The sequence below is a fragment of the Emydura macquarii genome, unplaced genomic scaffold (genome assembly GCF_026122565.2).
Source record: "Emydura macquarii macquarii isolate MOO-44397 ecotype Brisbane River unplaced genomic scaffold, CSIRO-AGI_Emac_v2 contig_2636, whole genome shotgun sequence".
Classification (NCBI taxonomy): domain Eukaryota; kingdom Metazoa; phylum Chordata; order Testudines; family Chelidae; genus Emydura; species Emydura macquarii.
The window spans coordinates 30,260,524-30,332,612 of NW_027132773.1; positions in this window are offsets into that span (position 1 = coordinate 30,260,524).

A 72,089-nucleotide genomic window follows, 5' to 3' on the forward strand; every position below is an offset into this window, starting at 1 on the left:
GTTTTGACATTTTCCTTTCCTGTTCCCAGTGTACCTTCATATAATGGTGTGTGGGTGATGTAGGGATGCCAATGTATTTTCTTTATCACCTTACCTTTTCCCATATGCTTTTTCCACATCCTTGCTGGGTCTTTATGATAATAGAACAGCATAGATAGAGACAGAGTGCAATGGAAAATCATTCCTCCAAGAGTTTATCAGAACATTTGTACTTTATACAAAAAAGTCCAGTTTGGTTGTGTGGGTTTTTTTGTTTTTGTTTTATTGTTTGTTTTTCTCTGTGTTGTATAATAAAAAGATTAGGTTTGGGTAAATCCAAGAGTTTAATTCTCCAGTGGGTGGAGAAGGGGTGAGAGTAAAACAAAATTAAGGCAATTAAAAGAAAAAAACCTACAAAAATCATGAACACAAGATATGTCAAATATCATCCTAATCTCTCATACCTGTCATTACAACCTAGTTCACTACCCTAGTGTACTGTCACTAGTCAGCTGAGCATGATCCATTTGATGGGTCCTATGTTCTTTCAAGTCAACTGAGCCTGGGAAGAGTCTAGTCATTGTTTCTAGTACTGAGACTATGGGTCATATCACAGGTTTCATCTTGTCTGATGCTTTTCTTTGGGACACCAACATCTTGTCTCCCTCAACCCCAAGATCAGTGTCTGAGATCTCCTGAGTCCCCTTCAGTTATTTACACGTGCTTCCCCAGAGCTCCACTTAGATTGTGGGTACTCCAGACTTCTAGCCTAACCCCTCTTGCTCCTTTTTTGAGTCCTTCAGTGTAGCAATGGTCAACCTCCTTGCACAGAGCAGAAACCTGTTCTTAAACAGGTTCTCTGTCTCTCTGCCATGTGCTCAATTTGGCATGCTTTAGCCCCTGCCTGTCCAGCCCTGCAGGCCCCAGTGTAGAAAAACCACTGTTCCATGGTGGTCGGGCAGCAGTTGAAAGATAATCAGAGTTGATGCATCTCGATGGCTTCTCAGAGATAGTTTGTCAATGAGAAGTCAAATGCCTTTCCTGGGCAGGGTTGTCTAGAAGGCATTACAATAGGCTGCCCTCAGGGAAGTTTAGACATGTGTCCAACACAATGCAAAATGAAGTTCATAATTTGATCTCTCTCACACCTTTGCCATATGTTTCATCCCTGTCCTCCTCTAAAGCCACTTGCTTGTCCTTTTATTGTGTAAGTTCTTTGGGAGGAGATTGTTTATTCCTAAATGTCTGTATAGCACACATACTGTGTACACTGAAAAAAATCATTCTGATTCTAAAGACATTTCCTGGCTCTGGCAATATTTTCAGTTTTAAATACATGGGATATAGTGCTACAAACAATAGTATACCAAGTTCTTTGTGTGCACCCAGTGTAGCACATACTACTACGCTAGTGTAAATAACTGGTTTCCTCATACAGATAATAGATGAAAGGAAGCTCAACACACAAGTGCAACATCATAAGTTAATGCTTTCTTTAGTACTAAGTAATAGATATTTTTTTTAAAGTGCATCTTGCAACACACAAGTGCAACTGTCATTTTTATTTCTCTGTGACATCATGTAAATCTAAGATTTTGGGCTAATGTACCACAAAACTACCAGAAAAATGCGTGTTTTCCTATTTGTTTGCTTTGTGTCTCTATATGAGGAAGGTTATTTGGTGAAACTGCCCTTACAACTCACATACTTCCTGCTGGAAGGCTTATCATATTTCTAATAAATACTGTCCAAGTAAAAATCAACATACTAAGCCACAAATATTAGCAGAAAACAAATTGGAAAAAAATCAAATGACACTTCCAAGAGAAGTCTTTCAAACTGCTGCTACTTCACTGTACTGGTTCCCTTGCCAGGTTTTTCTGACCTACAGTACATTAAGAATTACAGAGTGTAATGACTAAGAGGATCAAGAGCTGCTTGATTAAGGATCAAAGCGTAACTGCCTCTAGGGACCATTAGTAAACAGGTCTACATCTTCACTCTTTTCATCTTGCTTTACCACTGGTGCTAAGATCAGGAAATACTGCAGCTGATGCAAACCAATGGAGTAGGATTTCATCACTTCTCTAGAAAGTAGAAACCCAGAGGACAATGTAAGATATATGGTTCTGATCCTACACCTTGTTGCATGTGAAGACAGTGCTTTGTGTGGATGCAGATGTCCACCTGTGCTCAAATTGCATGGCTGGAATCTAATTTGATAGATATTAACACACAGCAATATTAATTCATTTCACAGGATAAACTCTTTTGGGTTGTATACCAAGATGAAATAGTTATTCATTTGTAGTGCAGTAGCCAGAAAAAATGCCAAGAAAATGGTATCCTTTGATTTTTTTAACCATCTCTACAAACCTATTGTTATTAGAGATATGCAAAAATTAGAAAATCCAATATCTGAACATTGGATTAATCTCAAATTGGGGCAAAAAATTGAAATATTAAACTTCCATGTGGAATGAAAATTTCTGAAAAAGTTTGATTCAGAAATAGTGGAATGTTTTGTTTGAGCATTATTGATCAAAGAAAATGTTTAGACATTTCTGAATTGAAATATTTCATTTTGCTTTGTTGAACTGATGATGCGTTGCTCATGGGAGTGGTAGTTCAGAGTGCCTGATGGTCCCCGCCTTCCCTGTGAGCTAGGCTTCCTGGCCAGACTACATCTCTCATGAAGAACCCACTCTCATGTAACTCTCATGATGTGTTCCATGGCTGGGTCTGAGGACAGTGTGACATACCCAGGGTATAATCCAGACTAATGAATAGCTGTGCTTGTCATCCCTGTTTGCTAATCTCAAGTGCCCTTTACATTGCTTTGCTGCTATAGTTTCCATTCTGGACTGCTCACAAACAGCCTTCAGTAAGCAAGTCACTCCCAGCTATGTCAGTGTGTGTGCTATAGCCAGCCAGCCACACCTGAACTCTTACTAGCCTTAGTGATACAACAGGATGACCCCACTCACCCCAGTCCTAGATTCCCCCACCCCCCAGAAATGCATGTTCTCTACTGCCCAGCCCTCTCCTGGACAGAACAAACGTATATAAAGTCCGTCATTTTATTAATAGAAATAATATGCACACATCTTGTTACCCGAAAAGGAGCTTCCCAAACACTGCAATTCAAACACACTGGATTAGATAAAACAATAAAACAAGTTTATTAACTACAGAGAGAGAAATATTAAGTGAGTACAAGCAATGAGGCATAAGAGTCAGAAATGACTGCAAGAAAAATAAAAGTAAAACCCAAGTGGTGCCTATCTTAACAAACTATGTTAAATTCCAAGCAATGTTTTTTCACCACATGCTTTCAGCAGTCGCACTGACCAAACATCTGAGGTCAGGACCACTTCTCCACTTCAATGACTGCTTTCTTTGTCCTTTGAGATGCATTGAATCAATGGCAGAGAGAGAGAGGGAGAGAGAGAAAGGGGGGGGGAAAGGGTGCCTTGGGGGGTTTGTCCCTCACTTTTATAGGGTAATTTCCTATCTTGGAAAACATTTCCAGCTGAGACTCAGGAGACACAGAGTCTATAAGAAAGGACTGCTGCTTGTCCTCACCTGTTGTAGCTTCTTTTTCTTTCTTTTCCTGCTTGCTGACTCTGTGTACTGTTGAAATGGAAATTAAGCAGTAGACACATTCCTTTGTTTGACACAGACTTGTTTGCCAACTGCATTTTGGAACATGTGGAATCTTAGAATAATAGAATCATAGAATATTAGGGTTGAAAGGGGCCTCAGGAGGTTATCTTGTCCAACCCTTTGCTCAAAGCAGGACCAACCCCAACTAAATCATCCAAGCCAAGGCTTTGTCAAGCAGAGCTTTCAAAACCTCTAAGAATGGAGATTCCACCACCTCCCTCGATAACCCATTCCAGTGCTTCATCACCCTCCTAGTGAAAAAGTTTTTCCTAATATCCAACCTAGACCTCCCCCACTGCAACCTGAGACCATAGCTCCTTGTTCTGTCATCTGTCACCACTGAGAACACTCTAGCTCCATCCTCCCTGGAACCCCCTTCAGGTAGTGGAAGGCCACTATCAAATACCCACCCCCCCATTCTTCGCTTCTGCAGACTAAACAAGCCTAGTTCACTCAGATTATCCTCAGGATTTTGTAACTTCACATATAATGTTGACAAACATATTTTTATCAGGACAATATTGACCAGCAAATTATGAGTTTTCAGATGATAATTTACAAGGAAGACATTGAACAAGGATTATTACAACAGTGTATAGGGTGTGCACACAGGGATACATTCTGTCACAAGGGGATAATGTTGCATCATGGGAGAAGTAGTCTTGTGAGGGAGTCTTGTGCATAGGAGAGAACAGGAACCTGAACTAAAGCTCCCATGAAGAAATTATGTCAGAATATGGAGACTCAGTTTAATGTTGAACTGACTCGAAGCATGAACTATTTCATTTTGAGTTTCCTAGTAGAAAATTTAATAATTCAGGCAAAATTGAAATTTTCCTATGGAAAACTTCAATTTTCCTCAAACTGCATTTTCAGTTGAAAAATCATTTTAATAGAAATTTCCCAACCAACTCTAGTTATTTTTTATTATGGTAGCATATAGCAGTGTTGCTCAGGGATTGGGGCATCATGATACACACACATAAAAGAAGACAGTTCCTGCTCCAAAATGCTTAAAATTTAAATATGAGATGAGAGACAACCGCTGGGTGCAAACAGATGGGAGGAGCACAAGGCTACAATTAGGTGATTATAATAGAGCCATGGAGCACAAGGAGGAGGCGTTATATTATCTTCATGTGTGTGTAGGATGCTAACATAGGAAAATGAAAAGGGTTGTTCATAAATGATCCAGAAAGGAAATGTTTTGTTGCAGAGGTGATGCGTGGGGAAAGGGAGGAAGCACATACTGTTTGGCTTGGCTAGTACTGAGCATGCTCACATGGACTGAGCTTGCTCAGTAACATCTGTTGAAGCTGCTGTCCTCACTCTGGCCTTACTTGTGCCCCCGCACTATGGGCAGGTATGGATTGTCCTGTTATGTAATCATTTTTTCTCTTACTCCACCTCCTGTTTATTCCTTCCCTTTGTGCGTTGCCTCTACATTCTTTACTGTTTTTTCCCTTCTTCTTGCTTTCTGCCCCTCTCTCATTTCCCGCTTTATGCAGCTCTCTATAACTGCCCTGGGTTTGGCTTGCAGTAAAATGATAGTGACCAAAATCTGGCAGTAAGAAAACACTGTGCTTCACACAACAGAGAGCAGCAGCGGAGTATGGTAAATAAAATGTGTGGAGATGAAAAGGAGAACAAGGGAGGAGAAAATGCCTCAATCCATTTTTTACTTAAAGCTCTGCTGCTGCTTATGTTGCCCTCGCTTTTTTGGTCATAGTCACCATGTCTTATCCAGCTGTATTTCAGAAGTAAAAGATGAATGTTTCTTATGGATGTATTTCAACCTGTCGGAAGTTCTTAGATGCATGCACCCTTTGAGTCAAATCATGCTCTGGGGATAATGGTTCCTCATCCCTTTGCTGATTTATGTAGGAGTCTTTTTGTGTTTCCTGAATGTGAGTGGGAGAGCCAGCTAGCAGTACTGGTAGCACTATAAAACCAAAAGGGAGATGCTAGGGCCTTACTCTCTCCATGCATCTACTTGCACAAGGAATTGGAACATGCTTCTCCTTTTGTACAACCATGGTAATGACAACGGCTGCCACATTTGTTCTCTTGCAGAAATTCTGCCTTACACAGGCACGACTTCTTCCACTGCCAGCCCAGCAGTACAGCTGCTAACCCATACCTTCATCACTGCACACTGGTGCTCAGTGCTGCGGTTTTTCCCTTTGTGTCAAAATAAAATGTCGATATGGGGATTCCACTTTTTTGTGGCCATAAATGCTGTTTATTCAATTGAGTAAGCAGCATTTGTATGCAGCCTTAATCATGAACGTTTTGGAGACTGGCATCAGGCACTAAATACAATCTTGTCAGATAGCTGGCAGTGGATTAACTCTGACACCTAATGACATGCCAAAGTCTGACAGAATAAGAACTCGCTGTATACCCAGTGTCAATCATTCACCAAGTGCCACTTCAAATGCTTATCCTGTTAGTGGTGACATCCATCTGCACTGGCATTCAAAACATTGCTGAACTTTGAAATGTATGATGCTCCAGACAGAAATGTTGTTTTTAAAAATGCAACTGAGAATGTGCTTCTTTCCTTAAGAAATACAGACCTTCAGTGACATGGGGATGCTGGATTAACCCGCTGATGGGCTGATTTATTTTGTACCAAGTAGTTAGACATCATTTTGCAAGATCAAGAAAAAGGACAAACATCTTTATCAGATGGCTAGCCATATGCTACATGGACAGCCTCATATGCATGCAATCCAAAACTATCCCTCCAAATCCTTCCCTCCAAAACTAAATGTAGGAACAATAGGTGTTTGGGGCTAATTCTGCCCTCACGTTACTGGAAGGGACTGAATCAGCAACTTGTACTCACATGATTAACACTTGTTCACCTGACTAAATACTAGTCATCATGAACAGGGGTTGCTGAATCTGGTCCCATATTATGAGAAACTCCAGCAAAGTCAGTGGAATTACACCAGTGTAAATGAGATTGTAAACTGGTGTCTGAATGTACAATTACCCACTTTATATCCTTTGTTCATTTGGGAAGAGTGCCTTACAGGGAATCCTCAGTGTATAAATTAAAGTTTAAATGTTGCAACAGTAAAATAATGGATTTATGTAATTACTCAGAGCCATGGTGTGCCCATTTGTTCTTTTTTTTTAAAGTGCTTCAGACATTTTCATCAGCTGTCATCACAATATAGCACCAGCAAAATGTTGATTATATCACACCCTTCAAGGATCTCAGATTTGTGTTTGTAGATTTGGCAGTGAGAGACCTATGGGTGGGCATTCTCCAGCAGAAACACCACTAAGCAGGGCACCCATCAAGAAATTGTCATTATGAGTTAGACATTCTTGTTAAAAAATCATGCTTTGACTCCTGAAGGACTTCTCAGCATAACTAATTCCTTGACTGCCAGCACTCTGGGCTGGAAGCTTGGCTACACCAACAACTGAAAATTAGTCACAGCTTCAAAAACTGATAATTAAGGAGGAGACTGGTTATCTGGTGTTCCGAATGATGCTGTTAATTCCACATGCCTACAGGTGGTTGCTCTGCTTTCAGACCTTCCTTGGGCTATTTTTTATTTTGAAAATAGGGAGGAAAGCATTTCTCTTTCCATCCATTCTTTTTTAGTTTCCTACTCATTTAGGACTATACTTCCTGAGAAATACAGTAAGCCATTGTCCTCCGGGAAAACTTGAACATGGATGTGGTCACGGGGAAGTTTGCAGTCATCTCGCTCAAGTGAGGGCTAGGAGATGGATGCTCGTGGGAATTTATAATACAGTGTAACACAAGTACTGCCAGCTTCTCATGAATGTGACAGTCTGCAATACAGACAGTTTTTTTGTTCAATTGCCTGGGTAGACAGTATATGTTAACCCCTCACATCTCCAAAGTGAAACAATTCTCCTCAGCATGCACGTTCCCTCAGCAGGCACAACCCTTTTAAGGACATTCCAACAATTCTCAATGAATAAGAAGAAATTGTTACATATATAATCTGTTGGCCCCACATATTACATATTCATGTATACATATGTAAAGTGGATGTAGACTGTGGAATGCTACCAAGTCAGAATGGTATTGTTTTATACCTCCTTTGCACTGAAGCAAATGGCTATATAAGATGCAAGCATGGAAGATCAGGCCCGTTCTCTTCATTTCTCAATGTCCTATATATAACTTGCTTCTTAATTGCCTGCATTTTTTAAAAAAGGTCCCAGCTCAACCAGACTCAATCTACAAACATATAGAGCCAAATTCTCAGAACTCCTTGTCCTCTTTATGTTCCTGGATTTAAATGTTCTCGTTTTTTGTTTTAAATGTTTTAAATTAAATAAATATCTATAAATATATGTTTTTTTAGATTTAAATTTGAAATTGGGGTATGTTTCCAAACATCAAAGGACTCACGTTCTGGAATAGCCTTTCAATAAGAGTAGTGAGGAACAAAGCCTAACTGGTTTTAAGAATGAGCCTGATAATTTATTAATGGGGTTATCTGATGGGGTTGCCTGAGATAACAGTGGACTGGCCTCAATGACCCAAATAGTCTCTTCCATTCATATACCCCATGTTCTTATGAAAATATGTACAAACCCAGAAGTATGTGGACAATGTCCATATTGACCCAAATATGACCTAAAGCTTTTATTACTCAGGCTTTGCACAGGAAGTTCCTCTGGGATCTGGGGAAATGACAGCAGAAACTCCTTGTAGTCTCTACTGCTCCTCATGTACTGCAATAGCCACTATGGCTGCTGTGCCCTCCGCCAGTTGATCCACATACTCATTGATCAACTGGACTCAACCACAGTGTCCCCTTCACAATGGTGTAGATGGAGCACTTGAAGAGCAGAGCTCCGTGGCATGCATGAAGAAGTGGCCTCTGCATGTGTAGGCCCTCCGCATCCTGTTCCTGTCCCTGCATTGGTTCTAAGGCCAAAACATCTAGTCTCTCCTCGGTATAACACAGGCCATAGAACTTGTATTTGCTAGAACAAAAAGACATTTTCATTAGCAACAATGGTTTATCTGTGAACAGACAATTAGATATGTGTTGGTTTGAGGTCAAATTCTGACAAACTTATTCATGTTGAGTAGTAGCATACTCCAAAGTGGTCCTATTGACTTAATTGGGGTTATTTGTACAGTAAAGTACTATTCAAAAAAGAGTGAGAGTTGCAGAATTGGCCCTTGATGGCTAATTCTTTTCCAGATCTGTGAGCCTAGTGATGCTGCACCTTACCACTGGATTCAATGAGGACAGGATTTAATCCATTATATTCCTGTTTCTTTGCCTTCATTTCTCTAACCCTTAGTCAAGATCAAATATTGACTTTGTTTACAATACAAAACACCTGCATAGCAATCCAGGGGAGTTTTTCATTAGAAAAAATCATTACTCAGACTGTGATTCTGCAAAATATTTTAACATGTACTTAACTTTAAGCATATAGGCTCCAATTCAGGAAAGCACTTAAGCACATCTTTAATTCTCATTAAAATTCAACATGTTCTTAGGTTCTGTTCTGAATAAATACACTTTCCTGAATCAGGCCCATGGATAGCCCTATTGAAATAAATAGGATTACTTATGTACTTAAAGATCAACATGTACTTAACTACTTTTCTAAGTATGAGCTGTAGATAAGATTCTCTTTATTTTTTCTATATGTATGGAAGAGGCTAGAGAAGCTGAATTGTCCTAGACTGTCTTCCTGTCTCCTTGATATTGGCTATGAACATCATTTTTAGTTTCTGATATTATAGCAGTGTCTTAGCCTCTATGATCCTTGCATTTTGTGATCAAGGTTTCTAATGTTTTACTTCATTAAAGAGTGGGAAGAAACAATAAAATATAAAAATGTCAACCTTAGAAAAAGCCACACTAACAACACTAGTAATACAGTAGTGAGTTTGTAAGGTATATTTCCATAATGACAGAAACTATACATATTTTGTGTTAAAAATAACTTGTGAAATAAATATAGCAATTAAATTGCAGTAATTTTTGTAATTTTGACTTGAGCTGGTACTACAACAGTCCCATGAAACAGCTTCCATCTTCAGCATTTCTCTCAATCTTTTCAATCTAATGAATAAAAGTTAGAATTTGTAATTACTAATGTATGAATGCAATTAGAGGAGATATATTAATAAAATATGAGAATCATTTTTTTATGAAAATAGTCCAGAGTGATAATTAGGTGGAGTATCAAATATGTTGTAATAATTTTTCTCATTGCAATTATTTAGCCATTCTAAAGCATACATGCTGTTTAAAACTGGTTCATCTTCTGACAAAACCTTTTAGTGTGCAAAAATAAGATTCAATTGAAAGGAATAATTTTATGTTTAGGGATTGGAAAGCCCATGGGGTTTTAAGTGGATATTAATTTAATACAATTAGCTGTGTTCCTTGAGATGCAGCAGTATTGTGAGAATGAACTTTCATCTATACATTGCTGGAGAATGGAGTCATCATTTATAGGGGCAGAATAGCCAGAAAGAGGTGTTTATCTGTCACTTGAGCCAGCTCTTTTCCTTCAAGGTCCTGATGAAGTTCCCACTGAAGTCAACAGAAAGACGCCCTTTCACTTCAATGGAAAATGGATCGAACCCAACTGTCCATGTTGCTTTGATGGGTGATGCTGTAAGATATGTCACTTTCCAGTTTGGTTGGTTATTTTGTTCAGGTAATTAATTACTTTGTTACACATACAGAGTTTTAAATGACATTATTTCATTTGTGTGAAGATTTCAACTTCCAGGGTTCGAAGGAGTAGCTACTAATATCTTCACTGAGATTTAGAGTGGGTTGTCATCCCGGCAGTGGTCGAGAAGTCCAGGATATATTCCCTTGCAAGAACTAAACTAACTTTGAGGGGCATGAAATCACCCGTCACAAAACTGCAAAAAGGTTCATCACTATGCAGCTCCAGCCCAACCGCGCTCTAGTATGAGCTGTGTTTTCTCTAAGGTTTAGCCAACACTGAAGATGGGATGCAACATTAAACTGGATTATTGAAATGGCTATATGTGGAGCCTGTGCAAAAATCACACTTGAGGTTATTTCTCTCTCGATGAGGTGCAAATTTTAAAAAAACCTTTAATTGACATAGTTATGCCCTTTCTGCCTTAAAACACATGGAGGCACTTGAATACTATGGTGATGTGAGGAATAAGCTAGATAGTAAAACAGGTACTCACACATAATAATGAAAATCCAGACCCCTTAATTAAATAGAGCACATTATTTATTCATAGATTTTGATTTAAGGTTATTTCTTTTCCTTTTAAACATTGTAGTCTAATGAACATTGGAGTAATGACTCCTACTTTGCACTATATTTAACATACCATATTTTTTGTTTCTGATTAAGGTTGGTTTTTGCTACAGTGTTTTATATGAAGCTCTGGAAACCCCATTAAAAATCTATGTGACTCCACAACTGCACAAAGACTAAGGGCTAGTTCCACAAAGGGGATTTAGTCTCAGTTTCACAATGCCTAATGTTTAGGCACCCTGTTGCACAGTAGAGTCCACAGTCCTGAGTTAGGCACCCAGTCTTCCTATACAATGCATGGGGTGAGTTAGGCACCTAAAAATAAGATTCACAAAAGTCAGCACACTGAGCAGGGAGCCGTTTTAGCTAGCCAATAGGAAATCCTGAGGAGAGAGTGGGTGCTCAATTCCACACCTCAGAAAAAGTTAGGTGTCTAATTCCAGGCCAGAGGGAGGTGCCTTCCTCTGCTTGGGATTCACATATGTGAACCCTCTCCTGGAGTTAGGTGCCTAAGCCCTTTCTCACAAAACTGAGACAGAGATAGGTGTGGCCCCTCGATACCATTAGAGTATTCAGCCAGGATATGGTAGACCTAGACTCTATTCACACTTCTACTTGATGTGGAGCAGGGACTTGAACTGGGTCTCTTGCCTCACCCTTTTGACTATGGGACATTCTGGGGTTGGTCTTTTACAGTCTTCCCTGTTGAAGCTGTTTCACTGTGTATAAATAATTAAATATTTAGAGGCAAAAGGGGAATGAACGCTGCATCACCCATCTCCAAGGTGAATGCCCTAACCACTGGGCTATAGAGCTATTCTCACAGTAGCTGGCCCAACAAATATATAATTATTTATGCATAATAGAGCAATTTTCAACAGGTGAAGGTTGACTTTTTATATTTTTACTGGGATTATGCTAAATGGACATGCATTTGTTCAGTAATTGGGCTTTTAATTTGTAATACATTCTGGATTTCTATAAAAAGTTAGTCTTAGTCAGGTATTCATTGTTTCCATTGGCAAAATCCAGTGCCATATCACTGTGTTTTAGTGGCTGACTGAAGAATATTTATTTTAAAAGATGCATAAGATCAATCAGATACAAGGAGAGAGGGAGAGAATGACTGAAACAAGAGATATAATACGAAGCAATAGCTTCTAAATAAGGTAAAATATATAAGAGAATGTAAAGAAATCAAATGAATTATGAAATCATTAATAGGGCTTTATTAATTAGCTAATTCACTTGATGAGTCTTAGCAAACAAAGCCTCTCTAGGCAATGCAATTGAAATCTGTGGCTACGTAATACTCTCCTTGTTTGGATATGATTATATTCCCTTGAATCCCATTGAATCACCTAACCATTGCATAGTTAGCAGTATGTCCAGAACTGATTTTTCAGCATCAATCTGGTTCATTGGTTAGGTATGAATTATTAAACCTGAATCACCTAAATAATATTGATGAGTTCTAGAGGGGTAGCCGTGTTAATCTGTTTTTTAGCAAAATAGCGAGAGTTCTGTGGCATCTTAAAGACTAACAAATTTATTTGGGCATAAGCTTTTGTGGGCAGAAACTCACTTCGTCGGATGCATGAAATGGAAACTTATATATATACCTACCAAATTGAAGTTTCCATTTCATGCATCCGACGAGGTGGGTTTCTGCCCACGAAAGCTTATGCCCAAATAAATTTGTTAGTCTTTAAGATGCCACAGAACTCTTGTTGTTTTGCTAAATAATATTGGTATTTGATCATACACAGAGGTGGTTTCTTTTTGTTTGTTTGACTGGTTTTGGTTCATTTTAAATTCTAAATGTTTTATCTGATGAGAAGGCATTCTTGACTTAGGTCCTGATCCAGCCAAACAATTAAATATGCATGTGCATAAATTTAAGCACGACTAGGCTCATTAACTTTAAAAGTTAAGTATGAACCTTAGTGCTTTTCTGGATAGGAGCCTTATTGAGTAAGATTTTGAACTGTTTTTACTCTACTGATCATCTAAATAAAATTAAGAGACTAATTAAAATAATACTGGCACAGAAAAATCTATTCTAACAAATCAGAAATTTTGGGGAAATATTTGTTCTGATCAGGTACAGGTGGTATCATGAAAGAAAACAGTTTGAAGCTACCTATTTGCAAATATACCTATGGCATCTGTAAAAGCATTTCTGAATTTGCTCTAATAAGTTTCAAAGTACTTATTTGCCAGATGGATGGGAATGCATATGTGACGGATGTGCAAAAGTTACTGAAGATGATTTTGAGAGTTGAGTAATGGCAGTGGGAAACTTCATTAATGTGTGTAAAGTGCTTTGGGACCCTCAAATGGAAGGCACTAAAGAAGTGCAAAGTATTATCATAATACTCAACAAAAATCATTGAATGGCTTATGAATATATGCAACATAATCCTTCTGAAGTGGGTTACTCTTTCTTTGGTCTATTGCACTAGGATGCAAATTCCAGAAATCTTCCGATATTCCATCATCTTTTTCCAAAACAAATGAGCCTGAGACATATTTGCAATAGGAGTAGAGGAGAGACATGATTAACCAAATCATTAGTTTACACTGGGGATTTTCTATTGTGCTTCCCATTGAAGTGCTGCAATCCCATATCAGTACAACTCAGTACATTTTATTTATCTCTTATTTGTCCTTGATAACCTAAAGATAGATTATTCCCTTCTATGGAGAAACTCTGGAAAATGGGGGTTAGGGACAGGAGAATCCACAAGGTAATCTGTACAGATTTACCAAGCCTTTGAATGGGAGGGATTTGAAGAAATGAGAATGACCAGCATTTGTGGAGTCCCAACCCTTTAGAGCTCAGTGCTGCTGCAGATTCAGAGGCAAACACATTATTCTCTGCACTCTGCTCTGTTACTCCCCATCCTGCATCTGTTACTCCTCAAAAGACCCATGCTTGTACTGGCTGAGTGTCTGAATGGCCACCATGCAGCTGTGGGAGTCCTGAGTAGAAATTAGTGCTGCGTCAAGCAGATACTTAAATCCCATGGGAGTTAGACAGCAACTATTCTGCAGAGAGTGAATGATTCCTTCCATCCCTGACTATACCAGCCAAGCAAAACTGAAAGTTCTGGCAGAGGCAATTCTGCAATGCCCAAGAGAGCGGGAATTATGCCACATTGCATGGTTACCTCATTGCAAGAGAGATCTGCTAAATCACAGTCTCTTCCATTTGCAAGAGATCAGAAGAAATTTTAGCTCTTAGATATATTGGTTTTCTGTCAAGGCCTTATGTTGCCAGTACTAAAACATCCTTGGAATTTCTAAAAATTATCACTGATAATTTCCTAACTCAAAAAGTGTTACAATCAACATGGGGGAATTACTGGCAGATCAAGACAAATGAATCACAGAACAAAAAATTAATGGCAGCTTAAGTACAAGTGACCATGACCGGATCATACTTACAATAGCTAGCTAGCTGGCTAGAGAGGGTCAGTTTCACAAAGATGAAAACAGTTGTGAGACAAATCAACTGTGAGGCAGAATTTTATGAGAAAAATGTGAATGATACTTGGGAATTGTTTAAGAACACTTTACTAGATGCCCAAAAAAGCCACAATTGAGGAGGAAGGCCATATTGGTTAAAAAAAACCTGGCCTGGTTTACAGGGGAAGTGAAGACAGCTTTAAAATAATAGTAACAAAATAATATAATATCAAATGGAAGAAAGGGGAAATGAATAGTAATGAATATAAATGAGAAGTTAGTTGTAGAAAATTGATAAGGGAAATGAAGGGACACAATGGGAAACCTATGGTCAGCAGAGTAAAGAACAATAAAAAGGAGGGGGTTTTTTTAAGTATGTTATGAACAAAAAGAATCCTAATAATGCTATTGGTCCATTCTGGCTTTGGAATCTGTGAATCTCTGAAGGCTGTATCCCATCATTACTGACCCTTTATGTCTGAGTTAAATTATTCTCCATAGTAATTTGGTAGTTTTATAATTATAATACCACTTTTTATCCTCTGTGGTGTTATTATTTTCTCCATGTTTAATCAACTGTATTAAGTTTGTGTATTCAGACGATATTATGAATTCCCCCTCCAGCCTTTCCCCATTTTTCATCCATTTTATAAAGATTTGTAATTGTTTTTGGAAAACATTGTAGGAAAACTATTAATTGTGTCCTTTGTTGTGAATACATGTGCTACAGTACAACATTTCTTCTATCATGCTGGTAAATCAAAACTATCTGATTTCTGCTATTTTATGATTTATACATCAGAAATGTACCACAGTTGTAAGCTGCAGTTCTTTTTTTCCTGAGATCACACTGCCTTTGTGACATCAGCTGAGGTACTTGCTTACATTTCTTGCACTTTACATTTTGCCAACTAAGATCAAGTAGTATATTTTTTAATCACTTCATTTATTTTAGCAACATTTAGTCTGCTGTCTTTGGTGACATGCACATAATTCACTACAATATGTACAGTGAACTATACACTTTGTATATCACATTGGGAGGGAAGCAAATAAGCTAATATGAAGTATTTTTGGACCTACTGTCATTCTTTTAAGGCTATTTATACAGTAAGACACACCAACACAGTCTTATTTTATGTTCTATGAGTCTTATCAATGTTCAGCACAGTGTAGTTTCCATATGTGGATGAATATCAGCATAACACTTCAAATGTTCTTTTTTAATATAAAAAGAATTTTAATTGTATCAAGAAAAATACATGCATCAGTTGCAATCTGTATTGAAAAATATGGTTACTGTACAGAATAAGTATTAAACATGGCAAAAAATAAAGTACTTGTAAGCTATACTAGTAAATATTTTAAAGCACTGCAACTTTGCATTATAAATAAATAAATAAATAAATAAAAAGCCTACTCCAAATAGTTTGCAGTACCTTCCTCTCTTCAATAGGCATATCAAGTGATTGTTACGTCCTCCACTTTTTCAGGAGAAAAAAATAGCATTGTGGTATTTTTCTGTCCATAGAGCCACAAGCCTACAGCCTCCTGGAGCCCAGGAGACAAGCGATTATGATAATGTCTTAGCCAGCTCCACAATTAGAGATGTATTCTGCTTCCCAGAAGTCAGCTGAACCATGGCACCTAGGCATGGCCTAGCACCTCATGATTGTACTCTGAGTGGATTACTTCAGTGTGAAGAAAGACTTTCAAGTGTTCTCAGACTAGAGTTTGTTAACAGTCAGACTCAATCAGAGCCTGATTTCCAGTCTAATTAACTTGTCCAGGGATTATGAGCTCGGTTTTCTGGACCCAGTTCTCTACAGTCTAGAAGTACAAACAATAGCTTTACATGAACGGATGCAATCTCCCACATAAAAATCAAATATTAGGGCCCTTGATCTTGCCCATGTCGCCTGAATCATCTCTCTTAACTGAAGCTGTAGGTCAGCACTCCACTGTTTGTAAACCCCATGATCATGGTTTTATAGGAGCCCAACCACAAGAGCCCTAGAACCTGCCCATTCTTCAAGAGAATGTCTACATTGCATCTTGGAGTGAACCTCCAAGCTCAGGTCCACCGATTTGTGCTAGCAGAGCAAATAGCTGTATACATGTTCCAACTCACCCATCCCCCAGCCTTCAGAGCCAGAGCTCCAGCCCAAGCCACAATGTCTATACAGCTATTTTAGAGTCCTAGCATGAGCCCTGTTAATACAAGTGTTTGGACCTAGGCTGAGAGGCTTACTCCCAGCTGCTGTGTAGACATACCTCTGGATATTGCAAGTAAGCTACCTTGATCTAGACCCTTTGTCTGTCCAAGGAGCCCATCCCTCCAGTTTGGTTTGAAGCTATGGTGGTATTTCCAGCAGCTCAGCTAATAGCCTTAGCTGACAGAATCTTTGCTTTCCCACAGCTCAGCTGATGGGAAAATACATATATACTTTATGATTATATTTATTATATATATATATATATATAATATTCTTTCTGATTGTTGAGTGGGTTGCAGGAAGCAATGAAAGTTAAGTGGGACTTGCATGCCAAAGAATGATATAACTTTGTATCAGACTGTTTGTGAAATAACCTTGAATATTAATAGGACTATTGCAGAGTTGTAACATACCTCCTAGTGTTGCTTTGACTAAACCACAGAATATTTCCTTGAGGTATCCTCATTCCCACCTCAATAACTGCTGTGTGAATTATTTTTATGGGATACACTGTTTTACAGCCTTTACAAGTCTTTATTTTTATATCTTTTCTTCAACCTGATTTACAATAGCTTGCATGCTTTATGCCTTTGCCTATTTAAGTTCACCAGGTTCACCTTGCTAAGCTCTTTAAGTCTTAATTTAAAAATGTGAATACTGGAGAGAACGCAGAGGTCAGTTAGTCAATAAGCTATCTGGGGCATTATAGTTATCTGCATTGCTGTTATATTCTGACAGGCTTTTCTTCCCTAAGCCTACAATTTGGGATAAAGAGAAAATGAGTTTTCTATACACTTACCTAATGACATGTGGTTAGGTGATACTAATTTATTCTGCTGAGTAAGCCTTTAAATTAAATTGTGGTTTACAAGGCTAACACTTTGTGAAAGGGTAGACTACTCACTAAAGTGACTGACTAGGAAATAAAGCAACTCCAATTAAAGTGAAAAAGTAAAGAATGTTAAGGATTTTTGCAGCAAAACACTAGCTGAATATAGAGAATATAACTGTGACATTTTCAGCAATCAGAATTCTGCTATGTACATGCCTATTAACTTGCCAAAGCCAAACATTTGGGGACAAATTATAAAATCAAAAATCAATATGAGAGAAGTAAAAATTATTAGTGCAGGAAGCTCCAAATCCAATGGGAACAATTTATTTATGATAACTAATTTTATATAAATCTGATTCATGAATCTGTTTCAGATGAAAAATGTAATAAAAGTAAGATGAAAACAAACTGAAGTGAGATGGTGATACACATCTATTCAGTGTATGGGACAACTGAGAGGCATGGTTATATACAAGTCTATTACATTCCATTCAAAGCATTGACATTAAGAAAATATTTAGGTTGCACAGTTAAATGCTAAGAAGTCAGGAAATGTCTGAATAGAGAAATATGGTCTGGATGAAATTACTATAAGGTGGTGCACAAATGGTTGAAAAACTACTAAAAAGTAGCTATCAATGGTTTGCTATGAAACTGGGAGGACATATCAAGTCCTACAGTGGTCTGTCTATGTCAGTACTATTCAATATTTTCATTAATGTCTTGGATATGGAAAGAAAAGTATACTTATAAAATTTGTGGATTATACAGCTAAGGGGGGTTTGCAAGCCCCTGGAAGACAGGATTAGAATTCAAAATGATTTGAATAAATTAGAGAATTGGTTTGAAATCAGTAAGATGAAATTCAGTAAAGGCATAGTCAGTACTACAGTTAGGAAGGAAAAATCAAACACAAATACAAAATGGGGAAAACTGGCTAGGCAGCAGTGGTGCAGAAAAGGATGTGGGGGTTATAGTGTATCTCAAATTGAATATGAGCCAAGAATGATATACTTTTGCAGAAAAAGACAAATATCATTTGGGGATGTAGTAACAGGAGTGTCATATGTAAGACACAGGAGATAATTGTTCCACTCTACTCGGCACAGGTGAGGCCTCAGCTGGAGTACTGCATCCAGTTCTAGTCATCATTCTAAAATAGATTTGAACAAATGGAGAGAGTCTAGAGGAGAGCAACAAAAATAAGAGGTTTAGAAAACAAGATATATGAGGAAAGATTGAAAGGGTTGGGTAATTTAGTCTAGAGAGGGGAAGACTGAGGGGAGACACGACATCAGTCTTCAAATGTGTGAAAGGTTGTCATAAAGTGGACGGTTATCACTTGTTCTCCATGTCCATTAAGGGTAGGACAAAAATAATCAGTTTAATTTGCAGGAAAAGAGATTTAGGTTAGATATTAAGAATTTTTTGTTTCTAATTATGAGAATAGTAAAGCCATGGAAAGGTTACCTAGGAAGGTTATGGAATCCCATCATTTTGTTAGTTTTTTTACTACCGCTGCACATTGAGATCTATCCACGATGTCAGAGATCTATCCACGATGACTCCAAGTTTTTTTCCTAGAGTGGTAACAGATCATTTAGACCCCATCATTTTTGTATGTATATTTGGGATTATTTTTTTCCAATATGCATTATTTTGTATTTATCAACATTGAATTTAATCTGCCATTTTGTTGCCCAGCCACCCAGTTTTGTGACATCCCTTCGTAACTCTTTGCAGTCTGCTTTGGATTTGACTATCTTGAGTAATTTAATATCATATGTAAGCTTTAAGTCTTCATTGTTTATCCCCTTTTCCAGATCATTTATGAATATGTTGAACAGCACTGATCCCAGTGCATCACTCAGCCAGCAAGGGGTGCTACAGAGCAGGCATGCTCTCTTACAGGAGATTTGTTTGTATAAAAAAAAGCCATAAATAATTATTCCAGTCATTTAAAAAATTAGACTGTCTCCTTTGAAATCAAATATTCTGACCAGAGCAACAATGACATTGATAAATATATTCATAACACTTTAGGCCAGATGTGGGCAGCATCATAAGCCTTTTCATGTTGTGATATTTCTTTTTATGCTGAGGTCCCCTCAAATGTGTGAGATACTCAGGTCAAATAGCCCCAATGTAGTCATGGGTAACAGAATTTGGCCCTGTGTGAACATAATTAAGATATACACATAGACAGTGTTTGGAGGGAAAGGAAGACAAATGTTACACTGATGGGATTGTGGATATGCCTCCATTTTGGTGGGGTTTTAAATATACCTTTATAATTTTGTGTAAATAGGATTAGGCTTGGAAAGTCACTTAGGCCAACATTCCAAATTTGGATAGCTAAGGTTAGATACCTAAACAAATATGTCTAGCTTTAGGCATGCAAGTTTCCAAACGTTGTCTAAATGTACAACACATACCTCACAGGAATGTTGTGAGAATTTCTTAGACTTGAGTAAGTAGAGTAGGATGTTTTTCCCAAGTATTATTTGAATTAAAAAGTGAATTTCTGTTTGCCCACATTTGCAACCAGCTAATTTTCTCTTTCTGCGAATTTCTGCTTTACTAGGTGGAATCATCATAAAATGTTTTATTTATTAATTTTTAAGCTTGAACATATTGGAATATTTATTGAAAGTGAAATCTGAATTTTATGCTAATTTGCCAATTATTCTTAAGTGATGCAGGCACAGGAAAAAAGTTGTACCTTGCAACATATGTAATTAACCAGTACCCTTTGAATTTCAAAGTTATTTAAAAAGTAAATATTTACAACAAACTGTTGCCAAGCTGTTCATAGAGGGGAGATAAGTTTTCTAAATAATTTGCAAATCATTTTCAATAATGAATAAATTTTATAATCTACTCTTGAACAAATTGTGAACGGAAAACAGCAGCAATTCAATGATTTAAATATTTGCTATAAATAATTTTCTTTCTTCAGTGCTGTATAAATGTGCTATACATTTTACACTCTATGGATGCCCAGTTGGTATTTTCAGATACATAGTAGGTAGTGTGGCCATTTCAAAACTGTTTTTTTTTTTTTTCAAACTACTAAAAGCCACAAGTCCACATTAGTCTCTTTAGTGCCGCTGTATCTATGAACAGGGTCCTGCTGTAAAAACATTAATTGTAACATGAATATTAATTAAATGACATTACTGCTTCCGATATGGTTCCATTCTGTTCATCCCACTGGGTCTTTTCCAATACAGCTATGGGTATTTGAAATAATATACCATGTGGTAGGGGAAATCAGCACACACACACACACATGCACACACACACAGAATTGTCAGGCTATAGATTTGGGCCAATATACATAGAGGACCACCTGACATTAGGCATCTAAATCTTATTTAAGCATCTACAAAAATTGTCAGACTTTCAGAGGTATTGAGCATCTTCAGCACTCACTAAAATAAATGGTAGCTGTTGTCGGTAGCCTCTCCAAAAATCAGAGCACTTCTTTAGTGGCTTAACTATGGAGTTAAGTGTCTTACTGTAAAACTCAATATGAAAATTATATATTTTATTATTAAATCATTTTATCCTATCTTTTGCTGTTCTCAAATAGAAAGAAACAAGTCCTGTCACTATTCTACAAAAAGGGTTATGGAACAGTAACTTTTATGCTAAATTTGAAATCACTGCAACTTGAAATAGCAGTGAATACAGTAAAACTAAAGCCTCTGTAAATTCCTGAAAAAGAATAATGCAAACAGCAAGAAGCAGCTAATGTTGCTCCATGACTTTAATGGGACTTAACCTACGTATTTTGTGAATCTGGGTCTTTAAAAAGCAAGTCACAATACTATTTTCTTGGGTGTAAAAAGAAACAAGAAAGGAATCGAGACATTACAGCAACATCTGTTATGACTGATAGCTTTTTGTTGCTGTCCTTCATGATTGAAGGTGATGACTGAAGAAGCTAAAATAGGGAAAGAACAAGTTAAAATTACTTAGACAAGTTAGATGTCTTCAAGTCATCAGGGCCTGATGAAATGCATCCTAGAATACTTAAAGAGCTGACTGAGGAGATATCTGAGCCATTAGCAATTATCTTTGAAAAGTTTTGGAAGACAGGAGAGATTCCAGAAGACTGGAAAAGGGCAAATATAATGCCCATCTACAAAAAGGGAAATAAGGACAACCCGGGGAATTACAGACCAGTTAGTTTAACTTCTGTACCCGGAAAGATAATGGGGCAAATAATTAAGCAATCAATTTGCAAACATCTAGAAGATAATAAGGTAATAAATAACAGTCAGCATGGATTTGTCAAGAACAAATCATGTCAAACCAACCTGATAGCTTTCTTTGACAGGGTAACGAGCCTTATGGATGGCGGGGAGGTGGTAGGTGTGGTATATTTTGACTTTAGTAAAGCTTTTGATACTGTCCCATATGACCTTCACTTGAACAAGCTAGGGAAATAAAATTTATATGGTGTTACTATAAGGTGGGTGCATAACTGGTTGAAAAACCATTCCTAGAGAGTAAGTATCAATGTTTCACAGTCATGCTAGAAGGGCATAATGAGTGGGATTCCACAGAGATCAGTTCTGGGTTCAGTTCTGTTCAATATTTTCATCAATGATTTAAATAATTGCATAGACAGTACACCTATTAAGTTTGCAGACGATAACAAGCTGGGAGGGGTTGCAAGTGCTTTGGAGGATAGGATTATAATTCAGAATGATCTGGACAAACTGGAGAATTGATCTGAGGTAAATAGGGTGAAATTCAATAAGGACAAATGCAAAACACTCCACTTAGGAAGGAATAATCAGTTGCACACGTACAAAATGGGAAATGACTGCCTAAGAAGGACTACTGGGGAAAAGGATCTGGGGGTCATAGTAAACCACAAGCTAAATATGAGTCAACAGTGTAATGCTGTTGCAAAGAAAGCAAACATGATTCTGGGGTGTATTGGCAGGAGTGTTGTAAGATATATGTAGTAATACTTCTGCTCTACTCTGCACTGATTAGGCCTCTACTGGAGTATTGTGTCCAGATCTGGGTGCCACATTTTAGGAAAGATGTGGACACATTGGATAAAGTCCAGAGAAGAGCAACAAAAATTCTTACAAATCTAGAAAACATGACCTATGAGGCAAGACTGAAAGAACTGGGTTTGTGTAGCCTGGAGAAGAGACTACTGAGAGGGGACTTGGTAACAGCTTTCAAGTACATAAAAAGTTGTTAGAAGGAGGAGGGAGAAAAATTGTTCTTCTTAACCTCTGAGGATAGGACAAGAAGCAATGGGCTTAAACTGCAGCAAAGGAGGTTTAGGTTAGACAAAGGAAAATCTTCCTAACTGTCAGGTGGTTAATCACTAGAATAAATTGCCTAAGGAGATTGTGGAATCTCCGTCATTGGAGATTTTTAAGAACAGGTTAGACAAACACCTGTCAGGGATGGTCTAGATATTACTTAGTCCTGCCGTGAGTGCAGGGGACTGGACTAGATGACCTCTTGAGGTCCCTTTCAGCTCTATGATTCTATGATGGTATTACATCTTGTAAGGACAGTTATGGCTAAAAAGGTCTACTCATTGTATTTGTCTATAATAATATAATTTGACAATATTCTGCCAAGACAGCAGAAGTGTGTTACAGCATTCAACTGTGTGTTGCCCATGGTGAGTTTTGGTTTTGTGTGGGAACTTATCTAAAAACTTAATGTGATGTCTTTCCTTCAGCAAGTTTGGCAGCTTTATAGACTTTTATCTTGGTTGATATGGTCTGCCAAATGATGAACTTGCTTTTTGTCTTTTGTCTATAATAATATAAGATTGATTGTCAACTGTGTGTTCATCCAGGTTGATACAGGACCTGCATTGATTGTCAACTCATCCTTTCTGCAGGCTCTGCAAATTTGTATCAATTGTATCTTTTCTAGATTATGTGCAAAGTCCTCAGCATACAGCAGCTCACAAACAATTGACTCAAAGACTTTTGCAGAAGATCGCAGCCTGTTCAGATCAAATAATAACGCAGAGGATCCGAAACCTATCCTGATACTAGCATTCAGGTCTCTTGTAGCATCCTGAAGCATTGCTGCATAGAAGAGGTTAAACAAGAGTGGACCAGTTATGCACCCATGCTTAATACTGTGATAGGAAATGGGCCAGACAGAACACCATTTACCCAGACTTGTCTGAGCATTCCGTCATGACACAGCCTCAAAATGTTTGTGGATTTTTCTGGACAACCAATTTTACTTAATAATTGCCAAAGTCCATGTCTGCTGATGGTATCAAATACTTTCTAGCCAGATTAATGTAGACAGTGTAGAGGTCCTGTTGCTGTTCTCTGCATTTCTCCTCCATCTGAAGGCTACAAATATCATGTTTGCCATTCCTTGTGTTGTCCTAAAATCACATTCAACTCCAATAGCATGGAACTAGTGATAGTGCATAGCAGATGATCAAAAAGTATTCTGGTCAGAGGTTTTCCAGCAATGGACAGTAATGAGATACCGTTGCTAGTTCCACAATCAGACTTTTCATATTTCCTCTTCATAGGGTGACAATGGTGGTTTCTTTGAAAACTTGAGTTATGTCTTCAGTACATCAGATGTTGAGAAATAGTCCATACAGTAGACTCAGCAGCATCTCCTCTCCATACCTGAATATTTCTGCAGGAATTCCATCAGATCCGGGAGCCCTGCAGTTTTTCATGGCACTGATTGAAGTATTGACTTCATCAAGAGACAGGTTTACATCCATGTTGGCCATACATATTGGCCAGTCCATTACTCTTATTAGTGCCTTGTTTGTAATGTTGAACAATGTGTTGGAAAGATCACTGAAATGATGTCACGACCTCTGAAGGATTTCTCCTTTGTCAGTGATCAGTGTTAGGCCACCCTCTTCAAAGTCACTTTAGTAGTGGTGTGTGTTGGACCATATACATCTTTCAAAGTCTTTGATCTCATAAAAATTGGCATAGTCCTGGATTTCCTCTGCCTTGGCATTTCACCATAGATCCTGTAAGTGTCTAAGCTTAAACTGGATATCATGACACAGATTATTGTGTACTGTAACTGTGCATACAGTGTCTGATAACACCCCAGAAGTCCCATATTTGCCAATGTCATATAATTATGATATGTTCTGTACAAAGTATGCCTTCTTTGGTATTATTTTAAAAGTCTTAATCGGCTAAACATTAATATCCTGTTAGATTGTATGTGCCACCATAGTATGTGAAGTTATGAAACATTGTTGAATATGCTATTAGAACATGTTGCAAGATGGGAAACTCCTACAAACAGCCTTTCAGGTACAACAATAGAGTGGCCAGACCAAGTTAATAGCTATCTCTCCCCCATTCAAGAATAGATTCCACTGGCAGGAATTGTTTACAGTGAAGGCCTCACTGTAGGAAGCACATTTGCAATGGGGATTGACTGACCAATAAGGATGACCCGCAGGGTACAAGCCCTATTTTTCTAGCAAGCTGAAACAGACTATAAAAGGGCGATAGTAACATCATAGCTTGGCTCCACTCTCCTACGACTGAACACCTGAAGGACCATCTGGGGAAAAAAAGGACTTTGAAAGGGGAGGAGGAGATTCCCAAGCAGGGAAGGCAATCCAGCCTGGGTTTAAGGAATTGCTTGTAGCAGCTAACAAGGGTGAGACATTGCTAATTCAAATCCTGTTAGGGTGTAGAAATTAGACTGTTATCTTATGTTTATTTCATTTGGTAACTACTTCTATCCTCTTTACACTTGCCACTTACAATCACAAAATCTATTTTTCTATAGTTAATAAACTTGTTTTATGTTTTATCTTAACCAGTATGTTTTTTAGTGAAGCTGCATTAGTAGGAGCATTGCCAGCAGATCGCAGGAAGTGATTATTCCCCTCTATTCGGCATAGGTGAGGCCGCATTTGGAGTATTGTGTCCAGTTTTGGGGCCCCCACTACAAAAAGGATGTAGACAAGTGGGAGAGAGTACAGCGGAGGGCAACAAAAATGATTAAGGGGCTGGAGCACAAGACATATGAGGAGAGGCTGAGGGAACTAGGCTTATTTAGCCTGCAGAAGAGAAGAATGAGGGGGGATTTGATAGCAGCCTTTAACTACCTGAAAGAGGGTTCCAGGGAGGATGGAATTAGGCTGTTCGCAGTGGTGGCAGACGACAGAACAAGGAGCAATGGTCTCAAGTTGCAGTTGGGGAGGTCTAGTTTGGACATTAGGAAAAACTTTTTCACTAGGAGGGTGGTGAAGCACTGGAATGGGTTACCTAGGGAGGTGGTGGAATCTCCATCTTTGGAGTTTTTTAAGCTGAGGCTTGACAAAGCCCTGGCTGGGATGATTTAGCTGAGGTTAGTCCTGCTTTGAGCAGGGGGTTGGACTAGATTACCTCCTGAGGTCCCTTCCAACTCTATGATTCTATGATTCTAAAGTAGAAGGGTCAGTCAAACCTGCTGTAATGTTATTACAGAGCTACGTTCATATAGTTTCATCTTATAATCACTTTATGTTAAGCTGTCTGATTGGTTTAGATGATGACTTACAATACACTGGGCAAATTACTAATAGCAATTTGGAGCAGATCATGCAATGGTCTGTCCAGCAGTCTGCCCTGTGCATAAAGTAATTCATATGTCCTGTAGATTTCACCATTGGAAATGATGTAGTTGATAAGATGTATACCCATGATGGGTTTCCATGTGTAACCATGATAGGTTTTTTTTGTCTGGTAGGCAGAAAAAGGTATAAGTGATTGCTAATTGTCACTTGATGCACTCCCTAAGTAGCAGAGTTCCATTGCTACTCTTTTTCCTAGTCACATGCTGTCCATTGCCATGCCACCAGATTACTTTGCATCACTTCCAATCCTTTAATTAAAGTCTCCCAGGATGATCAGTTTATTTGATGATGATGTAGACACAATGAGTTTGTCTAAGTCACTGTAGAATATTTCTTTCTGATCGTCAGAATCTGTCATAGCAGGAGCATAACACATCACTTATATTTCAGTGGCAACTGTGAAGATGATCACTTGTTTTTAGGTATATTTTTGAGCTTGGAAGCTATGAAGTTGTTAATGACGAAGCCAACAGCCGATCGTTGTGACTCTGAGGATGAGCAATTTCACCAAAAGAACATATGCCATGCACTGATGAGTGAGTTTGTCCTTTGTCAGCATGTTTGGGTTTTACTGAGGTGGAATTGTCAACCCTATACCTGACCAGTTTTCTTATAACTGGTGCTGTACCTGTCTCAGGCTGGCCTGTGGTAGGGTTGTTTCACAGAGTTCTAACATTCCATGAAGATATTATAATGTGTGTTGTGAGCCACCTACATGCAGATCTGCAGCTATGACTACCAGCTGTCCCATGTCCATCGCTTTGTCACTCGCCTATTATTGTTAGATTTTCCTCCATCGTCAGAACACATGAATTAATTGTTTTTTATGGTGATGGCTTGCATCACTCTATTCACCCTCTCTTGCCTGTTCACCTGTGCTCCATGTGGCAGGCTTTCACAGGATGACTGGCTGGGGTTAGGGTGCCGTCTATAGCCATAGATGTGGAATCATGCTGTGTGCCCTTTATAGTAGTAGACAATTGCTATGCCTGTATCCACTTGCTATGCTGTTGTTGAATGTAACACTCTCATCCATCATAGAAACTACTGAGGTCTTTGCTATGGATCCAATAGCTAGGGTTGGTTAGTGCAATGGCACTGTTAGTGGTACAGGTCTGTGTGAAGTACCTAGTACCAGTGATCAATGTAGTGATTCTACTATCTTCATCACTGGTCACCAGCTAGCCCCATTTAGGTAAAAAGGAAAGTGAGTGTGTAAGAACTTCCTGCTGGTACATAGCCAGCTGATTGCATGAATTATTTCTTAAATAATTTTATTTTATAGCCATAAAGGGCCATATACTGCTCTTCATGCACAGCAGAACTGGCATTAATAAGAACATAACATAAGAATGGCCATATCGGGCCACAGCAATGGTCCATCTAGTCCAATATCCTGTTTTTCAACTGTGGCCAGTGCCAGATGTTTTAGGGGAAACAAACAAAACAGGGCAATTATCAAATGATCCATCCCCTGTCATCTAGTCCTAGCTTTTGGGAGTCAGAGGTCTAGGGACAGTTGGAGCACAGGGTTGTGTCCCTGACCATCCTGGCTAATGGCCATTGGTGGACCTATTCTACATTAATGTATCCAATCCTTTTTTGAACATGGTTATACTTTTGCCCTTTACAACATCCTAAGGCAACAAGTTTCACACGTTGACTGTGTATTGTGTGAAGAAGTACTTTCTTTGTTTGCTTTAAACCTGCTGCCTATTAAATTTATTGAGTAACCACTGGTTCTTGTGTTAGGTGAAGATGTAAATAACACTTCCCTATTCACTTTCTCCACACCATTCAAGATTTTATAGACCCCTATCAGATCTGCTCTTAGTCGTCTATTTTCTATGCTGAACAGTCCCTGTCTTTTTTAATGTCTACTCAAATGGCAGCTGTTCCATACCTCTAGTCATTTTTGTTCCCCTTCTCTGTACCTTTTCCCATATTTAGTACTGGAATCTCAGCTTGCCAATCAAGGTTATCATATTAACTTATGAACTCTCCTTTTTGCTTCTTTACAGTAGGTTATAACTCAGAGGCCAAATTCCAACCCACTGTTAAGGACAATTCCATTATACAGTCAATAAACAATCCAATAAAATCAAACAATGCATAGTGCCTTGTTAGAAGGATACCTCATCAACCTGTGCGTGACTCCATCATCATCACTCTTTTCCAGGTTCTTTGTTATTCCTGTACTTCAGCACACTCTGGTTCTGATCCTCAATCTATTAATCTTCAGCAGATTCCTGTTAGGTTGACTTGACACATACAGCTCTTCGTAGAAAGGATCGGGTGATGTGGGCAGCCCTAGGAGCACAGTTAGTGTCCGGGATAGTATTGTACCAGACCAGCAGCCCCTTTTTTTGTTCTGGCACTAGTTATCACTGTGCTCATTGCCTAATTCAGTGAACCTCCACAACACCATGCTGTAGACCTGCTAATTTCAGACCCAAGAGGAAAACTCCAGTTGGATCACTTCATTGCAATTCTAGTGTCTCCCTTATACCAGCTTTGGGCCAGCTGACAGCTAGCATGAAGATTTTTACTGGACCAGACATGTTCTGGAAACAGAAGCACCTGAGAGCTAGACAGCTACATTCTTATTATCTCACAGAAGTGGATGCTGGGCAATATGTACTAGTATGGAACTTCCTTACTTACTATAGGCTATATTCTCCCATGGGATACCCGATGCATGGACTAGAGAATGTTGTGAAACTTTTGTACATGGTGAAGATTGCAAAATCCAGGGAACCTTATGATGGGAGGAAGACAGAAGTGACTGGATTCATACAGCTGCAAAATCTGTGGCTTCCCATCATTACTGGATTGAAAGTGTTATAGCCTGCATCATTTCACCTGAACCAGATCAAAAGATCTCATCCCAGGTAGTTCAAGAAACTGATTCAACGTACTCTTGTAAAATGCCCAGGGTGACTGTTGTACAGTATGTGCATGCCAGAACAGTTTCAGGTTTTCTTGAGTTTTAGAATGTCTTTTTACCAGTATACAAAGGGCAAGACTTTACTCAAAACAGTATCAAAATTAGTAGACTTTATGTTTGTTTGGTTTGTCTTTTTTGTTTTTAAATAGGGAGGTTTAAAAATCATTGTTAATGAGACTCTTACTGAATAAGTAATAAAGGATTGAGCTCAATAACAACCAGTGCATGGACATAAAATCAAGTACTCCACCAGGCATGCTATGCAAATAACACTAGTGTTATCTGAACTGGACAGGTCAAGCATCCTAAGGCCTAAAGAAACAAAATTATCTATTTGTTTTACATTGTTGTTATTCAGAAACAAAGAACGTGACTCAGGTTATGAATTTAGAGCAAGTGTTGATACATTTTTTGCATGTAGATACAATTCTTCTATTAGTATGAATTGTCCTAGTCCTACTTACTAATTCATAACTTCATATTTACCATGAGTAATTTGCAGCCTTCCTAACAAAGAAAAACAAACATTATGAACTGACTTGTCTCAGATTCAATTACTTAAGTTTAATCAGAATGGTCTAATTAAAGACTAAAAACTAATGGAGTAATTAATAATCAAGTTTTTATTGGATATAAGTGTGCATTCAAATTTTCCAAAGAGTACCCTTTTAAAGAACCTTCATTGTCATTGTCCCTAGACTAAGAAATTAAATATTTTTACAGTCAGTGAGTTAATTGTAAAGTCAGTGTAGTGTTACTCTAGGTTTACACTAATATATCGGAGTTTGGCTACTTGCTACTTCATATCATGATGTGTTTACAGCCACTTTGCATGGGTTTAAGTGACTACACACGTTACAAGGCAATGGAGGATCCTGCCCAATTTGTATTGGCTAGAGCTCTAAAAAAAATATTAAACTTGTCAAATGGAAAACTCTCAGTTTTCATTTTGATTTCAATTACCTTTTTTGGTCTGAATTACTTTAAAAAATTTAAAAAAATAAAGTGGGGGTGGGATTCTAAATGGCACAGCAGTCAATTGGGAGAGAGAGAGAGAGAGGGCAAAGATGGCTTTAAATTACCTTTGCACTCTCCCATTCTAGTCTGATATAGGGATCAAAAAGACCCACTGGGGGTTGCTTTAAGTTATGGCAGCTCATTATGTTAGTTCTCGCTTATGGCAGTCCAATGCAGTGCCTGCGCTGAAATCCCATCCAAGGTTTTAAAATCCTTTGATCAAGGTGACACATACTGTGCTGATCTAACAACATATCTACTCAAGTACTCTAAAGCCCAGCCCTGGTGGTATCCATGCACTATGTGCAGATGTAGATGCTTTGGGTCAAATCCCAGCATGAAGTCAATAGCAAAATTCCGATTGATTTGAAGTGGGGCAGGATTTCACCTTTTTTTTTTTTTCATAATTATTGGCTTGGAGATTTTACCTCTCATGGCAAGCTGTCGAAAACAAAATTTCTTGTTTGCACACACAATACTTTAAAAATCAATATTTCTCCTACAATAACATTATTTTTTTATTAAATTTCTTTGGAGTGATGGAAGGAGCCTTGTATGAAAATAAGTAGGAGTGTTTGTATGCTTCTGAAAGCAGCTCCATTCACTTAAGGATTGATCCAGGAAAGCATTTAATCATATGCTCAACCATAGCATATGGAGAGTCCCATGGTGACATAAAGTTTACATCCATGAATAAAGATTGCATGAGACAGGGCCCTTGATCCTCACATAAATAATGGGCTTATATTTCTTAATAAGGAGTTTGTTTATTTTTTATTCCATCATTTCTGTTTACCACTGTAGAACTACAATTGTTTATGATTTCATGATGCCAGGTTTTTATCATGTTATAAGAAAGAGGACTACAACTTTTTTAGTTTATTTCACAAATATAAAATCCAAAAAATATAGAATATTAGATCCAAGTTATTCATTCAGTATCTAGGTTTAGACAGACCTTTGATCGGAAGACGTCTGTGCTGTGCCATGGTTACATTGTGTGTGTGCCAGAGATGTTATGACACTACAACACCAATGTGACAACATTGGTTTGAAAGCCTCTAAGGGTTAATACTTCCTAATACTTACTTGCATGCCAAGTTAACATTTTTAATTAGCTTGACCAATTGTGTAGAATTATTTTTAAACGGGAAAAAATGTCACAGCTACTAACTGGAAAAGATTCAGTCCACTGATTTATGACAGTGAACCATATGGATGTCTCCTGACAAAGGTCAAGCATCTGCTCAGAGGAATCCCAGGACAGCTTTTTTATAGTCAGGTGCTTAATAAATAAAGAAAAAGCATAGGTACTAGTTGTACTCTTGTCCAAGCCTTGACGCTTAAGTAAGATCTACATGTAGTATATTGCACATTTCAGCAGCTCTAATGTGCTAACAGTGCTATTGAGGAGGAAGGAAAAACAAATTTTCCATCACCCATAGAAAGCAGGACAATTTGCTGGAGAATGGGAAGACTTTTGGTTTAGCTCTGTTCAGCAGAGGTGTATGCAAATGATTAACTTTGCCCTACTAGTTGTTGTCAGTAGTTAATAAAAACAAACTGCAAAAGTAGAACAGTTCCACAGCAGCAATCTAAAGGCCTGTGATTTATTGAGTATCCTCCCATATTTTTTGATTATACTGTATGGTTATGTCTATAGGTACTCTCTTTGGGATGTAGTGCTTCAGCCACTGGATAGATACATGACACGGAGACAGCTTTGGTGGCACTGATAGACAACCTCATTTGTCCATGGATAAAGAACAACCTTTCATTACTCATGCTGTTGGATCAATCAGCAGCCTTCTGCACAGCTGACTACAAGATACTTCAACCCACATACAAGACCTAACTGGAGTGAATAGTAATGGGCTACTTTTGATCATTCTCCTTAGATGGAACCTCAAAAGTTGATGGGTCTCTGCTCAAAGAATCCTCCATAGGGTTCCCACATGGATCAATCCCACCCTGTTTCCTTTTGCAACCTATGTAGGTACCACAGGTATAACATCCCCTTTTCTACATATCCTTTTCAATAAATATTTTTGTCTCTGTTACACAGATGTCATAGTATCCTCCAGAGAGAAGAAATTATTGGTCTTGTTGATATCCTTCATAATCGAACATGATGCTAATGACAATATTATATCTTGAGGGTATGATTTTGGCTAAAATGGCAGATGCACACGTGGCAGTTCTTTCCACGTCGAATGCATATATAGTTCAATATCAAGGAAGGGATTATAGTCAGCAACCACTAAATCTATAACTCAGCCTCTGTGATTCAAGAGCCATACATCAATTAATTTCGAACTGAGTAATCCAGTTGTTGACTGCTGCTTGCCAGCACGATCTATCTGTTGCTGCCGACTCCCAGCTGTCGATATCAATATTGCATTGCTTCAAGTTATGCTTCACTGTGCCCTTGACAGTGTCAGGTTTACAATGGTGCCAGTGGTGCCATGGCCCCATGCCCACACTCAGAAGGGCCCCGTTGCCTGGACTGCAGCCCTGTCTCACTCCACCTGAACTCTGCCCTGAAGCCCCACCCCGCTTGGCCTCTCCCATTTCTGCTTGGCTTGCCACTAGGGGAGGGAGAGGGGCTCTGTCTTCCTCCCTCTGCACCTGCCTCCGGCCCTGCTCAGTCCCTATTCCTGGCAGCCAGGCGTGGGTGGAGAGCGGAAGAGATGGGTATATCTGCTTCTCATGACGGCTGCTCTGGGTCACTGCTATGTGCAGCTCGGCGGATGCCTGAGAGAGCCTGACTGGGGAGGTGGTGGTAGTGGGCTACCCCTCTGACCAGGCCCAGCTGCTAGGGATGGGCCAAGCAAGCCAGAGACCCCACTTCCCCCCCAGCATATTTCTGGCTCACTCAGTCCCTGTCCCAGAAAGCCAGTTGGGGCGGGAGTGGGGAGGCCGCCACTGCCACATCCCCAGCTGGGCTCTTATAGGCTGCCACCGCACCACACAGAGCAGCAACCCTGAGTGACCACCTTTAGCCAGCATGAGAAGTAGCTGCGTCCCACCCCCTCGGCTCACTTCCTAGGCTTGGCTGCCAGGGAGAGCAGCTGAGTGACCTGGAAATGTGCTGGTGGGGAGGGGCATCAGGATAAAGACAGAGCCCCTCATCAGTGCAGGTAACTCTGGTGGGGCGGGGAGAGCACAGCAGCCATGGGCTAGGCACAGGAAGGTGGGTCACTTCGGAAATAGATAAGAGCTCCACACCACCCTAGGGAGGGGGTGGGATCCTATCCCTTTCCCCCCACCCGGTGTGCTTGCCTCTGGCCCCTTCCTCATTGAGGGACCAATCTGCCCTTGCCCTGCTGTGTTCCTGCACCTGGCCCCTCTAAGAAAATTAATGTTTCCAAGTGTAGATGTTTGTATGAATCAGCAAAGCTAGTACTGAGTTGATGACACCTTGTATGGCCAAGGGAGCTGATATTCACAGCTTAATAAAGTTTTTTTTCCCATCTTCTGACAGATTATAGTGCTACGGATAAATGGGACAATGAGTACTTGAAAACATTATTTTGTGGTTGCATAGCAATTTATGTAACTTAGATTGCAGGAAAGAACACATATAAACACAACCAATGAAAGGCACACATCAAGAATAAACCAGATAATAAATTCAGAATGCTGCAGTTTCACTTAGTATTAGAACTTTTTTAACCTTTGCCACCTTTCTTAAACAGCTAATTTCCTCTTGCTGAACTGGGTCTCCATTTGTCCCAGATGCAGATTGAAATTGCCACAGTAAATTTATAAAGGAACTCTTTATCTCAGTCATTTAATTTTTGTATCTTAAAGGTTCCTTTTATATAGCTAGAACAATATGCAACCTGGCACAATGCTGAGGTATTTTGACTTCTCTTAATATTTTCAGAATTAGCAGATCCCAAAGTAGAAATTAAGGAATAGTGATTACATCACATAATGGCAGACAGCTAAAAGGTGTGTGTGTGTGGGGGGGAAATTATGTGCTTATATACAAATGGTGGAAGTCTAAATACTAAGATGGGTGAACTTGAGTGTCTCATATTAAATGAGGATACTGATATAATAGGCATCACAGAATCTTGGTGGAATGAGGATAATCAATGGGACAAAGTAATACCAAGGCACAAAATATATCAGAAGGACAGAATAGGTCGTATTGGTATGGGTGTGGCACTACATATGAAAGAGTCAAATGAAGTAAAAAAAATAAATGAACCAAAATGTACCATAGAATCTCTATGACTAATAATTCCATACTTGAATAATAAGATATGGTAGTAGAGATATACTACTGACCACCTGACCAGTATGGTGATAATAAAAACAAGAGTCCTGTAGCACCTTAAAGATTAACAAATATCTGCGGGAATAAGTTTTTGTGGGCTGCAACCCACTTCATCAGATGCATGAAGTGGAAACCACAGATAGGAGGTAGATATATACATCCAAAGGTGAGAAACATAACAATGGGGAGGGCAAGTGCTAACAAAGTCAATTCAGTTAGGGTAGATGAGGCCTATTCACAACCGTTGATCAGAAGGTGAGAATGTGTGAACAGTGACAATTACTTCTTGTACTGAGATAACCATTCCAAGTCCCTATTCAGACCCAGTCTGATTCTGTCAAGTTTGCATATAAGTTCCAGTTATGCAGTTTCTCGCTAAAGTCTATTTTTGAAGCTTTTTGTTGAAATATGGCAACTTTCAAGTCAGCTACAGAGTGTCCTGGAAGATTGGAGTGCTCGCCTATTCTCTTATGGATGTTACCATTTTTATGTCTGATTTGTGTAATTTATTCTTTTGCATAGTGACAGTCCAGTTTGGCTGATGTACGTGGCATATGCGGCAATACATGATGGCATATATTACATTAGTAGATGTGCAGGTGAATGAGCTCCTGATGATGTGGCTGATGTGGTTAGGACCTGTGATGGTGTAATTAGAGTTGATGTGTGGGCAGAGCTGGCAACGGGGTTTGCTGCAGGGACAGGTTCCTGGGTTAGTGTTCTTGTTGAATGGTGTACGGTTGCTGGTGAGTATTTGCTTCAGGTTGGGAGACTGTCTGTAACCAAGGATAGGCCTGCGTCCCACAGCTTGAGTGAGTGAGGGGTCATCTTCTAGGATAGGTTGTAGATCCATAGTGATGTGTTGGACAGATTTTAGCTGGGGGCTGTAGGTGATGGCCAGTGGTGTTCTGTTGTTTTCTTTGTTGGGTCTGTCCTGTGGTAGGTGACTTCTGGGTACCCGTCTGGCTCTATCAATTTGTTTCTTCACCTCCCCAGGTGGGTACTGTAGTTTTAAGAACATTTTATGGAGATTCTGTAGGTGTTTGCCTCTGTCTGAGGGTTCAGAGCAAATCCGGTTGTATCTTAGGGCTTGGCTGTAGACAATGGATCGTGTAATGTGTCCAGGGTGAAAGCTGGAGGCATGAAGGTATGTACTGTGGTCAGTTGGTTTTCGGTATAGGGTGGTATTAATGTGACCATTCCTTATTTGTATTGTAGTGTACAGAAAGTGGATTTCTTGTGTGAATTGGTCCAGGCTGAGGTTCATGGTGGGGTGGAAATTATTGAAATCCCGATGGAATTCTTCGAGGGACTCTTTCCCATGGGTCCAGATGATGAAAATGTCATCAATGTAGCATAGGTAAAGAAGAGGTGCTTGGGGACGAGTTTTGAGGAAGCGTTGTTCTAGGTCAGCCATAAAAATGTTGGCAATCTGTGGGGCCATGTGGATGCCCATAGCTGTGCCACTGACTTGAAGGTATAGATTGTCTCCAAATCTGAAGTAGTTGTGAGTCAGGACAAAGTCACAAAGTGCAGCTACCAGGTGTGCCATATCATCATCAGGGAAAATGTTCCTGATGGCTTGTAGTTCATCTTTGTGTGGAATATTGGTGTAGAGAGCTTCTACGTCCATAGTGGCTAGGATGGTGTTTTCTGGGAGATCACCGATGGATTGTAGTTTTCTTAGGAAGTCAGTGGTATCACAAAGATAGCTAGGAGTGCTGGTGGCATAGGGCCTGAGGAGAGAGTCTACATATCCTGACAATCCTGCTGTGAGAGTTCCAATGCCTGAGATGATGGGGCATCCAGGATTCCCGGGTTTGTGGATCTTGGGTAGCAGATAGAATAATCCTGGTTGGGACTCAGGGGGTGTGTCCATGTAGATTTGTTCCTGTGTTTCTTTAGGGAGTTTCTTAAGTAGATGTTGTAGTTTCTTTTGCTATACCTCAGTGGGATCAGAGGATAGTGGCTTGTAGAATGTGGTGTTGGAGAGTTGTCTGGCAGTATCATGATTGTGACTGTGAAATGTTCAGGGAGATTAGAGAGGCTATAAAAATAAAAACCTCAATAATAATGGGGAGATTTCAGCTATGCCCCTATTGACTGGGTACATGTCACCTCAGGATGGGATGGCAGAGATAAAGTTTCTGGACATCTTAAATGACTGTTTCTTGGAGCAGCTAGTCCTGGAACCATCAAGCGGAGAGTCAATTCTTGATTTATTCCTAAGTGAAGCATAGGATCTGGTCCAAAAGGTGAGTATAGCTGACCCACTTGGTAATAGTGACCATAAGGTAATAAGATTTAACATTCCTGTGGGAGTGGGGGAAACTAAAGCAGCACACCACGGTAGCATTTAATTTTAGAAAGAGAAACTATAGAAAATGAGGAAGTTAGTTAAATAGAAATTAGAAAGTACAGTGCCAAAAGTGAAATCCCTGCAAGCTGCATGGAAACTTTTTGAAGATACCATAATAGAGGCTCAATTTAAATATATACCCCCAAATTAAAAAAACTTAGTAAGAGGACCAAAAAGGTACCACTATGGCTAAAAAAAAAAGTAAAGGAAGCAGTTAGAGGGAAAAGGCATCATTTCAAAAGTTGAATCTTAGTGAGGAAAATAGAAAGGAGAATAAACTCTGCCATGTGAGGTGTAAAAATATAATTAGGAAGGCCAAAAAAGAATTTGAAGAACAGCTAGCCAAAGACCCAAAATGTAACAGCAAAAATATTTTTAAGTACATCAGAAGCAGGAAGCTTCCTAAACAACAGTGGGGCTGCGGGACAATCAAAATGCCAAAGGAGCACTCAGTGAAATTAAAGCTATTGTGGAGAAACTGAATGAATTTTTTGCATTGGTCTTCATGGCTGTGGATGTGAGAGAGATTCCCAAAACTGAGCCATTCTTTTTTAGGTGACAAATCTGAGGAACTGTCCCAAATTGAATTTTTTGAACAAATTGAAGTTTTGGAACAAATTGATAAATTAAAGAGTAATAAGTCACTGGTACCAGATGGTATTCATCCAAAAGTTCTGAAGAAACTCAAATGTGAAATTGCAGAATTACTAACTGTGGCATGTAACGTATAATTTAAATCAACTTATATACCAGATGAGTAGATGATAGTGTGGCAAACATCCAGGTTCCCCCTACTAGGTCCCACGCTTCTGCCCCGGTCACCCTGTCTCCCCAGGGAGGTACCTTGCTGGGGCTCCTCCTGCCCGCTGGGGCCAAGGGTTTCCCCCTCTCTGTTCCTCGGGCTGCAGAGAAGCACCGTTTCCTAGCCCAAGGAAAGCTTCTCCTCCAGCTGCCACAAGACTTCTGGCAGCTTCCTTCTCCTGTGCTTCCCTCCCTCCTGCTAGGGAAGGCAGGGTTTAAGTACACCTGGACTAGCCCTTCATTGGGTCTAGGTGTCTCTAATTGCCCTGCAATCATCTCTCCTCTGCTTGCAGGAAAAAGGGTTTTTGGCATTCTTGGGCTTACATACTGGCCCTGGTATGCCCTTTTGAGGCCCTCTGACCTGACTTTATCACAATAGCCAATGTGACACCAATTTATAAAAAAGTTTCCAAGATGATCCTGGCAATTATAGCCTAACTTCAGTACTTGGAAAATTGATTGAAACCATAGTAAAGAACAGAATTATCAGACACACAGATGAACATAATTTGATGGGGGAGAGTCAACATGGTTTTTTAAAGGGAAATCATACCTCACCAATCTACTAGAATTCTTCACACAACACATAGTCAACCTGTGGAAGTCTTTGGCAGAGGATGTTGTGAAGGCCAAGACTATAACAAGGTTAATAAAAGAACAAGATAAGGAGGATTGGTCCATCAATGGCTATTAGCCAGGATGGGCAGGGATGCAAAACCATGCTATGAATTGTCCCCAACCAGTGTGTGCCAAAAGCTGGGAATGGGCGACAGGGGATGGATCACTTGATGCCAAATGATGCCACTTCATTTGATGCCACTTGATGCCAAATGATGAACTGGCTTTGTTAATGCGACTTGTCAGCTCCTTGTCCATAGTAGCATCATTAGACAGGGTGTTGCCAAGATAACAGAAGGCTGTAACAGCATTCAACTGTGTGTTGCTGATGGTGCCTTTTGGTTTTAGATAAGGTTTCACTGTAGCAGATTGATGCATGACTTCTCTGTTTTTCAGATTGTCAGCCTGTACTCTTCTGTAGACTCTGTGAATCTCTCTGTAATCAGTTGTTTCTCTTCTTGAGTATGTGCCTCCAGAGCACAGTCATCAGCATACAGAAGGTCATGAACAATAGCTTATGGCTCTTGTGGAAAATAGCAGTCTGTTCAGATTAAATAATTTTCCAGATGATTGGAAACATATATTGATACCGGCATTCAGGTTTTTTGTAGTGTCATCGAGCATAGCTGCATAGAAGAGGTTAAACAAGAGTGGATCAATTATATATCCCTGCTTACTACTGTAAGTGATAGGAAATGGGTCAGACTGAACACCGGCTATACAGACTCATCCAAGCATTCTGTCAGAAATAGCCTCAAAATGTTGGTGGATTTTTCTGCACAACCAACTGTATGTAATAGTTTCCAAAGTCCACATGAACTGATGGTGTCAAATAGTTGAGCCAGATCAATGTATACAGTGTAAAGATCTTGTTGCTGTTCTCTGCATTTCTTCTGCATCTGACCAGCTACAAATATCATGTCTGCCATTCCGCACATTGGCCTGAAATTTCAATATGGCTGCATTGCATAAGATTAGCAATGCTGCATAACAGACTATCAAAGAGTACTCTGGCCAGAACCTTTCCAACAATGAAGAGTAATGAGATACCATGATAGTTGCCACAGCCAGACTTTTCACATTTCCCCTTTATATGGTGACAATGGTGGTTTCTTTGAAGTCTTGTGATACATCTTCAGTACTCCACTTATTGAGAGACAGTCCATACAGTACCCTCAGCAGGATCTTGTCTCAATACTTGAATATTCCTGCAGGAATGCCATCAGAGCCCTGAATCCCGGAGCCTGGGAGCCTTGCAGTTCTTCATGGCACTGATTGCAGTGCGAAGTTCATCAACAGACGGAGCTGTGTCTATGTTTGATGTTCTCCCCCTGCAATCTGGACTGGTGTGTAGCAGTGTCACCCTAATTCTTCACTCCTGGGCCCTGATTTACCCTGCTTTCCTGTGTGAACCAACCACTTTTGGGTCAGCCAATGCCCAGTCTCCTGTGAGTAGTCAGTCCCTGGCCTAGTGAAGGAGCACTTCTGGCCATCCATTCATGGGATAGATGCCCAGCAAACTCCTCTAGTCCAAGATGCAACCCCAGGAACTGCCGTCTTGCAGGGTGCAGTGCTGTACACTGCACCCTGCAAGCTCGTTTACATTTGTCTATCAATTTATCAAAGAAATTGACATGCACCAACTCTGTCACTCTAAGTGAGGTCTTTGTACACACTCAATCCACATGCACTGTTTTAGGTAAGACAAACAAATAAGTTTATTGATTACAGTAAGAATTTAAGAATGTATTGAAAAAATCACTGAAATGATGTCACAACCTCTGAAGGATTTCTCCTTTGTCAGTAATCAGTGTAAAGCCACCCGCACTCTTCAAAGGCACTGTAGTGGTGGTGTGTGGTTTGACCATATACATCTTTCAAAGCAGCATAGAAGTCTTTGGTTTAATGAAAATCGGCATAGCCCTGGATTTTATCTACTTTGGCATCCTGACATAGATCCTGCACATTTCTAAGATTAGACTGGATAGCATGGCACTGATTACTGTGTGCCTAGAGGGACGTCAGATACAAGAATTTGGTTATGCATCTCATGTTTTTAGTGGGTAGCTATTGAATTATTGGATCATTATTGTCAAACCAATCTTGATGATGCTGTTTTGCTATACCCAAGTAGGCAAGGGCAGCTAGATATACAGTGTCATGAAAAGTCACCCACTCACTGTTTACATTAGTAGTAGTAGTCAAACCAGACCTGCTGTAATGTTATTACAGAGCTGTGCTTATAGCTTCACCTTATAATCACTTTACTTTGAGCCATCTTATTGGTTTAGATAATGACTTACAATGCATACAAATTACTAATAGCAGTTTGGAGCAGATCATGTAATGGTCTGTCCAGAAGTCTGCCCTGCACATGTCTGCAGTGATTTGTATATCCTATAGATCGTGTCATTGGACAATGATGTAGTTGATAAGATGCCATTGTTCGGATCCTGGGTATATCCATGACATTTTCTTTTTTATCTGGTACGCAGAAAAAGGTATTTGTGATCACTAATTGCAACTTGATGCAGTCACTAAGTAGCAGAGTTCCATTGCTATTTTTTTTCCAATTTCCATGCTGTTCAATGGCATGCCACCAGGTTTCAGCATTACTTCTAAGCCTTGCATCTAAGTCCCCCATGATGATCAGTTTATCTGACAGCAATGTTGAGACAATGAGTTTGTCTAAGTCACTTTTTTTTGTCATCATCAGGATTTTTCATGGTGAGGTCATAAGCACTGATGATTGTAGCATACCAGTTGTGTTTCAATTACAACTGTAGAGACAAGAGACAATCTCTTATACCTTTAGGTAGACTTTTAAGCTTGGCAGCAATGGAGTTGCTAATAGCAAAGCCAACACCTGATTTTTTCTGTCTCTGGATAGGTTACCTTGCCAGAAGAACATGTACCCTTAACCAATCTCTGCAAGTTGCCCTTTATTAATGTGTCTGGTTTCACTTAGTGTAGCGATGTTAACTCTATCACTGGGCAGTTCTCTTGCAACAAATGCTCTGTCTCTTTCAGATCAACTGGGGTAGGGTTGTTGCATAGAGTGCTAACATGTCCAAAGCTATTTTATTTGAACGTTTGCTCATTTTCTGAGTGAATAGGTGCATGGCCTTCAAGTACAGTGGATTGGTCAGGTTCCATGAATCTGACAATTTTTAGGTCACCTTTTCTAGTCCCTTCCCCATACAGAGTGAGCAGTGTAATAGTGAATAGGGCTGCCCAGAGGCCCAAGATGTTCTTGAATGATGCTGCTACTTATATGTACAGTACTAAGCAACCAATGTCATGGTCTGCTTACACGCATGTCTGCAACTTCAACAACCAGTGTCAACTGCAACTATGACAACCAGACCTGTCCTGAAATGATTGACTGACTGATTGACTGGCTGATTGATCCATCAACACAGACTCTTTTGAAGCATCTAGCCCTTACTGGCCAAGCTCATTCCTTCTTTTCATAGAATCATGGAAATGTAGGCCTGGAAGGGACCTTGAGAGGTCATCAAGTTCAGCACCCTGCCGTGAGGTGGGACCAATAAACTTAGACCACCCTGGCAAGATTTTGTCTAGCCTTCCAATGATGGGGATTCTACAACCTTTCTTGGAAGCCTACTCCAGAATTAAACTGTCCATGTAGTTAGAAAGTTTTTCCTAACATCTAACCTTAAACTCCCTTGCTGCAGATTAAGCTAATTCTTTCTTGTTCTACCTTCAGTAGATATGGAGAACAATTGATCACCGTCCTCTTTATAACAGCCTTTAACATATTTGAAGACTGTTATCAGTCCCTCCCCCTCAGTCTTCTTTTCTCAATACTAAACACGCCCAGTTTTTTTTACCTTTCCTCATAGGTCAGGTTTTCTAAATTTTCATCATTCTTGTTGCTGTGTTCTGGGCTCTTTCCAATTGTTCACATCCATCTAAAAGTGTGGTACCCAGAACTACATACAGCACTTCAGCTGAGTAATCACAAGTGCTGAATACAGTGGAAGGAGCAATGGAAGTGGACGTAACTGGACTTTGTCCTTGAAGAAGACTGTATATGGGGGCTCTGATGTGAGGTTCCAGATCTCTGAGAGTCTTCTGGCCAAGGTGATGGCTATTAAAAAGGCCATTTTCCAGGAGAGGTGTAACAATGAATACATTGCTTGTGGCTCAAATGGGTGCCCTGTAAACTTTGTCAGGACAAAGTTCAGGTCCTGAGGGGAATGGGATCTTTAACTTAGGAGTACATCCTCTCCAGGCCTGTGAGAAAACGGATCACCACTTTGTGTGACAAGATGGATTAGTTGTCCACCTTAGGATGGAAGGCAGAGATTGCCTCTAGGTGAATCTTTGACTGATGAGAGAGCTAGACCTTGCTGTTTCAGCTTTAAGAAGTTTTTTAAGATGAGCTGCAGAGATGACTTCAAGGTGGAATTTGTCTTTGGGAGCACCAGATAGAGAACCGCTTCCATTTTGCAAAGTAGGTGGTCCTGGTGGAGGGCTTTACACTGCTCAGTAGGATCTGGCAGACTTTTCCAATAGTTGCTCATGAAAAGGGTGCCTGAAGAGGGATTGGGGGAGAGTGGTGTAACCCAGTTCTACTGTGCTGAGAACCCAGTGATCTGAAGTGATTTGAGTCCAGGCATCCAAGAAGTGGGAAAGGCAGTTGGAGAACAAGGGAGTAACTGGATCCAGGGCTGTTTTAAGACCTTTGTAGAACCTAGGCACACTTGCCTTCGTAGGCCCCCTGACCGAAATAACTAATTTGATTTTAAGCTCTTAATAAATAGTTTTTTAAATAAAAATTAAAAAATTATATATTGAAAAAATTTTCATAGGCCCTGAAAGTTTCGTAGGCCCTAGGCACTGTGCCTATTGTGCCTAATGGATAATACGGCCCTGACTGGAAATGAAGAGGGGATTGCAATGCCAACCTCTAGTGTCTCATTAAAACACATGCTTAGAAGGTCCCAAGTGTCTGGGGCCAGACTGAACAAGATCTGTCAAGGAGGATGGGGAAGATGGTCTGTGCCTGAACTCCCTGCTCTTCCTCCTGTGCTGATCCTGCCTGATTGATAAAAGCAGAGTCCGTCTGCTGGGGCCTGTACTGCTTTGCTGAATTTGCTGGTATGTAGAGACCCAGGGATTCAAGGTTGCCTTTAAGTTCTTGATACTGTGCAATCTGGCATCATTTGCTCTGAGAAAAGCAATGATCCTTCAAATGGAAGGTCCTGTATGGTTTTTGCCCCTCATAAGGGAGCATCAAGGACTGCAACCATAAGCTCCTGTACACCGTTACATCTGTAGCCATTGTTCTGGCCGCAGAATCAGTAGCATCCAGGAAGGCATGTGCCACTGTTTTCCCCTCCTCATCTAAGAATGAAAACTCCCATCTAGAGTCCTGGGGGAGCAGGTCCTTGAATTTTTATATAGACTCCACATATTAAAAGTACAGCAACCCAACTAGCTGAACATGTCCAGTTTCTTCAGATCCTTTGCCTGGGGTGTAGGACTCACCTGTCCTTGGCAATCCTTCTTATTGGTGGCTGCTACCATGAGGGATCCCTGGGGGAGAGTGCAAGAAGAAAAAGTCAGACCCTTTGTTCTGTACAAAATACTTGCACTCTGTGCACTTAGCCGTAGGAAGAAGGGAAGCAGGGGTTCACCACAGGGCCTTGATCGGGTCCATAATGTCTTCATTAAGTGGTAGAGCCCCTCTAGAGGGGCCCACTAGTGACAAAATGTCTAAGAGACTAAGTGTCATCTCTTTGACCACCTCTGCTTGGATCCCCAAGTTTGAGGCTGTCTGCTTTAACAAGTCCTCTTGTGACTTGTGGTCATCTTGCAGTGGGGAGAGCCCTGGTGACACTATCACCTCATCTGGGGAGGAGGATGTGGAGGCTAGAATGGTCTGAGGAGCTTCCATTGGTTCCTCTGCATCCACAGGAGCTGTGTGACTCCTCCTGAGGATCAGTGCTGTGCTCAGTACCAGAGTCTGTATCTGGGGTCTCTTGAGTGAGGGGACTAAGATCCCACCTCCAAGTCTGACAAGGAAGACGAGTTGTTGTGCAGAGACCAGAGCAGTGCTATACCTCTCAGTGCTGGACATGGGTGCTGAGGTGGGGACCTTGTTGCTGCCAAAGGGGTTTTTTCCTTAGATGGCAGCCATGGCACCGGGTGGGATTCTGGCAACAATTCTGTGCCACTTAGAGCACTAGTGATGCTGAGTCTTGACCTTCTGGGGACACTGGTACCAGTAGGGTGACAAGGTCCCAGGTCTTGGGGATCGATGGCACTGCAAACTCGCCAGTATGTTGTCTGCCCTGAGAAGGCGGCTCCTGTGCTGGTATCAGAGGAGCCTGCAGAGCACCGGTGTTGCAGGAATCTGATGATGCAGAGGGGAAGAATGGGTCTCAGTCTCTCCCAGTCTCCTTTCGCCTTGGGCACCAGGAACTAGCTGTTCTCCTGGTGCTTACAGTGCTCCTCGTCAGGCACCACAGAAGACAATCGGTGCTGAAAATCACAAGTCGTGGGAAGAGCATGCCATACTGAGGCTGAGGTGCTTGGTGCCAAGTCCGAGCATGGCTCCGAGGCATGTATTAAGGCTGCCTCCAAGAGGAGGACCTTCAGTCTTGCAGCTTGGTCCTTTTTGGCTCGTGGTCTAAAGTGCCTGCAGATTTGGCAGTAGTCTTTCCTATGAGCTTCCCCCAAGCACTTGAGACAGCTCAAGAGTGGGTCATATAAAGACATAACTAAGAATGGAGGTATTCAAAACTACCTAAGTCCTAAAAGGTACTAATATACTAACAACTAGTTCCTAACTACTACAAAACAGTAACTGTTTACACTAAAAACTGGAGAAAAAAAAACAAGGAGAAGTATTGCCTGAGCAATGAGGGGTACAGGCAACCATCACAAGTGGTAAGAAGGAAATGAAGGGGTGTGGGGTCATCAGGGCCCTTTAAACCAACGCTATAAGCATGTAGCACCAGAAGCCATGAAAATCGACCCAACAGGTACCACTAGAGGAAAAAATTCTCGCAAGTGTCCTCGGGGCTCTCGCACACCTGCATTGGAATAGACGTGCAAGCACTTGACGAAGAACACTGTATTTCTTTTTGTAAGGATGAACGTAAATGGTTGGTATTATGGCAATGTCTATATAGAAATGGGTTGTACGTGTTCTACTGTCTTACACTGTTATTACTAGGGCAACAAACTGAAATGTATTGCATGCCTGTTGCAGTGCAGAGGAAGGCAAAGTGGATCTAAAGGTCTGAATGCAACCTTGGGTGTTAGGAAGCTCTTTGTTCTACTCCAAGGTGCTACTGACTCGTGTGGCTTTCAGCAAGTCTCTCTGCTTCAGTTTCCCCCTCTTTAAAATGGGAATAATAACATTGTAAGCGTTAATGAGTTACATTCAAATTTCCAGAAATGTTCATCAGTTCTGGGTGACCATCTTTTGACTTATTTGGCAAGATGCTAAGGAGTTGCAGCTTGCATATAAATGGGCAAGGGGAACCTGTCTGCTATTACACCCCTCTCCATGCCCTTTAGGGTAGACTGCACCTCTGAAGATGCAACCATGGAGTAGTTCTTCTGAGCTCAGGGACTGATATTGTGAGTAGCCTTTATGATAACCATGAAAAGGAGATGAGAGAATGGGGAAGGCTCATTACTTCAAGTCAGTTACACAGGTTTAACTGAGATAAAAATACAGTTCCATGCCTGATTGCTCCTATAAACTAGTGGCGACAGAATATGTAAGCACTATCACACTGTTATAGCACAACATATTAAACAGAAGTAAGCTGAACTGTGAGGAGCATACACAAATGCATCATATTAAATAGAATTTATTTTGTTTTTCCACCTATCTCTTAAAGAGAGGTATATTGGAAAATCCATAGGACCTTCCTGAAAATGGTTTTTGGTATTGTGTCATGGATAAGATATGGTGGATCATACCATTCATACTTAAAATATATATTGAATTTGCCTTCCATTTTCTTGTATAAAATCTGGCTTCTACTGTTTAATCCAGGGTGCAGGGCACCAGACAATATAAAATCACCCACTGGCTTTTTATACCAGTTTGTAATACTTTCTTATACCACTTCGTGAACTAGTAATGCTGCCCTGCTATTGTATTTGTTATACAACTTTGTTCGTATTTGTTATACCACTGTGTTAACTGTTAATACAGCCCTGCTATTGTATTTTCAGATCAAAACATTACTCTTTATTTTTGTAAAAGACCAACCCTGACCAAGTGATATACTCTTAAGATTCAGAATCATACTTCATGTCTACTGTAAAAATGCTTTGGACAGGTGTTCCGTTTTAAATAACTCAGCAAAATAAAAATGCATCTTTGTGTACAGAACATATTTATACAGTGCATATTTAAAATATAGTTTTTTCTGGGGTGTTCTGTAGACGGGAACTGGTACAATTATAACACCTATTTCTACATGCATTTTTCTTTGGCATGGAATTAATTTATATCTGTATAATTCAGTTTAATCAAAAACTTATCTGGTTAAACTTTAATAATATTATATATTTTATATATTTAAATTGTTGAATATTTATTTCTCAAAGAATATATGTTAAGTTAAAATCTTGCAATCCTTACTCAATCCTTGCTCAACCACAACTAATTAAAATCAATAATAAAAGTTGCAGTTACAACGAATGAGAGAGAGTTTTCCTTTGTGAGGTTTTTAGTAATTTATTATACTATGCAGTTCAGGTAGCAATGTCTATAGTTACAGTTGCCCAACACTTCCCATTATAAGATCCTGTTTTCAGTTTCAACCATATCGCTGAAATTTTCTGTTTTGGTGTTTGCCTCAGGGTGATTTCTTTCTCTCTTTCTTTCTTTAAATTTTCAACCAAAAAAAGTTATCCATTTTCTCAGAAAAAGGCTAAATCAAAATAAGTTTTGCCTATGTTAAAAGTTATGACCATTTAGTTGAGAGGTCCAGTACCTCAATGCTTTAAAGTAGGAGTAAGAAATTTTTCAAGGGGTCTCACTGGTGTCATGGATGTGCCTTTGTCATTCCCATGAAAATCTGACCAAATATTGCCAAATAATGAGCCTCTGTCAATCTCTGTTGGCATATGCTCAGAAGAGATATGTTGGTGTTTGGCTGCTAAATTCCATTTGCACTGAGCATGCTTCAGCCCCCTCTTCCAGCTCGCTACTGTGACCAGACTGTGCATGTGCTAGCTGTATATAGAGCATGTTCCACCCCAGAGCAGCAGGGGCTGAGCAAAGCTTTCTCTACAATTGATCCTCATAGCTATTAGGAGATGCTTTTGTACCAGTCATAATAACTGAGATCAGGGAGACTCTCTCTCCTGGACTATGAATGTTACCCCTGATGGCACCCAGATGGTGATAAGGACAAGGAGGCAACTGCCTGAGTCTAATACAGAGAAGTCAGGAGCTAAACCTGGAAGGAGACTGAGGTGGAGGAGACAGGAACAAGGGGCAGACAGGGACTGGAATGAGCTGCTGAGGGGGCTTTTTCTTCCTGCAACCCTTTGCCTCATTCACTACATGCCTTTCAGTTTCTCCTAAAGACAACAGCTTCCTTCACTACACAACCATGATTCATTCCCAGAACAGGCCAATCCTGAGCACTGAATGAGGCTGGGGTCCTGTGAAAAAAATAGTATGTGATCATGTACTTAAAGCCTGTATCGTAATGCATATGCACAAGGGTGGTGAATTATAGTTGCACAGGCAAACTAAATTCTGGCATTTTCTAGCTTTTATATAGATTCCAAGCCCAGAAGGGTTTATTGTGATCATCTAGTCTGACCCTCTGTCTAGCACAGGCCATAGAACTTCTCCAAATTAATTCCTGTTTGAACTAGAGCATGTATCTTCCATAAAAAAAACATCCAATCTTGATTTTACAATCTTACCACAAACCTTGGCAAGTAGTTCAAATGGTTAATTACACTTACTAAAATGTGCACCTTATTTCCAGTCTGGATTTGTCTAGCTTCAGCTTCCTGCCATTGGATCTTGTTATACCTTTGTCTGCTAGATTGAAGAGCCCATTATTATTTTTTTGTTTCTTATATAAGTATTTATACACTGCTTTTGAGTGCTTGACTTTGCCACTTTAACATTCTTTATATGTAGTTCTTGGTATATAATTCTAATAAATTCCCTCTGTCTCCAACTTCCCAGATCCTAGCTGCACCTGCTCTCTGTCTCTGACAGGAATCCTTCCCACCTCCCCCGCCCGACATCACCAGTCCACTCTGCATATGCTTTCCTGTCTCTGTAACTGAGTCCCTCCCCACTGCCTCAAACCTCCTTACTCCTCTGGCTTCTTCAGCCCCCGAACTCCTTCTCTTCTTCTGCCTCCCCAATCTTCCTCATACCCACCATTATAGCTTACCTAGCTCCCCTGGCTCACTCTTTGTACTGCTTTGCACTGCACTGACCATCCCTTACTCCCCAGCTGATGCCTTCTTGGTGCCTCCACTCTCTAGGCCCAGGCCATTCATTGAAAGTGTTCAGTCAACAAGGGTCTGAGACAGGTGTGATGGATACAAATGGTCAGCCAAATAGACAAAGCTCCAAGCAGCAGAGAATGGAGCAGGTGCTGTTACTTAGCATATGTTCCGACACCAAAATTCCTGTCTTGGTGCTTTTAAGGGCTCAGGAATTGCTTCTAAAAACTTCAGAGGGAATCCTTTGGGGAAAAACTCATCCTCCCCTCTCCCTCAAGCCTACCTCTGAAAAGCCACCATAACATTAGCTTCTTGGTCCCTAAGTAAGTCCTGCCTTCATCAGTTGCACCATCACATTGCTCCTCCCCAAGTAGACTGCCCCAGCTCCTTGGGATTTGACTAGATAATTAATGTTTTCCAGGACATCTAGTCACCATATTGGTGTGGAGAGAGATTATAACCACATTTCTGCCTTTTCCCTTTTGAGGTCATTTTTTTCCCAAGGGTAGAAACTGTGTTTTTTTCCCCCTGGGTTCCTTGGCCCCTCCTCCTCCCAAATCACTCAGTGCGCTTATGCAAAAGCCAGGGACAATCTGTCCCTAAATTTGCATTTGTATCCACAGATAGGAGGCTGCTTTTTTGAAAATGTGACCCTCAGTGGGAATCTCAACCCATTGTACTTCACAGCTCTATCCTATTAGTCCCTTTCTAAGAATCAAAGCTCCTTATTCAACTATTGGTCTGTGTGTGTTGGGATGTAAAATGGCATTAGAAGGTTTGTGGGTCATAACTCACTTTGCAGTCGTTCTGTGTAAGCGGGTTCAGATCTGCTTTAAAGTAAATAAAAATTCTTCTTGCTCACCTTGAAATGAAGGGAGATTTCTCTCTCTTCCTTCTAATAGCCATGTTTGGGATAGAGCTGGTCAAATACCATGAATTAAATATCATTTGGAAAATATCATTTTTTAAAAGAATATATTTGACAAATTGTTTTGCACACAAGCAGCTCTAGTTTTGGTGGTGAATTTATGTCACCAATCTCTTCCTTCAATGCAGAATTAGTGGTCTGGATTACCAGCAAGCAGAGTGTATTTTTCCTCTTTACCTGTAATTGAAGATGGAGAGTTAATATTGCTTGCTATTTCAGGATAGTAGAGAATAATCAGGTAAAAATGATTAAACAGAATTCAGTGACTCATTAAGGATAAAAATTCACATTGACCTTTGATTTTTAATTAATTTAGACATTTTTCCACTGTGGCCAATTTTATATCTGCTGCTCACCTGAAAATTAAATCCCTGAAATTGCTCAAGGAAAAGCAAAGAGAAAGGGAGTCAAAAAACAATCAGAGTGGAATTAAATACTTAAGAATCAGTTGTTCTCCCTTTGTATTGGACATGTGCCAAGTGACTGCTCAGATTTAAGCATTTTTAGTTTCTCTGATGCTTCAGTACCCAGTAAATGCAATTGGTGTATACTAATTTTTTTTAAAAATCCTTTTCTGATTGGATGTTTTTTAAGTTTGATTTCTTTGTATCAGCCCCTACTATTAACTGGGTTCCCTTCTTTAAAGAAATTTCTCTTAATATACCAAAATTATACCCTGGTTTATATCTTTTAACATTCCTTCTTCCTTGTGCCATACAATTGAAATATATACAATGAAAATCAACAAAATCTCGTATGATCTTCTAACTTTGGAGGACCTACTCTGTATATTTTTTATTGTACATATGCATTTCACATTATTTATCACTTACAATAGAACAAGAGATATTTTCCACATACAGAAAGATATAGATCTGACTCACAAGGCAAACAAATGTGCAGAATCCAATTTGTGGTGAAAGGCAGATTTTTCCTGGTATATTTGAGTTACAATGAACACAGTACATAGCTTTTAATTTTGAGTGAAAACATGTGGCTTGCATTTCTTGCCCAATGTGATCTTCAGTCTTACAGTCAGTCATTTCTAGTTTCCTCAACTTTTATCTTCCCCACCCATCTCTTGATTCATTAACGATGTGCAATGGACCACTTTGAATAGGAAATCAGGATGTGATCCTTGCTTGGTAACTTGGAGTTCTTTTTAGCTAGGCTGAAAGGAAGAAAGTGATTTTATCCATCAGCAAATCATGAGAGATTTTTGAATAGGTGATTAACAACTCTCTCATCTAGCCATTTTTGTTTCCATTCTTGTGGAGAGGAACTCTGGACTTTGACTAATCTGTGGGTCCTTAGACAAAGTGTCTCATATGATGTGAACTTTTTTCTTATTGTCTCTACTTAGGTGGATCTGATCCTATTTTGGGATAAACAGAGGTGGATAGCTTTTCTAATTTTGAAGGCCAGAAGGAACCAGTAGTTATTAATCACTCAAAGCATCTCTGTTTTCTTGATCCCTTACAACTGTAAATTTAATATAGCTGCAGTGATGTCCTTCCTTCCCCAATTCTGCACTTTGGAACCTCCCTTTGTGATGAGCACCTGGGGCAGCCACCAGGTTGAAAAAGCACTGCAGCCAAGAAGGACTGGAAGGGACTGTGGCTCTGATACACATTGTTCTGTGGTTTTAGAGAATCCCTGAGATCTGTGCCCATGTTGGAAGGATCTATAGATTATTGGGGAGGAGGTGGGCAGATCTGAGGCCTCTTCTTCTGGGATAAGCCCTGTGAACATGGAATCCCACAATATCATTTTTACTTACTCACATTGTTGAGAATGTTCACCTGTTAAAACACAGTTTTGTCATCAAAAATAGAACTGCTCCTATTGTACCTGTCAATCAGCAGGAAAAACACTATTTGGGGGTTGTATCTAAAAGAAATTAGGACTGTCAGCTGATGGATACCTACTCCCAGATCTGGTGGGAATAACTGGGCCTTCAGCATCTTTTATCTTGTGTTGTTATTTATACCAGTGCAAAATGGCTATAAAATGCTTAATTGTGATAGTTGAGTCGTTCAGCTCATTTGTTTGGACAGAATTTTGTCTCAGTGCTGCTAGACCAGACCAGAAGTTAGGTTCTTTAGTTAACCTGTTTTCTCTGTTTTTATTTAAGAATTAATGAGCCATTTGAAGAATCCTTTACTGTTCAGGTAACGGCTGACTGAGGACTTAAGGGACTTAGGAAAAGCCATGGGCAGTAAGTAGTCTTTCTGGTCATTACCTAACCAATGAAAATACAATAACAGGACATTATGTTGCTATAAAAAGAGGTTTTTTTCTCTTTTGTTTATATCAGTGAATTGTGAAAGAATTTATCTTTTCCCATTTCCATGTTCTTTGCTCACAGAAGCTTGTGTATGATGATGATAGTTTCAATGTGAATGGCACAGAATGTTTGTATGGAGGAATCTAGGTGCTTGGCAGTTTCTGTAAGAAATATTTGTATACACATGAAAGCAGAGTTTCATTAATGTCCATAGCAAGGGTTTATAATATTTTTAATGTAAGAAAATAACTTTTCTTGCATGGATGACTTGAAGCTTGTCTTTGTGGATATCTGTGCTTGCAGCCAGTTGAGTCTTGGCCATGGTGTGCCCTTTGATATACAACATGGTTCCCCCTTAAGTCCACCTGAGACCCTCTCTCCCAATTTTTAAGACTAGTTCCTGCATCTTTTTGCACACCACAAACTCCTACAGTAATCTAGGTAGATTAACATACTTGGAAATACGACATGTACAAGGTATGACGAATCAGGCCTTTTAAGAAGACCAAAATCCTTTGTATTTCTAATGCTGAAATGTTATTGCATCTCATAATTATTATCTTTCCTTCCCGACTCTTCGTTTTGGTTTCAATTTTAGGAGGATAATATTAATTTTGTATTTTAATTTGATTGTATTATGTTGGCCAATGCATGAGTGTAATGGCAGGTGAAGGGGAAATAATTTATAAATAAATAATATACAAAGATTTGTTAATGACATTAAAAAAACACATTCTTAGGAGTATTAGGACTGAGGAAGTACGACAGGCAATTCCTTCAAAATGTTAGCCACCCTCATCTGTTCTCAGAGTATAAAGCTATAAACCAGGCTGGAGAACACTATGCTACCCTAGGATGGTCCCTCTTTCAGGTGACATATAAAACCAAGGTACTGCCCTCTAATGGTCACAAAATGTCCCATTTCTGCAAACAAGGACAAGAGCACGTTCAATGAAACTGAAGGTGACAAGTGTGAAACAACTAAAACGAAAGCCCTTCCCACACAGTGTGCAATTCACCTGTGGAACTCATTTGTATCACTGAAGCCAAAACCTTAGCAGGAATCCAAAAGTGGATAGGAAGAATATCCCATTATGAACATTCCCAAAAATAAACAAGTGTTTTTGAAGGGATATAAATCCTCATTTCACATGGCATAAGTCAACTTATAATTACTGGGCGTTAGGAAGAATCTTCTCTGAATACAGGCTATCCAATAGCTGTCTGCTCCAGGGTTTTTTGTCTTCTCTGATGCATAGGGTACAGGCCACCGTCACACACAGGATCCTGGACAAGATGGGCCCCTTGTCTGATCCAGTATGGCAATAGCATGTTGTCCGGTTCTCCCCCTCCCCCCAAGAATGAGTATGTCAGTTTCCTAGCCAAATTACAGTTTGGCTAATTGCATTTTGCCTACTTTAATTTCCACTTTCACTGTAGTTTCAACTGGCAAATTATTAACCTCCTTCCTTAAGATTTCATCTAGTGTTGTTGCAGACTCAAAGAGTTAGAATGTTTCTTTTCACCTGTAGCTGCACTTCGCTAATCAGTTGGAAATGAAGCATGTCCTAGCCAGTAAATCAATCTGTGGCTTAGAGCCCAGCAACCCCACTGGGCCTGACTACAACTGTCAGATTCGAATTGAGTGGGAAAATGGCCAGACTTCATTGTGCTGTGTGTGCTGCAGCATGAGTGTGCTGAGGAGTGGCAGTGCCTCTCTCGCTGCAGCCACACTGTGCAGCAGGGGGCGGCAGAGGGCATGAGCAGGGCACTCATGCATGTGCTGCCACATTGACCCCACAGGCAGGAGGAGGAGAGTGGCACGATTCAGGTTCAGGGGGAAGGTTCAGGGTTGGGTCGGATCAGAAAATACCTTGACCCACACAGGGTCAGGTCAGGTGGTCTTCAGTCTGGGTCAGGCCTAAAAATTAGTCCTGATCAGACCTGTACGGTGACTACATATACTCTGTAAGCTGGAGGTGTGATTGCCAGTGTGAGTAGCTGTAGTCGTGCTAGCTCTCATCTGAGAAAGCATGCTAAAAATAGCAGCCTCGCTGCAGGAGCATGGACTGCAGCGGCACATGCTAGCAGCCCGAGAACTTATCCAGGGGGTTCAGGCAGGTTTGAACTTGGGGCGGCTCATTGTTGCCGCTGCCGAAGCAACCGTGACTACATTACTTTTTCTAGCTTGCTAACTCAGATGAGAGCAAGCGCGAGTCTAGCTAAACAAGGTGTGACTCACACCCCTAGCTTGCAGTGTAGACAGAGCCTGTGAGACACACTGGGACTTTCTGAATAAATGACACTGTGCTCTGATAAAGGAACACAGGAACTGCCATACTGGATGACATCAGTGGTCCATCTAGTTCTGTTTCCTGTCTCTGAGAGTGGCCAGCGCCACTTCCTAAAGTGAAGAGTGTATGAACCCTGCAGAGTAGGCATATGTGGGATAATCTTTCTTCCACATAGGCCTCATCCTGAAACTGAGTTGTTACAGATTAGTTTAAGACCGAAACACAAGGCCTAATATCCTTTCCACAGTTCTATTGTCATTAATTATGGTAATTGGATGTTCTTTATATTTATATAGATAACAACCATTTTTTGAAACTTAAATCCTTTGCCTCAAAGACTTTCTGTGGCAATGAGTTCCACAGTTGAATCAGATATTGTGTGAAAAAAGATTTCCTGCCATTGGTTTTGAATTTCCCACTTCTTAATTTAATTGAATGTCCCTTTGTTTTTGTATTATGAGACAGAGAGAACAGAAGTTTTCACTCTACCTTCCCTATTTCATTCATTATTTTATACACTTTTTCATGTCCTTTTTTATTTATCTCCTTTCGAAGGTAAACAATCGTAGTCTTTTCAATCTCTCTTCATACAAGAGCTTTTCCAGGCCTTTGATAATTCTCATTACTTTTATCTGAATCCCCTCCAGTTTTGAAATGGGGGTGACCAGTATTGCACAATGTGTTCCAGATCAGGGTGCATTATATATTTACGTAACAGCAATATAATATTTTCCATATTATTCACCATTCCATTCTCTAAGTATTCTAACATCACTTTTTTTTTTTTTTCCACAGCAGCTGCATATTGAACAGAGGTTTTCACTGAGCTGTCTACCGGGAGGCCAGGTTGGGTTGATCTAGTTAATGTAGTAAGTTATTTGGTAAGTCCTTACCATTGTAAATAGAGTTCAGTTTACAATGAAAATAGGTGATGAGGCCAGTGCTGTAGCATGTCATTTGCCTTATGGTATCTATTTGACCATCAGGAGCTTGGCAATGGGTGACTTTGCAGTATTTTCTGTTTGCTTTCTTCACATTGGTGTGAAGCAGCGTGTGTAGCTGAAAACTGTTTTTCATAATCACAGAGTGCACCCTCGCTCCTCAAGGAAGAAAAAAAAAATACCCAAGGTCATGAACAGAGGAAATGAAGATTAAAACCTCTAGCATTCAGAAGTCCTTTGCTCCCTCAGAAGACATTTTGCTACCCAGAAGCCCTACCTGATTAGTTTATCCATCCCTGGTGGACTACAAGGCTCTTGGCTATACCCCCAACCATCTATCCACTTGAGTCTGTTTCTTTACAACTCCCTGCATAAAGCTCTCTCTGTGCCTTTGGGATATCTCCATGATTAAATTATCCATACTCCATGATCTATTATTAAATAAAAGGCATTTTATTGAAGCTGGAGTATTCCCATAGGTGCAGAAAGCTATTAGGCTCTCAGTGCACTTGTAAAGGGTGACAGATGGGACACACAGCTATGAGGACAGTGCAGGACCCCACTCACCCACCAGAGATTGAATCCATCAATCAGAAAAGACACGAGAAGAGTGGAAGGGGAAGGAGAATGGGATCTCTTCTGAATTTTCTAAGTCTTCCTTTCTGTTCTCTAAGATGACTTAATTTTTCAAACCAGGAGAGAGGCGGTGGCAGAAACTTTTCAGGAAATGCAGCGAAACACACAAATGTATCATAATTCAAAAATTGCTTTCTAAATGGATTTGGCATTACTAGGGGACTGCAATAAGGCTTAGAAATACTGGCAGAATCCTGATTGCACTGGCAGCCTCTGCAGGATTTGATTGGGGTCATGTGGGCCAGGATTTGATTGGGGTCATGTGGGCACAGGGATCCACACCTCACTGCAGGACTGGGGCCTTTGGGCAGAATTCTATGGCACTCGGTCTAAGCAATCGAAAGAAAGGCCCAGAAGTTATAAGAGCTAAAACAAGCACTAAAACTAAAAGGAAAAAAACCTTCATATAATAAATTCCTCATAAGGCATGTATGGCTAATTAATAAACACTAAGGTAATTAAAACATAGTTTAATCATTGATTTGCTTTGTTGTTTCCTGTGAGGTGTACTCAGAAAAGCTAGCGGTGGAAGGTTCTAGTATTCATCTGTGGACAGTCAGATGATATAGTTTAGTGTTGATTTTTTGTTTTGTTTTGTTTGTTTTTGTCAGTATTAAAAACACAATCCACAGTCACAAGCAAGGCACTAAATAACCTTGATTCCCACTGATTTTGACGAGAGTTTTCTGTGAAATACAGTCTAAGGAGCCACTTATGCTTTGCAGGAATCACCTGGAAAGATTAAGCTTCAAAAGAATAAAACATTGAGCAAGATTTTTTGGGTCGCTAAGAATTTTTTCCCCTCCCTGTCTTTGGATTTATTATCCCACTTTTCATATGTGAGTATGCAGTCATTTCAAGCCAGTTTCAGTGTGGAAGGCTTATATGTATCTATTGCATCGTAATACATTTTGTCATTGTTTTGGAGACTGATGACAGCTATTTGAAATGAAACTGGTTCCCAAACTATGCAAAGTCTCTAGTACACATTCTGGGGATAAGGACCACACTTAGGGATACCACATCATTAATCAATTAAAGGTCTATAACCCCAAACCTCTGTCCTTGAGAATAACATCAAATAGAATCACAGAAAGCACTAAAAGTAGAATAGACTATTAGGTTGTTTGGTCCCCGACCTCTGGCATTGGAGTATCTATCTCCATTTTACAGAGGGAAACTGAGGCACACAGAAGTGATTGCCTAAGATCATATCACAAGTCAGTGATTGAATTATCAATACAGTCTCGACCACCTGACAGTTCATCTCCTGCTCTCACCATCAGAGCACACTTAATCCTCAACCTAATTTATTTCTGGATTTTTCTTAGAATGTGTTGTGGTAATCTTGGTATTGTCTTAATGTAGGCATAAAAGGAAATAAATAGACTAAGGAACCATTTATACTGGAATTCAAAAGTCCATAATAGAGCTTGAAGTTGAGACAGCATGCTCTAGTGATTAGTCACTCAGGACTGATACTTGATGAGCCAGCTACACAAACTCTTGTGATACTTATAGTACATGGAACGGAGAGTGAGGAGACTTTCGTTCTGTTCCACACTCCAGCCACTGGATCACTGAGAATCCCTGGACAAATTGGTTACTTCTCTGTGCGAAGGAACTCTTAGATCTTTGTGTGAAATGTGATGGACAACACAAGGTCCAGGGTTGTACAATTTCTCATACAAATCTAACTGATTATTGGACCTTCAGAAAAACTCAAAAATCTAACTCCCTTACTGTCCTAATATTACTGGATTGTTTGATGTCTTTATATTACTGTTTTCTCAGAAACACTGTAGGGATCTCGCTTAGTACTTGAACAGGGAATTGTTCAGTGCCTTGTAAGTTTCCTACATTTATTAGGAACAAACCCAGAGGTTTGGTTCTAAGGTCCATGTAAATTGCCTTTATAAGTCATTATACAGCAAACAAGTTCTATGTGACAGGGATGCTCCGGTTCTATTCAGGTGCACTGTGGCTATTCCACCCTGCCTACTAGCTTGCCTTCTAGCTGTTCACGCTGGGTTCTTATAATAAAGAAAATGGGGTAAAGGTATTTCATCAGTGTCTGCATTTGTATCCTTCTTACATGTGCTTCTTCCTGCCAAAAAGAATTGGAGGCTATAACTTCTTAACTGAAGAATAAATCCTTCTTCTAATTAATCACCTGAATCCTCACACCATGTAAAGTGTTCTTTCATTATTCTTTGTCATGCAGCATTTGTATTACATAACAAATAAAGAAATATTAATATCACCACTACAAAGAGCTGTTTAATTAATAGACAGCATTGATTTATGTTACTTTTTATTACACCCTGGTGCATTTTTTAATTCTTTCTGCTCTTACACTATCTAGCATGCAGGAACACATGCTCTCTCATATTCCCCACCCAAATAAACATTCTGCTACTCAAAAAACCGCCACATTGGGTAGAATTCATCCCTGGTGTAACTCCACTGAAGACAACAGGGATGAATCTGCCCCAAAATATTTTTTTTCTTTTTCAAACTAATTTTTTTTTCATAAGTGAAACTAAGTTTCATCCTTTAGGATGTTAGTAACTAAAAAGCTAATAGGTGTGTGAACTTCGACTCAGTTAGATGGAATGGTGCTCTGGCATATTAGTTGGGAAAAGCTGCCATACTTTCCAATTTTATCTTCATGAAAAGGTGATCTTCTTTGGATCTACTAGCCCTTATGGTTTGAACAGCTCCAAAGCTGTCAACTAAGCTGAAAATCCACAGTCCATCCGCCAGAACACTTCATTTACTTTTTATCTCAAGCCTGACAGATAGACTTCAGAAAGCTCATAAGCTAGAAGGAGGAGGTGTTTGCAAGAGTTTGAATGTCTGGCAAATAGCTCACTCCAGCTCTAGTTTAATCAGCTCATTCTTTTGCATTTACTTGCTGCTTTCTTGCCTGAAGGGCAAACACTGTCCTAATGAAGCACACAAGGACAAATGACTTTCCAGGCTGTGATTAATTTTCACAAGCTGACTTTAATCACTGGTTAATTAATAGGAGATTTGTTGACTTACAAAAAAGCACAGTCATTACAATCAGTATTATATTGATTTGTTTTTCTGTGAAATTAGTGCAGTAACTGGCTTTTATTTAGGAGCTCATTTAATGTTTTGAGATTCCATAACAGAAAGGAATATTGTATCTGTACACCACATTTTGGTTGGTTGCTTGCTTGCTTGGATATTTTTTACACTTTGTGTACAGACGTGATGGAGAATGTCAAAATAACATCAGTTCCAATCCTCCCTATGTCAACCAAAAGAGATGAAGAACCATTGTAATATCCATGCTAACATGAATACAAAATGAATGATTAGTAATAATTTATGAACTAGGGTTCAGGAAAGATCACACCTCAGCCTGTAAAATAATCTAAATCAAAAGAGAAAACAATTTCTTCCTGGCAGGTGGCATTTCCTAATTAGCATATTTTAAATCATTTCTATCAATAGCCAATAATCTACAACAAAACCCGTAACCCTAATGTAATTGGGTTAGGACTGCATCCTACAGTCCTTACTCAGGGAAAACTTGCTAGTACCTCAAGGTATTCTGATTAAAAAGCCAACACTATGTAACATCAATAAAGTTTCCAATAAATGGATTAAGAACAGGCTAATTTACAGATCTCAAAGCAGTGTCAATGGGGAATCATCATTAGATGGGGGTTTTTCTAGTGGTGTTCTGCAGCGATGGGTACTAAACCTGATACTTCAATATTTTAGCAATGATCTGGAGGTAAATATATATCCCATTGAAACTAATAGAATGTTTTTGGTGCATAAAGTAAAATATATAGAATTTGACCCCAAAATAGTACTAAATTGCCTCTTACAAATATATCCCTTTCCCCAAAACCTAATCTACCATCTTTACTCTCTTTACACAGAAATTTGTAACCTATCTTTTACATAGATAACTAATCCTGGTACTCCTCCAGTTTTACCTGTTGCCTTGCAAAATATAAAAACTTCAATTCACTAATATTTGACTTACATAGATTTTACACCACCTTTCCAAGCAGCATGATGTGTGGATTGACTAGGTAGCATTCCAGATCTTATCTGGATCATGCATGCTGAAAACTGGGCTGGTTTGGAATGAATTCAAGTTTAGTTCCGCCTTTCACAGCTCCAGCAAAAGAGAAAAATGTTCACTCAGTTCCATTGTACCTGTGCTTCTCCTGCACAGTAGCACTTCCCTATCAATAGCAGCAGCAGGAGGCTGAAAATGCAATTTAACACATACCCTGTGATAGTACACTTGAATAACCTTGTTGAGAGGGAGTATTATGCTTCCATTGGACACCATGCACAATTCCATTACATAATTAAACATCAATTAAAACACCATTAAAATAAAATGTTATCCTGTTGTCTTTGCACTGATGTTAACTTGGCGCTGCATCTGCCTAATGTCATCAGTCAGAATATTAGACCCAGTGCTATTAAGGTTAATGTGCAACATGTTTTCACCATTTATCCTGTACATTAGCTTGTCATAACATATGTCAAACATGAAACCTGATCACAGTAATGATGATGGAATCACAAAGGAATATACAAAGTATAGGGGGAAATTGTGTCAACTGGCTCTAATCTGAAAGATTAAATATTGGCTTTTAATTAGGTGTTTTCTGATTGCTAACACCCTTCAACAGCTACAGATAAAAGGTGCCGAACCTGGGATGCCACTCAAACCGCTACATCCATACAAACGCACATACATACATTTCCATTCATTCATAGCCCAGTTCTGTCCTTACTCAGGCAAAACTCCCAGTGCAACCCAAAAGCCGTACATCACAGTCCTCTTCTCTAACTGATTGTTTAACTGATTGATTAACTAACTGATTAGTCCAACCCAGCATGGAGGATAGCAACAATTATAAGTGATGTCCATTTGTATTTCAGAATGACTGTAGTACGTGTTCTAGGTATGAAAGGATGGAAAGAAAGCCTATATACTTTGTGCGCCCTCAGAAACCCTTTGTGCTTGAGTGAGATAAGAGCTTAATGCACACACTGTCGAAAGTAGTAATACTATGATAATTTAATACTGGCCTGGATAAAATCATGGGTTTTTGTTGTTGTTTCCCCCTCCCCTTTTTCAAGCCTTCAGTTACAACTGATGTAAAGAGTTGCACTAAAAAAGCACATGCAATTTTAAAGTCATTGTCAAATCTCTTATCAATGTCTTAGATGTTTTGAAAAATAACATGCTGTCCTAAAGCAAATAAAAATAAATTCATTCATATGGTACTTCAACAGCTATTATCAATCAAAACACATTTGTAGTCTAAAGATAAGTATCTTGATTGAATTTTCTCCATTAGTAATAAAATAGTTTCAAGGTGTAATAGATATCTCAACACCCTTTACATTTGAAAATATAATGTGAAAAGTATCATATAGAACACAAGTTAATGTAGCTGCAAAAGTTCTAAAACACCTATCTTACAGAGAAGCCAGCAACTGTCAAAATGCTTAAACACTTTCCATACAAAAACATTACTTATCTTCTGAGGAGTTAAATTTAAAAGATAAAACTCTTTCGTATCCGCTGAAAAAAAGCCTTGGCTGGTGTGGGAATTAGTGGAAAAAATACCAGTGGCTGCAGTTTCTTGAAATCATAGTCAGAATTAACTACCACATAACACCCTCTAAATCAATCTGCTGAGTTATCACCAGATTGAGTGATTCAAAATTTAATCTATTAACTATTGATGACAGAAAAGTACAGAAGAAGTAAAATTGGATTTGACCATAATCTTGGGCCTTGGTGAAGTCAATGAAAATGACAAAAAGAAACAACCAAGAAACTGACTAAAGCAGATTACTGTGTAACTAGGTCTTGTTCCTATTAAAGCAATGGCAAAATTCCCATTGATTTATTTGGAAGGAAGAGGAATCCCTATGTGTGATGTCTGATATCCATCAAATTAGATGTTTTAAGTGAGTGTTTGGTAGAGTTTGGAGCCAGTCTTCCAATGTTTTTGTTAGCCTGCAGAAGTTTTTTTTTCTCATTCTGCTATTTCCACCCAAAGGAACCAAATATATGTCAAGATATCTGAACAAGCTTGTTGTGAGTATCAAGCATTCATTAAAAACAAAAAACAGAGTGAAGCAGATGTGGAGTTTGTAGGCCAAATGGTCTTTGAGACCTGAGGTGGCAAAAACAAACAAAAAACCCAACATTTAAAATTAGCAGTTTTCATTTTAGGTACTTAAATATTGCATAGATGAGTTTGGTAGATTAACCTAATGGTAAAATCCTTACCCCATTGAAACTCCCATTGACCTCAATAGGACCAGAAGTTCACCCTTGCTAAATAGTTAAATAATAATAATAAAATAAAAATTAGTTCTTAAATAGCACTTTTCATCAATAGCTCTCAAGATACATTACAAAGTAAGTCTGTATAATTATCCCCGTTTTTCAGATGCAGAAACTGAGGCACACAGAAAGAAAGTGACTTGTCCAGGTCATACAGCAGGTCAGTGGAAGGGCCAGAAATAGAGTCCAGTTTTCCCAAGGTATAATCCAATGCTCTATCTACTGCGCTGTACTGCCTCCAATGCTTTAAATTGTTGTAAAATCTCATAAATTCTCCTAAATGCTCATCCATTTAATTTCTAACTTCTTCCCAGAAATAACATAATCATCTGGCCAAGGACAAATGTGAAATATTATGCAAACTGGTGTAAATCTGGCAAAGTGTAGAGGCATTGAACTCAAGCTTTCAATGGGAACCTAGTTACAACGTTGGGTTTGAAGTGGCTTTTGTGCATCATTTATTCCATGTAAGTGGTGAAGCATCTTTTCCACATGAGAAGACCGTCATACAAACACATTTCAGGGCAGTAGAACTTGTACTTGTTACAGGATGGACTAATAATGCCTCACCACTGCCATCCTCACCTCTGGAGATCTATTAGCAGCAACTTGGGCTCCTTTATAATATAGTGAAGCTCATAGGAATGAGTTTGGAGGATTCCTCGTACTTCATACTCAGAAAGACTCCCAATTTCCCCACATGGGTTGGGGTGGCTGATGGAATGGAATAAGTCTTCTTTAGAAGTGTAAAAAGACCAAAACCTTCATTAACTGATCTCTAAGAGTTAGCACCATTCCAGTGATCAGCAAGGAAGAAGGTAAGGATGTAAGGCTATTCTGAATATTGTTGAAACATACTGTTATTGGAGCCTGTGGGGAAAGCCCCCTGCAAAGCAACTCTGATGTATGGAAGAGAGAAAGCTCCATTCATCACTCCACAGTGATAAAGAGCAGGAGTTCCTTCTCTGGCAACTCAAGGGGAAGCGGGAATTCCCAAATATTTAGGTAATTATCATTATCTTTTTTTAATACACATCCAATACGTAGTCATCCATAGGTCACACCAAGAGTCATCTATCACCCTCTGTGGCCCTGGAGGAAAGATATCACAGCCAAGAGCTGGTTTAATATTACTGGCTGTGTGACAACTGGTTAGTAAGAAAGAATGTTGGAAAAATCTGGATGAGCTGAGAATGGAAGTCAGGGAACTCAACCCACAAATCCTTCATTGCCAGACAGCATCTCAACTTGTCATTAGAGATCAGATTTATTTACCTGTGGTGAAGTGGTCTGCCAGCATATGATTATTGTTTCTTTAAATAGAGTGGCTTGTATGGAATGAGAAATTATGACCTTGTCAAACTTTAACAGATTGGAAGTCTGAGGATATTGTTGGTTATCTCAGGCCATCAGATAGGGATTCCATTGTAATGGTGTATCTCTGTAAAGCCACTATGTGGTTATAATTATGAGCTGAGGACCCCAGTTCATTTTTGATGTGAGAATGTTAAAGCAAACTGATAAAGTTCATCTCAAAAGTATTAATCCTGTTCTTGTGTATATGCTTAGATATGCTTCCTAATGGAGAACACAACCTTGGGTAAAAACATTCCCAGAGAAAGTACCTCTCAGTACAATGTTATCATCTTGGGGCTAAATTGTGGCTGCGTGCTGAGCACGTCAGAAAGCCCACAGCAGTGTATGAGCATGGAGGAGAAGCTTTCTACCTCAATTTCGGCTGTTCTCAGAATCTGTCAAGAGGCTATTCCACAGACAACAGGAGCTATGGTGGGAATGGGAGGATTCCAGGTTGAGATTTAGGGGTCAGAGGTGTATTCTACATGTTTCTGTGCATGTGACCTCTGACAATTGTAACTATATCTCTACCACATATGTAGATATATTTTCATGTTCCTATGTGGACTATTCTGCACAGGTTTGCCTGTATAGATGTTAAAGAAGTACTGACAGTCCAACATGCATGCATAAAGTAATGCTGTCTCTGTAATAGGCATGTTTACTGAATTGAGAGCCATTTCCAAATGGTATAAGTTGGCCTTTGATGTGAAAATTCATATTATTCTCCACCAGAGAAATTAACCTTCCTTTGTAGTTACTGGACTTGATTTTTCTTTCTGAGTTCAGGAAAGTAGGAAACCAGCTGCGTTGCTCAACATGAGGACTCAGTCTGAAATGGGAAGGCAGCTTTAAACTTCAGCCAGCACTTCAAACAAGCCCAACCAGCAAAAGCTGCCTCTGAACTGGCATATTTCCAAAATACCCTGGCTGGCCCTGCTCACTTTGGAAGCTGGTATACCTGCACCCCCATTCTAGGCTGGTTTTTTTTCCACCAGAATCTGCAGCCTGTGTTCTGCCAGCAGAATCTTTATTCAGATATTTGCTTTGTTTATTTATTTATTTGTTTATTTAAATTTAGATGCTGCGCTTATCTTAGCTCTAAGCACATTTTACATAAAATACACTTTTTGAGCTACTGTAGTCTCTGTATAATGGCAGCCAACAACATAAACATGCAAACGCTATTTTGCCTACTGATGGAAAAAATACATTGGGCCAACCTGTGCGTGGACTTACACCATATGCAATCAGTCCAGTTGCAGTCAACAGAACTATATAGGGTATAAGTCTGCACTGGATTCGTCCCAGTGTCTGTACTGCACTGGTGAGCCAAAGAGAGTGAACATTTACATCACTCTTGTTTTCAACTTCAGAAAACCAAAGCTTGCACAGATTTAAAAACCATTAGCTGGCATGTATTGATACTGCTAAGAAGCCACCCTCGTTGCCAGCTGCCATCACGACAAATTCTCATAGAATTATCCATAAAGTTTCACAACTCTGCTGTGAAAACAGTGAGGTATGGCAGTCTCCCTAACACAGTTATTTTTTTTTTCTAGTTTGCCTGATTCTTTAAGCTATCACTTTTAAAGAGCTATCCCCTGGGTGCCCCCAAAAGGCAACACTTCCCGTCTCACAAGCACAGAGTCTAAGTGTAGAAAGTAAACCTTTTAATAAAAGGAAGGAAGTAACACAGCACTGGTTTTGGAACCAGTGCAAAGAGAGTTCATGCACTCAATGAGCCGAACCCACCCCAGAGTATGGGGGCATGTCCTTTACCTATCCCTTCTTACTTTCCCCTGTACTGACCGTTGTAGGTGCAGTGTCTATCTCTCGGTTGGGGGCTCAGCCAGTCCCCTTCTGCTGGCTCCTACCAGCATGGACTTGACCAGGCCCTCTCTGCTGCTTGTCCTGCCACCTCTGGGCCTTGCCAAGTCCCCGCTCCAGGTTCTCCCACTGCTCCTGGCTCCTGCTGCTGGTTGTCAGTCAAGGTTTTCAAGTTCCTTAAGGGATTTCAGCGGTTAGTGAATTTCAGCTTTCAGTTCATGGGAAAACCTTCTGCTGACATAGGAGCAACGTCCCTGCTTTTAGCAGAACAAAAGACCCCAAAAGAAATAATTAATTCTATCTTTTAACAGTGGAAGAAGATAGTCAATCCATGCCTGAGGGTAGCCCTTTGCCAGGGATCATGCAATGTCAACAGGAGACTTCTCACCCCCCTCTCTACTACCCTAACAATGCTGAAATATCCGTCCATCACCCTTGCTGGGCTCTGTTTAGATGAGAGTGAATTTTTCATCAGAACAGGCTAAACACAGTTCTGATGCCATTTGTTCATACAATCAAAGGACAACATACCTGACATATTGACCATTTCCCATCATGCTCAGCACCTAGTGTGCTTATGCAATATGCTGAGTACTTAATTGTACTCATGCAAATACAAAGCACATGCAAATAAAGTGCCCCCCTTTCAGCTGCTGAGAAGGGGGAGTGCCACTCAGACACTTAGACCTTGCTTAAAGTCTTTTTCATATACTTAAAATGCTTTATATTATATAATTTAAATTCTACAGTTTATCTCCAATTATTATCATTCACATTGTCTACTACCTTCTTTGGAGATACTTCACATGTAAGTGGGTCTCTCTAGTTTGTGTTTGCAAGTGATCTTAGTTTTAGGAACACAGGAATTTGCATACTTCATCAGACAACTGGTTGAATTTGTCTGATATCTTGTCAAAACCCCTAATGGATAATTACATAACAATATATCTTTGGGGGATATTCTCAACTCCAAGAAGTTAGTTGGTTTCATTATGACACAAAAATGATAGTGGATATCCCTTACACATTTTGTTTGATTGATATTGTTATTACCCCTGTTTGTATCCTCTTAAACTCTTTTTGCATTAGTATTTTCTTGTGGCAGTGGGTTCCATAGGCTTATTACATGTTGTTTGAAAAACATATTTACTCTTTTCATTTAACAGTGAATTTTCTTAACTTCATTGGAGCTCTTCTTATTCTTGTATTATGGGATAGGGTAAACAGGAGTTCCTGAGAAACCTATTCTGTATCATTCATTATTTTTATATCAATATTATGCTACCCATTTTACTCTGTAAACTGAATACTGAAGTCATTCCATTCTTCTAACAATTTCCATTACCCTTCTATTATTCTTTCCTATTCCAGCTATATCTGTGTTTGAGATGGGGTGACCAACTCTGAATGCAGTTTTCAAAGTGTGGACATATCAGTTTATAATGGTATTATAATATTATCAGTAACATTGTATATCCCTTTTCTATCACAGGGTGATATATTGTTGTGTTTGTTTTGTTTTTAACTGCTGCTCTGCACTGAGAATATGTCTTAATTTAGCAACTCCCAGTGATGCCTAGTTCTTTTAGTTTAAATTGCTCTTTTCTCTGTAAATACTTTATGCTTGTCTACACTGAAGTTCATCTGGTATATGCTGCTGCATCACCTGGCTTTGCCTGGTTATTCTGAAGTATCATTCTATAGATTTCACTAACTCAAAATATATTTTGTCACCCACAAATCCTGCAGATACTTAAATATAACATATTTTCATCTAAAAATCAAATTCTATTTCCTTTATTCTCTTTAATATTCAAGGTCACAATATAAAACAGTTTCTCATTTAAGATTTATAGTTTGGAAAGATTAAAACACTTCAGGACAGGTTGATGTTGGAATATTATTAAACTCCATCCTCTTTCCGAGGTATTGTAATTTATAGTTACATAAACATGAAACAACAAGGTCATATGTTGTTAGCCAGAGGAAAATCCACTTTTAATATCAAATGTCAAACACCCTTCTTCCATATATAAGTCCATTCTTATTTTTCTTGTTTCTTCAGATATGTAATAAACATGCATGGCAATTAAAGTAAAAGTACTAGTTAAAGGTACATCAGGATCTGCTTCTTTGCCCTAGCTTTTCCACAACACAAAAACAAAACATAAAAATAAAGCCCACTCCCTAGAGATTGGAGGAAAGAGAGAAATAAAGATTTTGTGAGACACTTTTATTGCTATTATTATTAATTACTATGTTGCTGTGATGTGGTGAAGTGTAAGTAGATAGATAGATAGAAGTTTTTTTCATACTGCATATGCCTTTGTATAATTAGGACAAAGCTTAATTATAATATTAAAAATGTATCAGATGATCCTCATAATTACTTCTAACTATATGGATAATTATGGATATATTGTAATTACAAGAATTATGTAACTATAATTAATTAACTTTAATAGATTAAGGTTAATTAAGGATAATTTGGTTCCCTGGTTACTTTGTTTGTACAGGTAACTGTAAATGGATATAAAGTCATTACAGAATCTGGGAGATTTCACCTTGAATCCTAATCATATGTCACCATTGTATTTTAAATATTTTGAATGAACTCAGAATCTGTGGGCTCCATTAACAAATTGGCAAGATACTTTTGATTTTCTAATGAAGATTTGTGCCCGTATTTCATGTGATGTATATGAACATAACTGTATCATATGTGAAATTTGAACCTCAGAACTCATGAACTCTAGGGACTGTTAAAGTGGTTAATGGAATCTCCAAGAAAAATAAATAAGGGCTTTATTGTGATATTTTTTTCCTAGACTGCTTTCCCTTTCCTAGACTGTCCTCACTCTCATAACAGATAAAATAAATTTCAATTTAAAATAAGGTAATATTTAGAATTGCTTGGACTAATTCTTACATCATTTACACTGATAGAAATCAGGAGTAACTCCTTTGAAGTCAGTAGAGACAAACTGGTGTAAAAGACAGAAGAAGCAGGCCTGCTGCTTTGAACAATATAGTAGAAGCTCAGATTTCTGAACCCCTCGGGAATGGACGTTGTTCGTAACTCTGAATAAAATGTTATGGTTCATCTTTCAAAAGTTTACAACTGAACATTTACTTAATACAGCTTTGAAACTTTACTATACAGAAGAAAAATGCTTTTAACCATCTTAATTTAGATGAAGCAAGTACAGAAACAGTTTCCTTATCTTGTCAAATTTTTTTTTTTAAGTTTTCCTTTATTTTTAGTAGTTTACATTCACCACAGTACTGTGCTGTATTTGTTTTTTCTGGGGGGTCTCTACTGCTGCCTGACTGCATACTTCTGGTTCCAAATGAGGCGTATGGTGGACTAGTCAGTTTGTAACCCTGAGATTATACTGTAGTCTCTTTTCATATGATCTAGAAATATAATGCCATTTTAAAAATTCTCCTTTGCTGAAATAATATATAGCAAGACAAAATATAGCTTGCTGCAGAGAAGAATGTGTCCTACGTGGAAAAAAAGGTGTGATCATATGAGCTGTGTTAATATATGTGGTAAGACTGGCTAACAAAAGTGTATGTAAGGTAATGGGGACATCACTTGTAAATCTGTTTCCTATGAGAAATAGTGTGGAAGGTGAAGAGAGTAGAAGCACCATGGTATTCCAGCAGATGTACTCAAATTAACCTATTATGAAAGTATGTTATTTTAAAAAATAAAGTGAAATAGGCTGATGCAGTTACCTATGGCATCTTGGATATTTTATTCATGGTCCAAGATGGAATACAATATACATGTACTGTGCACTTAGAATATGTTAATTCATTAGTGAGCATTGATGTATTCCAGAGAACCCCACCAAATATGGTCTTGGCCACAATGGTTTTCTAATCTTTTTCCCTGTCACTTGCACTCAGCATAATTATTCTGCAGGTAGGACTGAGTCAGAAAAATGCCCACTTGTAGAGATAATTATGTGCAGATTTTTCTTTGTGTTTTCCTTGGTATGCAAGTGTCTACTGCGAATCAGAACCAATCTTAATCTTTCTCTCTCTTTGTTGTACTAAAGCTGATATCCTGGAGAAAAAATCCACACACACATTCAGAAAATAATAATGGTTTTAAAAGAAAATATTACCAAAGGCTAAAATCAATTAATATTAGATACAGAGCCTTTTTATCTTTATTTTGCCAGTACTAATCCAACCCAGTTCAAAAATGACCCAAAGTCAATACCATCTGATGGTTGTTTGGTGGCCTATGAGGAATATTCTCACGCTAGTTGCTACTAGGCAGATGTTTGTGTACCAAGAAACTATTACTCAAAATTATACTAATTTAAACCTTTTATGGCAGCCTCAGAAGGCAGGCTAAGGGCAAGATATGAAGCAAAAATGATCTAATCTGTCTCCTCCCACTCCATCCGGGAGATGTTTACTTCAGGTAGAAATTGAAACGTACTAGTGGAGTTTTTCTGTGAATTAGCCACTGTTGCTGCTACATGCTTTGTGCTGATTCTGGGTCTTAATAGAACATTTGTGTCTTTAGGTCTTTCACCAGTGCTAAAAACACTTACTTTAAAATGGTATAAAATATAGGTGCTATATAAAAAGGCCTGAAGACAAAGCCCCTGTCCTTATCAGTTTACAACATTGTAAATAATAAAATAGAGTGCAACTGAGCTGAGAATTGAACCCACCCCCTCTTCGTTTTGTTTTTAGAAAAATATCTTAAGGCCCATTCCAGTGCCCATTTAAATCAATGCAAAGATTCCCTTGAAGGTCAAAAGGCTAGAGGGCTGAGTTCAAGATGTATGAATGTGCCCTTCTGGGAGATACCTGCAGGCCATAGTACAACAAAGACAGAAAGGAGACTGACTGTTAGTTATGTTTCTTGAGCAGAGTGAAGGAAATATAGAGGAAAATGAAATAAAAATGATTCTAAAGAGGCTGAACACTGAATGTCAGTTTGAAAATTCTATCTTAAGACAAATAAAGAAAAACTAAAAAAATAATGAAAATGTTAATAAATAGTAGCAGTTGATAAAGAGCAGATAAGAAGCTCATTGAAAAATACTGAATATATAAATTCACTGAACCACAGGCAACTATTATGGGAAAGTAATTGACACACAAGGAGATAGGCGTTTGCATAAGACTGAAATCTTATAGATGTAGATTAGAAATAAAATAGAATAGATATAAATAGAATACAATGCAAATGCCTTGCTGCCCTTTAAAAAAATGCAAGCGTGATAACTTCGAATAAACCAACTTCAATCCCTAGTAAAATATGATACATATTACAGAAAAAGGACAGAATCTGCAAGCACATGAATGGTATTTGAAATGAGTAATATATATCATAGGAAAAATCCTGGGCCTATGGAAATCAATGGGAGTTTTTATGCTATAAATATATAAAGAACAAAAGATGCAAGATAAAGCTGATAATTTTTGTGATAGATATACAAGATTAATGGATGAACTAGGAGCAATATATCTGGACTCTGGTAAAACATTTGGCATGTCTCACATAATTGTTGGGAATATTAATTTATGTCGTCTTGAGATATAAGCACTGTTACATGGACTGAAAGCTGGCTAAATATCTGTAAACTTGATATGATAAGTAACAATGAATTGAGCTGTAGAGCAAAGTGTACACTGGGGTGCTGCCAGAATCAGTGTTAGCACCCATTTCATTGAACCACTTTCTGTATTAAAGACCTGGAAGAAGGAGCAAATGCTTCATGACTTACATTCACAAATTAGTTAATGTTTGCAAAGTTCTTTAAGAATGTAAAACATTGTGCTGTACCAGATGCCAACGGCTGTTGTTATGATGCTACATTAGGGGGTATTGTAAATACAGTAAAGGGGAAAAAATACAAAGTGTACTAAAGCATTTAGAAAACAAAAATGGTGCCCTTAGAAACACAAAATAACCCATCTGGAGTGGGTGAGGAATTCTCTGTAACATAAACATTCAGTAAAATGGAGATACCTGTGAAACAGTAATGCCAAAAAAAGACCTGGTGGTAATAATGGCTAACAAACTAGATATCAATAGCCTGTAATAAAGTACTTCCATAAAAATCCAGCAAAGAGCAATTAAATGATTAAGGGATTAGAAGATTGATTTATGAAGAAAGATTAAATTAATTCCTATAAATATATGTAGCTTGGGTAAACAATGGCCAATTAGGTATTTGGTAACTCTCTAACGGATGTAACACCAAGGGGGAAAAGGAATTACTAAAAGTAGTTCAGTGGGGTATTGCTGTACAGGGAATTGGAATTTTTGGCAGGAAAAATATTCTAACAGAACCATACAGTAAGGTCTATTAGACTGTAGAGAACTTTCCTAGTGGAGGTGGTGGAAGCTCAGTTGCTTGAGTCATTGAAGGATATGCCAAAAGGAGCAATCCTGAACTGGCAGAGACTCAAGAAGATGACTTGACAGCCGATATGAATAGACCTGGCAAAGTCTATTTGCAAGAGTTGGCAGTGGATGACTATGCCACTGGGCCAGAAAGGGTTAAGTCTTAACAGGCTGGAGTGACCCAAGCTCAACCTTTATAAACAGATACAAATGGTAATTAGAGTTGTTCCTTATAGAGTGTATTGTTAGTTTTCTATTTGTCTGTGTTTACATATATCTTGATAGGTAAACCGTTTTTCCTGTCTATTACTGTACTATTGATTCAGAGATCAAAAGAGAATATTAACATTTAGATGAAGCTTTGGTATAATAATGTTATTGTCTGTATTTCTCTTTGAGATTTAAGTAAACTGTCTGTTAACTGTTTAGTGGATGATTACCAATGTGTGCCCAGGAAATAGAGAGGTTACTTC